The 50,523-nt window shown below is 40.2% G+C and overlaps 3 protein-coding genes across 6 annotated transcripts; all 3 read left to right on the top strand.

Annotated features, from left to right (window-relative positions):
- Positions 1-486: 486 nt before the first annotated feature.
- On the top strand, positions 487-21,128 carry LOC117479948 (phosphoinositide 3-kinase regulatory subunit 5-like). 3 transcript variants are annotated; one of them, XM_034127051.1, is made up of 20 exons: positions 487-630; positions 1,937-2,102; positions 4,213-4,333; positions 7,014-7,114; positions 7,197-7,265; positions 9,492-9,630; positions 10,136-10,205; positions 10,786-10,963; positions 11,573-11,738; positions 12,565-12,633; positions 14,171-14,722; positions 14,874-15,103; positions 16,603-16,725; positions 17,013-17,120; positions 18,035-18,128; positions 18,322-18,398; positions 18,488-18,581; positions 18,672-18,748; positions 19,566-19,684; positions 20,088-21,128. In XM_034127051.1, the coding sequence occupies exons 3-20, from the start codon at positions 4,222-4,224 to the stop codon at positions 20,233-20,235; spliced, it is 2,526 nt and encodes an 841-aa protein (XP_033982942.1). In that variant the 5' UTR covers positions 487-630; positions 1,937-2,102; positions 4,213-4,221; the 3' UTR covers positions 20,236-21,128. The 3 variants fall into 3 exon arrangements, with proteins under 3 accessions (XP_033982942.1, XP_033982939.1, XP_033982941.1); XM_034127048.1 differs by having other exon boundaries at positions 4,172-4,333; XM_034127050.1 differs by lacking the exons at positions 487-630; positions 1,937-2,102 and having other exon boundaries at positions 4,000-4,333.
- Positions 21,129-21,205: 77 nt separating this feature from the next.
- Positions 21,206-32,582, top strand: pik3r6b (phosphoinositide-3-kinase, regulatory subunit 6b). 2 transcript variants are annotated; one of them, XM_034127052.1, is made up of 20 exons: positions 21,208-21,294; positions 21,407-21,584; positions 21,721-21,813; positions 23,407-23,510; positions 23,660-23,728; positions 24,017-24,152; positions 25,002-25,071; positions 25,915-26,098; positions 26,651-26,798; positions 26,877-26,969; positions 27,060-27,411; positions 28,344-28,440; positions 28,521-28,640; positions 30,488-30,598; positions 30,685-30,790; positions 30,881-30,951; positions 31,042-31,132; positions 31,213-31,265; positions 31,533-31,633; positions 31,728-32,582. In XM_034127052.1, the coding sequence occupies exons 2-20, from the start codon at positions 21,569-21,571 to the stop codon at positions 31,864-31,866; spliced, it is 2,154 nt and encodes a 717-aa protein (XP_033982943.1). In that variant the 5' UTR covers positions 21,208-21,294; positions 21,407-21,568; the 3' UTR covers positions 31,867-32,582. The 2 variants fall into 2 exon arrangements, with proteins under 2 accessions (XP_033982944.1, XP_033982943.1); XM_034127053.1 differs by lacking the exon at positions 31,728-32,582 and having other exon boundaries at positions 21,206-21,294; positions 30,886-30,951.
- A 766-nt stretch (positions 32,583-33,348) lies between these two features.
- mfsd6l (major facilitator superfamily domain containing 6-like) lies at positions 33,349-40,767 on the top strand. The gene is made up of 2 exons (XM_034127047.1): positions 33,349-33,512; positions 37,146-40,767. Exon 2 carries the CDS (start codon positions 37,184-37,186, stop codon positions 39,086-39,088), a length of 1,905 nt encoding a protein of 634 aa, XP_033982938.1. The 5' UTR covers positions 33,349-33,512; positions 37,146-37,183; the 3' UTR covers positions 39,089-40,767.
- Positions 40,768-50,523: the final 9,756 nt, after the last annotated feature.

Raw genomic sequence — 50,523 nt, 5'->3', positions numbered from 1 at the left:
TTAGTGAGGTGAAATCTTAATTTTAATATTTTGATGATAATACTTTTCTATTTTTACTTCAGTAACATTTTGAATGCAGGACTTTACTGTAACAGAGTATTCCTACACTCTGGTACTTCTACTTTTACTTGTACAAGACCTGAGTACTTCTACTTTTACTCAAGTACAAGATCTGAGTACTTCTACTTTTACTCAAGTACACGATCTGAGTACTTTTACTCAAGTACAAGATCTGAGTACTTCTACTTTTACTCAAGAACAAGATCTGAGTACTTTTACTCAAGTACAAGATCTGAGTACTTCTACTTTTACTCAAGTATAATATCTGAGTACTTCCCCCACCTCTGATTAGAACCAGACAACGCATATTGCACTAAACAAGCTCTTGTGAAATGATTGATATCATGTCACGTAAACTCCTCCTACGACATTATATTATGTGATGTAAACCACCTCGGCCTAAAGACTCCTTCAGTTCCTGTTTTGCAGCACAGACTCTCGAACTGTGGAGTCGGAGGGTCTATTTCTGAAGAGCTCAAACCCAGGAGGATGTGGCCTCTGAATGGTTTCCCTCTGCTCTGCTGTGGTTGATCTGGGATGATACAGGACACTGATGACTGCAGTAGATTGGTAAGACTTATATCTATTTGTCTTCATATTTAACCTCTTCATATGCCTTAACATGCTTACAGTGCATTACATGTCTTAGTGTCAGTGGTGCAGAGAAGCCAACACAGTTATTCATGTAGTCTCTCAATAGCAGGAACAAGATTCTGTTGCATAACTTCCATTATTTCTAACTGCAATGTGTCATTCAAGCTCTGCAGATTTCCTGTTCCCCTTCTTTTAAAAGCAGCTTGACGTGGCAAAGTATTTAACAGATAATTGAGTCTCATTTGTATATCTTTTTCCTTTTTGAAAGATAAGATAATGCAATATTTTGTAAAGAGTAAAGGGCAGCTGTACACCAGAAGTATCTCCACTATTCCCCCACTTTGTGCAATCAAAGCAACACATGCATTTAAAAGACCCATCCAATAGAGACCAATGATTTTGCATTGTGGCAGTAACAGTGCATGGCAGGCCTAGACAAAATAGCCTGACAACAAACAATGGAGTAACACCTGCTTCCTCAGTAGACAATTAATCCATTTGTCCTGCTGCCTGCAGAAGCTGAATATGACAGGTAGTCCGAGCTGCTGCCTGCTGCACATTATGAGCTGTATGTGTTCATGGTTCAGTGTGCTGTAGTCATTTCATTCTTTGCAGAATCTTAAAATAGTTGTACTGTTATATTACTGTTGCTTCTTTTAGAATAATCCCTGCTAGTGCATGTGTGTTTAGCCTAGGCTACTAAAGTGAGTAACAACAAGGGTATTTAGTCAGCTGGAACTTTTGAATACTACATTTTTGGCAATTCGGGGTGTGTGAATACTGAAATTGTTTGCTAGCTAAGTAGTTTAAACAGAAATGGCTAGTTAAATGTAATGGACAAACAGTTCAACTTGTTAGCTAAATGTGATGAATGCACAGTTGGTAAAGCTAGCTTAAAGTAATGGATAAAAACAGTTTAAAAAAGTTAGCTAAAAGTGTTGGAAATAATCATTTTAAAGTGTTAGCTAAAAACTGTGGATATACTGTTCATCACTGTTCAATGGTTTCAACCGATGATATAGTTAGCTAAAGAATAATGAATGAGTTGAAATAGCTAGCTAAAGTAATGGATGAACAGTTCAACAGTTAGATTGAAACAAATCATTTAAGTCTTATCTTCTATCAATTGTATTAACACATTTACAGTAAAAGCTGACGGTCACTGTTAATGAAGAGTAGGATAACTATAGCTGTGAACACACTCTACTGTGTATAGGCTTTATTTTGAGGTGCAGCTTCTCTCATTGTCCTTTCTTAACGGCTCATTAATATTTCCCTGTAGGCCTTTTCCTGTTTTGGCGAGCCCAGGTGACCCCAGCTCTCCAGTTCTGTCACTAAACACATTATTCAACGACACATCCAACACAGCTGGGCACAATCGCTGCTTCCTAATGCACATCGACATCCTGGAAGCCAAATAGGAGGAAAAGCTTCTTTCTTATCAAGAGGTAAATCTCATTGCAGTCTTATTGAAACCTTTCTTTGCAAATTGGCGGAGAAATATTCTTAAAGGGGACCTATAATGCACTTTTTTATGTCTTTTATACATAACTATTGGCGCGTTTCCACTACAGCGCGGAGCCCCGTTTAAGAGAGCTGTGACGTCAGCGGCCCGTCTTTGGTTGCGTTTCCACTTGGCCTAGTACCGGCCGGCGGGTCCTAATTCACAGTTTTTCTGGCCCCATAAAATCGTGGTTCTAGGGCCAGGAACAACGAGGCTGAGTCGGGCTGAGTATGCTAAACTAGAGAGAGAATCGCTGGCAAGGGGGCTACAACTACAACAAGATGGACATATTTGACCGTGATTTAATTGTAATACACGTTTCAAAATGATGCCGAAGTAACAACATACTGATACCGGTTAGTAAAAACCATGAATTAATGCTTTGTCAAGTCTGCAGACAGACGGCAGGCGAAACACCTTTTAAAATGCGTGTTTTCTAAATGGAGATTGGCTAAGCTAACGCAGTATATGCTCCGACCGTCCACACTCACAACAACGGCCTATACAGACATAAATAAAGCAGCGACTGTATTCGCCATGACACAGACAGTCTGTGGTGTGTACTTGTTTAACTTTTGTCTAGTTTCTGAACAGATATGAGGAGCTGTGAGCTCTGAGTGCTAACAGCTAACGGCTGTGTTGTTTTTCTGGGGTTCTCATTGAAGATGACGTCACGGCTCCGCCTACACTGCGTTACTATAGATACTACCCCAGTTCCTAAACTGTAATGGTAATGCGCCATAAAGTGAGCCAGTCCTAACGAGGCCTAGCCATACCGAGCGAGGCCGTGTAGTGGAAATGCGCCATAAGTGTCCCCGGTGTGTCAGGGAACTCACTAAGTGTCAGAAAACAAAACCCTCTCTCTTTTCCTCCGCACCCAAATCTCTAAAAACGGGGGTACAACGGAGCTGATCCAGATTTGCCGATATGACGTAATATCTGAAATGTGGGCTGGCTTTACACCCACGGGCCAATCAGAAACGTTGCTATCAGAAACAATGCCCGAATGTTTTGGATGTAATATGGTCTTTGTTTACATTAGCAAGCATCGCTAACCTGTACTGGAGAGAGCATGTGTAAAAAAAGCTGGAAATAAAAAGGAACTCACCTTGTGGTAAACCTGAGAGAGAAAAAGCCTTTGAGCTCCATACTGTTTCAGAAATAATCCTAGAAGTGGTTTGGAACATGATATGGCAGAATTTAGCTGTACCTCGTATAATTCTGAGCAGGCACAAGCTCCACCTCCTCTTTTTTCAAGCTAAGGACCCCGAACCTGCAGTTCTCTAACTGGACTGGAATAGAGGGGTATGAGGGATGTCTAGAATGCATGATCTGTTTGGTATTTAGAGCAAAACACTTCATAGACATGTTTTTTATATATTTTTGTATATCTGCGACCCATAATATATGCCTAAAAATAGCATGATAGGAGACCTATAAAACTCCCCAGTGAAATTCAGAACATGTTCTATTTCATCATGTGGTCAGAGTGGTTTTACTCGTCTCTCATCAGATGCAGCCTAACCACAGGTGTCATATGATCTGTAGAAAGCTAATTTGTTTTGTCCATAACTCTAGATTGGGTTTTGTTGCTCTAACTTAGCTAAATGTCTGTTGTTAAAACCCCAAAATGGGAAGTTGCGCTTGTGCAAGACTCATTTCCATCCCTGCTCTGAGTCATACGAAGTGTTGTGTCAGCAGAGGTTTTTAAGAATGAAGTAGAGAAGTAGGAGTTGTGACTGATGTTTTGGACCAGCTCATCTCCGGTTTGCAGCCACAGTCTGTGACTCACTCACAGCTTGGGGTAGGAAGTGGCACCATGTCTTTGCCCTCACATATCTCTTTTTGCATCTCTGTTAGTGCGACTGAGCCGTTAACTCTACCCTGTGTTTGATTGTCTCCTGAGAGGAACAATAATGATCATAAAGTGCTGGAAACGGCCATAACAGGAAGTTTTTTTTAGGTTTCCCGGAACACAATCAAAGGCTGTAATTCTGTTTATTTTTATTTTAGGACTTCCTGTTGGTTTTTATCTCCTGTGGATGTTCACACAGCAGAAGAAGATGATGATGAAGATGGAGTCGAACTCGTGCACGGAGGATCGGATCCAGCATGTCCTCGAGCGCTGCCTCTGTGGTTTGGGCATCGACACTCCGGATAAACAACTGTGGAACGGTAAGACTCATATCTGCTTTTAATGGTAACATAACACAAAAACAATGCTGTAAATACATAATGTACCACAGGAGAAAACTACATGTGGTAAAAAGTACAAATGATAAGTTGAAACCAATGTTGTTGAGAAAGGTTAGCACACTGCCGTATTGTTTTGCAATTCACAATCAAAACAGACCTCTAAAAAATGAGAAAAATTAAGAATCAAGATGAGCGTTAGCTAAGGAAATGAATAACCTGACACTTTGTTAAGTCTAATCATTCTTTCTTCAAAGATTTTCTTGAACTTAAACACATTTAAATCAATAACCTTAAGTCATTTTGTTTCACAGTTTGATTCAAATCAATGAAGTTTAGTTTATCAGTTTATGGTTTCCTGGACAGTCCCCTTTAATTAACTCTAACACAAAAGAGTAAATGGGGCAGCCTTCTCAGCCAACATGGTTAATTTCCAGCTGCCAGATGATAATAGACACCCTAAAAGCACAAAACATCACAAGCATCTATTCGGAAGAAAGGAGGAAAGACAAGAAGAAATAGGACAGATAGGATAAAGGAGAACAGTATAATGTAATTGTAAAACCACAGGTACAATGCAGGACATACAAGCACAGAAAGGCAAGGCGTGCTTCTTGATGTTACGAATGAAATATCCTTCTATGATTGTCCTCAGGTATTTCTCCAACAATGTCTGTAAATACATTTCATTTCATTTTTCATTTCAATCTTTATTTCGAACAGATTAAAAATAAATAAAAATAAATAAATAACAAATGTGAAAAACAGAATACCGTATTGTTAAAATACAGTATTTATCCACATTCATGATAATATTTATATATTCAACAAAAAAAGTCTTCATATTAATATAATAATAAATCATGTGTCCGAAAGGGAGCAGGAGGAAGCAAATGCTTATTAATTCCAACCCCTTACTGATCAATGATTGTCCTTTAAATCATTATGCAAGTTATTCCTACTTACATTTACATTTATACATACATATACAATCATTTAAAAGTGTAAATATTCTTTTAGCATGTTCTCTTGAATAATATATAATCCTTACTACTTTTTTCTGTAAACAGTAGTTTTATATATGTACGTGTTCACATTCACTTCCACGTAGTAGCGTCAAATGCAGAGTAAAATGATGTTAGCATCCATTGAATGAAGCTTTCAAACCTGTTACAGATACCAAAAAGGGAACATGTTGTCCATCTTTCAAAGACAAACGGGAATTGAAAGTGGTGACACAGATAGATAGGTGACAGAGTGTGGAGGAGTATCAGTGGTTAAAGAGGCACTATTGGGCTTTTTTGGCTTTTCCCTGTAGTGCGCTAAATAGGTTTTAGTGCATGTAAATGGTCTGGAAAGGCTAAAGGGAGTTTCTCTCCCATCACTATGACATCACTATGTAACACTCACGCACCTATTCGCTAGCGCTCCAACACATTGTTCGTGATAGGCTAAGCCAAGGGATCTCTAAGCGGTTGACCAATCACAACAGAGCCGCCCAGCTAACCAATCAGAGCAGACTGGGCTCTGGTTTCAGACAGAGGGTGAAAAGAGGTGCTGCAGCACAGGCAGTCACTACATACTGATATACACCTGAACATCAGCAGGAGAGGACTCTTTAAAGTAGAGACACTACATACTGATATACACCTGAACATCAGCAGGAGAGGACTCTTTAAAGTAGAGACACTACATACTGATATACACCTGAACATCAGCAGGAGAGGACTCTTTAAAGTAGAGACTCTACATACTAATATACACCTGAACATCAGCAGGAGAGGACTCTTTAAAGTAGAGACACTACATACTGATATACACCTGAACATCAGCAGGAGAGAACTCTTTAAAGTAGAGACACTACATACTGATATACACCTGAACATCAGCAGGAGAGGACTCTTTAAAGTAGAGACACTACATACTGATATACACCTGAACATCAGCAGGAGAGAACTCTTTAAAGTAGAGACACTACATACTGATATACACCTGAACATCAGCAGGAGAGGACTCTTTAAAGTAGGGATACTACATACTGATATACACCTGAACATCAGCAGGAGAGAACTCTTTAAAGTAGAGACACTACATACTGATATACACCTGAACATCAGCAGGAGAGGACTCTTTAAAGTAGAGACACTACATACTGATATACACCTGAACATCAGCAGCAGAGGACTCTTTAAAGTAGGGATACTACATACTGATATACACCTGAACATCAGCAGGAGAGAACTCTTTAAAGTAGAGACACTACATACTGATATACACCTGAACATCAGCAGGAGAGGACTCTTTAAAGTAGAGACACTACATACTGATATACACCTGAACATCAGCAGGAGAGGACTCTTTAAAGTAGAGACACTACATACTGATATACACCTGAACATCAGCAGGAGAGGACTCTTTAAAGTAGAGACACTACATACTGATATACACCTGAACATCAGCATAATTTGTCCTCTTTAGTGCAAGTTTTATTGTCAACGACTTACTAAAACAACTAAATCTACACTTTTGGCCACAAAGAGAAGTGGCCTAACCATTGTTCTCTCTGCATCTCATAATGTGAGTTATGTTTTTGTATTTAAAGTGTTTTGACACTAGAATGAAAGCTAAAAGGAGAAATAAGTGTTTCTGTTTGTCTGTTCAGCCGGGCTGTGCATTAACCGCTGGTGTTTGGAGGAACTTGTGAAGAGACATCCAGACAACTTCCTCATACTTCTGCAGAAAATACTGAAGAAAACAAAGGAGGTGAAAAAACAACAACATCATTTTCCAGAGAGTTATATGAGGAATAACAGGTTTAATTTCAGGATTCTTCCGTCTTTTGCAGGTGCTGGAAGAGTGTCAGTATGAACTGGTGGTGCCACTTACCCTCCTGTTCTCTTCTACCCTGCTTAAAGTAAGAGGATTTTATTTTTTAAATGTACTGTTACTACAATTTATGGCACGATCCAACCCAGTCTCACGGCATTTCGTGTTATAGTCACGAAATGAATCTATTGATTCGTGTTCACCAACAAGACTTCCCAATTTTCTTTCGTGTCACACAGAACGATTTTAAAAGCAATGTAAATAATAACAAATTAGAAAGAAAAAAAGATTTTAAAAATACAGATTTCAGTATTTGAGGCTCTGAGCCCCATTTCTTTTCCTCACGGACGGCAAAAAAAGTCAGACATTATACAATTACAATTTGATATTGAGTAAGAAAATGTTTTTATGAACCACACAGCTTCCGGTCTTCCAAGACCCGACCGGACAAAAAGACGTGGTGCAGGCACGAAACATACTACCAATAGAAATACATTGCTTTTAAAATCGTTCTCTGTGACACGAGAAAAATAGGAAAATCGTGATGGTGAAAACGAATCAATAGATTAAATTAATTTCGTGACTATAACACGAAATGCCGTGAGACTGGGTTGCACGATCACATCACGTCACGTCACCACCGCTAAGCTAAAGGCGGCTAATGTTGGGCTATAAAGGAACTACAGCACGGTCACAAGACTTCACGTTACCACCGCTAAGCTAAAGGTGGCTAATGTTGGGCTATAGAGTGGCGAAGTCCCTCCCACTTACTTCCGGGGTATGGGACCTTATTTCGGAAAAATTATGCATTGAAGTCAATGGGGAGAGAAAACTTATCTTTCGATCCCGTTTGAATTGTGCCATGAATTACACATATGATGTTTGTCAATCTTAAAAAATCATTTCCATGTCAAAAAAGTCACAGTTTGTCGTAAAACTGTTGAAATATAAGACTATGAAAAATACGCAACTAGAAAGACTACAAATCCCAGAGTCGCGTAAGTGATGTCACAATTGAGACACTACGATATACGTATAATACCGTATATATACGATCAGCGCCATATAGATATAATCTATCTATATGGCGCTGGCTAAGATAAGATAACTTTAACAAGATGCCTGTGTGCTTAGTACCAGGTTGTTATTATACCAGCAATGGGTCTTGCTCGTTCTTTCGCTTCCCGTCTGATGAAAGAGGAGTGTGTGGATCAAGTTAGCTACCTAGCTAGTAGCTAGCACGTTAGTTAGCATTACAGCCTTGTCATTTTTATTAGCCTTAACATGAAGTAACATTAAGTAACCCAAAATGTTAAACAGTAAGAGTAGTAGTCATATTTCGTGAACCCTTTGAATAGTACTGTCACCGGTGTGATCATTCTATAATACACCATTTAAGCCCGGGGGAGAAATGCTAACGCTAACGTTAGCATCGGCGATCTTCTCTACTTCATGCTATCTGCACAAATGGTTGACATTAAACATTAAAACGACCAGGCAGTTCAGAGAGAATCAAAGGAAGGCAGGCAGGCAGCTTTGCATGACATTCTTCAGGACGTGTTTCATTGTGGTGATAGTGAGGGTAGTCAATCGTTTTGTTGACAAGACAGTAGTGACGGCCATCTTGGTGATATCACGTGTGTTGTTGACCAGAGATGTAGTTCATTTAGCGTTTCACACAAACAAATGTGTTACTTCACAGTTTTACGACACTTTTTTTTTTTTTTGACTTGCAAAATTATCTTTTAAATTGACAAACATCATATGTGTAATTCGTGGCACAATTCAAACGGGATCGAAAGATAATCTTTCTCTCCATTGACTTCAATACATAATTTTTCCGAAATAAGGTCCCATGGGGCTCCACCGGAAGGGGAGGGACTTCGCCACTCTATAAAGGAACTACAACACGGTCACATGACTTCACGTCACCACCGCTAAGCTAAAGGAGGCTAATGTTGGGCTATAAAGGAACTACAGCACGGTCACATGACTTCACGTCACCACCGCTAAGCTAAAGGAGGCTAATGTTGGGCTATAAAGGAACTACAGCACGGTCACATGACTTCACATCACCACCGCTAAGCTAAATGAGGCTAATGTTGGGCGTGATGACGTTTAATCGTCTCATTTAGACACTTGTTTGCAACATCTATTTCTAAATCCACCAGTGGGGTATGTACTGATGTATTCAATGTCGTAGAATACAAATCTCTTCGCCTTGTGTTAACCACAGACCTTATTGCAGGCTAATAACGAAAAACACACTCAGAAAACCATTGATTTCCAGCCTCTGGGTCCTTGTTTCTCTCAGGCCCCTCACGTGGCTGCAGACCTGGTTTTGCTGCAGGAAGCCTACCTGTTGTTCCACAGCTTCCTGACCTGGCCGGAGCCCTGCAGCTCGGCCAGCAAACGGCTGCTGAGCGTCCTGCAGCAGGAGCTCAGAGCACCAGGTGACTGTGCTGCAATAAAATAAACCTAATGTCCGTCCTGTGTGTTCATTTAAGGATTGGCGATCAAGTATGGGGTTTATGGTAATGGTTTAAATTAATGGTATGTATAGAAGAGATGTAGATGAGAAAAACAGGTTATTTATGTCAGGATAAGTAGGGATATAAATGTATGGCCACAAGAACTGGTGAGGTAAGTTCAGATGTCTCCATGCACTCAACACAGAACACATTAGCACTTCAGCAACTGTGGCCAAAATGAAAATCACAAAACAAAAAAACGTCAAAAAAGTAGCTCAGAAATATTAACTTTGTTTTCAGTCTGTCACTTTTTTTCAAGACAACTTTAAGGACATTTCTAAATTATAGATGTGAGTCCTAAATTGGTGGTTCGAGGTTAATCTGAAAGGGCTATGTAAGAAAAACCATGTATCAGTGTGACCACAGGGGGGCGATGTTTACCCTCTGAGATACAGTATACTGAATGGTCTTCCTCCTTTTGTTTCAGGTATTTCATTTCAAAGACTGGTTCAGTCAGAGCAGGGCATTTCCCCTGCGATTCACCACTCCAAGACCATGTAAGTCCTCTCACACCTAAAGACATTAAAAGCTATTCAAATTGGCTACATTTATTGTATTAACGGCCCTTAATCAAGGCTCTTAACTTCACTTGAGATCTGTTTAATAGTATTTTCACATCATTGCTGTTGAAAGATCTCACTCGTCACCGGCTTGAGCTTCAATCTCAGGATCCATGTATCTCTGATCCTCTCCAGAATGGAAGTAGTCATCACATACAGAGCATCAACTAGTTCCTGAACAGTGTCCTTCACATGCTGATATCCAAGAGAGGGAGTTACACAGTCACAAGATGGAGGAATAGAAAGCAGTATTCAATGTTTACTTCAGATTAGCTCCACGTCAGAAATGATCATGCTTGTCATATGTCTATCTCCATAGAGGCTGAATCATCATGTTAATCACATAGCTATCATATGCCTCAAACAGTCCTGATGCTCTTCTAGGTAATCATACATCCTGTCATGTACACAGCTACAGTTGGGATACCTTTGTTATCATGTTACTCTCAGATTGGAAGAGGACATTCAGTATTTTCCCAACAATTGCTCTTGACTAGTGTGTGTCATATGTTATCAGGACGGTGCTGTTGGTGGGTCCGGTGGAGGACGTCCCTCCGGAGGTCCGATCCGTCTCAGATCAGCTGATCAGCAGCCAGGACTCCTGCAGAGACCTCTCTGTTCTCCTCATCCTCCACGCCTTCCAGGCTGCTCTGGGATCCAATCAGAAGCTGCAGACGCTCCGCTGCGCCCTGCAGGTGACCCACCTCCTCACACCTGTTCTGGCTTCTTTAGTCAAAGTCAAAGTCAACTTTATTGTCAATCTTTCAGTTTGTGTGTACAGACAGAGAGATCAAATACCGTTTCCCACAATCCCGAATACAATAATAAATATGTTTAAAAATATGTATATACCTATTTATACACAATCAACAGACACATTTTATACATATGCACACATTGAGACCTAAATAAAAGTTGGTATCACTCCTGGTCAACTTATACTTTGTTACATTTTGTCAGAAATATTATGTACTTCTACTTTTAATCAAGTACACGATCTGAGTACTTTTACTCAAGTACAAGATCTGAGTACTTCTACTTTTACTCAAGTACATGATCTGAGTTCTTCTACTTTTACTCAAGTACACGATCTGAATACTTTTACTTTTACTCAAGTACAAGATCTGAGTACTTCTACTTTTACTCAAGTACAAGATCTGAGTACTTCTACTTTTACTCAAGTACAAGATTTGATTACTTCTACTTTTACATGGACTCACATTACATGTAGTCTATGATACACCAGTCAAAATGCAGTTAATAGGTTCCTCAACTAAAACAACCTTTCTCTAATGTTCCTGCAGAGTAAGCGGCCTGGAGAGCTGGAGTATTTGATGGAGACGGTGAATAATCTCATGGAGAACGCAGTGTCTACAGCTGATCTCAGTACAGCTAGGACTACTTTAATCCAGAGTATGGAGAGACTAGGAGAGAGCATCAATACTTCTCCTGAAGGCTGCACTGAAACTGGTAAAAATGATATAAACGTAAAATAGATAGATAACCAATAATAAAACACATATGGACCACCTAACTCCCGAAATATCCAAAAACAATAGGCCTGTTTACCACTCCAACAGTATATAACAAATTACAGCCTAATAATGACAGCTTAACTTCTCTATATCGCCTCGTTCACACATTAAATCAACAATACAAATACAACTACAGATTCTACAAGCATTTCCTTCATATGTGATTTAAAATGCTCATAGGTTTTACACCTCATATGAAATGTAGACTACATTTATTACGGAGTTTATGTCCACCAGACTCACAGATCGTTGGCTACTGAGAGAAATGCTAAAAGCTCCGCTGTGGATTTTCAAACTAAACTACAGTAAAACTATGGTTGCAGGCCCAAGTTTAACATGAATTCAAAATTAAACACAACATAAGTTAATTATTTACACAGTTCCATTTATTTAGCATTGTTTACATTATTATTATTATTACATTACATGTTACTTGTTTGACGCTTTTATCCAAAGCGACTTACATACTCAATACTGTGGACAATCCCCACAGGAGCAATTTGGGGTGAAGTGTCTCAGGGACACAACGACATGCTGACTGCAGTGGGGTTTGAACCTGTGCCCCCTGATCCGAACACCAACGCACTCATTGACTACGTGTCAATGTTGCCACCTCTATTAGTCATTTTTAAACAATTTGAGAAACACTTTTAAGTTATAATGTATTTATTTCAAATGTGAAATGTTACCACCGCGGAGCACACTTTGAGAAACACTGACGTAAACATTAGTACTTCTTTAACATGACCTTTTCTCTTTAGGAAATGTTGAGACTCTCGTGCTGCCCTCACCCAAATGTCACACATGCTCCTGGGAAAACGACAACTTTGGTAAGTTTCTATAGCCTATCTTTATTTATTTATAATAATATAATAATAATAATGTGCATGTGGATAATGTGCAGCGAGGCGGTCGCGTCGGGCTCCTGATCAGCCTGTCGGGTGTTCTTTTCCCCATAATGACCAAGTCTCTGCACATTATCCCGCTTATTACACGGCCATATACCAAACAAACTAAGGAATTGACTCCCAATATTAATTGAAATGATTTTATTGACTTAAAAATGATCGTATTTCTTCCGCTAAGAAAAAAAAAACTCCGTTCCACGGCGCACCAACGGCTGGAACTGCGACAACAACAACAACTTTACGGCAGCACTGTCCAACTCTGTTCACAGTTTCTGATCCACTAACAAGTCCTTAAACTCTACAGAGCTCATACCGTGTTTCTGTTAGTGTTTGTTTACTTCCTCTCTGCCTTCTTCTGTTCATTTATCTGACGTCCAGCGCTCCGTCTTGACAGCGGTCTGTACTACTGTATTAACAACGTGTCACATGTTAAGAATTGACCAATCAGAATTGAGTATTCAACTACGCCATGTAATAAATTAAACTAATCAATATCAAAGTACAAGAAAACCAAGTTAGTTAGAACAAAGTGCAGAAAACCCTTACATGAGTAATCCAATTAAATAGTTTTTGGTTAACAGCCTCAAATGTTATGGTAAAAAAAAACTATAAATGTATGATCAATTTCAAATATAACAATACAAATACAAAATATATATTGTTTCAAGTCTCAAGATAGGAATTTAGCAAAGCAATGTACAGGGGCTGAAACAATAATACAGTACTAAAACATGAAATGAAAAATAATTAATTCATAAATTCGTGATTGATAAATATACTTTAAATCATAAAATAATAATACAAACTGAAAACAAACTAAGCGAAAATACTTATTAACACATACATAAAAAATAAATTAAAATCCATATAAGAAATTGTATACAAGTACATATATGGATCAAAATACCTCTATAACTATACTTTACTATAAGATAATTTACTATAACATTATTTTTAAAGATTAACCCAAAACCTTGAACGTCTGTTTTTTATTCCATACTATTACATACTGTACATATTATTGGTTATAAAGTCAATTTGAATCACTTTTCAAATGTTGCATTATTCACTAGATATATAGGTACACAAAACAACAAACAATCAGGTTATTAATACAAGACTGGTCCAGTTAAATACAAGTTAAGTGAGACAAAGGACAACACGCAGAAGACAAATCACAAAGCATGACATGTTACACTGACTGTATAATGCACAGGGGAACAATTATAAACTGACAATCTCAAATCAAGCATTCTAGATATTCAAGATTCAAGGCTTTTATTGTCATGTGTACATAGCTACAGTGTAGTTATGTCGATGAAAATCTGAGGTCACAGGCTCCTCCAACAGTGCAACACAATAAAACAGATAAAATAGTTCAAGTAAATACCATAAAATAGAATAGAAGTAGATAGTCTTTACCCGTAGAAATTCTCAAATCTTCTCCCCATTCTTGCAGATTTTCTGAACAGCCTTCTGGACTCCGACATGGACTCCGCTGCGGATTGTTTCCTGGAAGCAGAAATAGAAGAGGAGGATAGAAACGACACCAGCGTGGACGAAGAAGACGAGGCCGAGGGAAACAAAGAGGTGGACTTTCTGAACAATCGTATCTCCTTCGTCTCCTCCTCCTCCAGAGACTCCGGATACTCCCTCTCCACGCCTTCTGGATCTTCAGGCGTGGAGAGCGACTGCAGTGAGGATATAACGCACGAAGACGCACCAGAAGGACCGCCGAAGCTTCGGAAGAAACCCAAGAAGAAGTCGAGAAGCATCTTAGGCGTGGAGCGATTCTCCTCGTTCTTCAAGACTCCACGAAGCCCAGGGAGCTGCCGGAGAGTTCAGAGTATGGGCAACCGGGTCGATTTCACTAAAGACACTCAAAGAAATGGATCGCAGCTCAAACACCCGACGTTCCTCTCCAAACATCCGGATCCTCTTTCCCCGAGGAAGCACGTTTGTGTCCGCAGGAGACCGATCCTGAGCTGCTACGAAGGGGTGGTGGAGGAAGGTAAGATGGATGGATGGATAGATGGATGGATGGTTGGATGGATAGATGGATAGATAAAATACTGTTTCCCCGAATTAGGATATTTAAACCTGTTTTAAGACTTCCCTCGTGAATCTTTGGCAATTAAACCACTTTACTTTTCCATGAAAAGTGCCCACGCTGGTCCGAGTGGTGGTGTTTGGAGGAGATAAGGAGGCAGGGAGGCTGGCGAGGGCGTACAGCGACCTGCAGCAGAAGGAGAGCAAATGTCCACGACTCACCAAGACGTGCAAACTGCAGTTTTACCTCGTTCCCACCAGAGGGAGGACGACAGGAAGTGCAGGAGGAGGAAACACTTCCACTGAGGGGCCGACAGGAAGCTCAAGATCTGCTGCTTCTGTGGTGAGAACATCTGTGTCTGTGTATACCAGTCCTAGTATTCAACAATTCAAGATTCATTCAAGATTCAAGGCTTTTATTGTCATTTGTATACATAGCTACAGTTTAGTTATGACGATGAAAATCTGAGGTCCCAGGCTCCTCCAACAGTGCAACACAATAAAACAGATAAAATAGTTAAAATAGGGTTAGAATATAATATAAATAGTGCAGAATAGTCTATATACAAGTAATTGGAAATAAACACTGAAATAAAGCGAAAAAAAGGCAGAGTTGGAGAGGAGCAAAAGACACGGCAGCCATCATCACCGGCGCCATCTTTGTCAACATTTCTCAGGATGAGGTTGACTTAATATGAAAATACCACCTTCATTACCGGACTAAATCAAATAAAAATAGCCGACCAATGACCAACTAGTGTAAACACAGTGGTGGGATATAATAACGGACATTTACTCAAGTTCTTTTAATATATCTTCATGTAAATTCTTGTACCTTAACTTCAGTAAGATTTGAATGCAGGACTTTTACTTGTAGAGCAGTATTTTTCAATGTGGTACTGGTACTCTAACTTAAGAACCTAACCACAAAAATGACTATAGCCGAATATGTACAACAGTCTATTTTTCAATGGCTAAGACGAGACCATGACAAAAGGGCACAGATATCATTAAACACCAACTGTGACGATATCAAGATGCAATATTGTTGACCAAAAAAAGACTCAAAAGTAGTTTAGAAATAGAAAAACTTGAAAATAACAGTTCTGCTAATAGATATAACTGCATATCGACTCTCAATCAGAGCGTCCTTAGCAACAGTCTGCTATTAAGTAATAACAGACCACTGTATGTCCAAACCAACCAATCAGAATCAAGTATTAAACTAAGCTGTGTATAATAACAAACATTAATCCTGGTGTGGAATCACTAGTTTAAACTTTACTGTCCATACTTGAAAGAACAGATCAGAGCGTCCCCTTAGCAACAGTCTGCTATAGAGAAATAACAGACTGCAGAAAGTCCAAAATCAACCAATCAGAATCAAGTATTCAACTAAGCTGTGTGTAACAACATACATTACCCCTGGTGTGGAATCACTAGTTTAAACTTTACTGTAGTGTCCATGCTTGAAAGAACTGATCGGAGCGTCCTTAGCAACAGTCTGCTATTAAGTAATAATAGACAACTCATTTCCAAACTAACCAATCAGAATCTAGTATTCAACTAAGCTGTGCATAACAATATAAATTACCCCTGGTGTGTTAAACGTTACTGTCCATACTTCAGAGAACAGATCAGAGTGTTCTTAGCAACAGTCTGCTATTAAGTAATAACAGACTCCAGAAAGTCAAAAAATTTACCAATCAGAATCAAGAATTCAGAACTCTTATTAAAAACTCATTAGAAGGTGTTACAGATACTACTTTTCACAGACATGCTAACAGTAAACTATAATTAAATGTAATTCCTGTATTCCCTTGTGTCCTTTTATTGTTCCAGGAGTGTAATGGTGGTGTGTTGGAGGACTCCACTGATATCGCCCACATGCTGGGTCTTATGGACTCGTGGTACGAGAGGAACGTCCTCAGTCTGCTCAGCCTGTCCTCTGAAGTCCTCCGTCAGGTCCGCCATCTTTCTGCTCCATGCATCACATCACTCAAGATAACAGTTCATGTTAAAGTGTTTATTTTTACATCTTATTCCTTCAGCGACAATCAAGAGGCACCTTTTATGAGTTTTTACATTTAGAAAAACTGCTCATGTAACAGACCTGTTTAATTCCATCAGGGAGCCTTTTGTGCATTTTATGGAAAATTAGGAGTTTTAAATTATTTTTCACAAGTTGTTTGTAAATAGGGTGAAGTTGTTCTGATATATTGACTGAAATGTTGACTTTGTTGTGTGTGCAGCCTGCCTGTAAGGAAGTGAGCAGCACGGAGAGCCTGCTGACTGACATGGTGCTTTATTACTGTCGACATGCAGACCAGCCTGTTCTGCTGCAGCTCTACCAGGCAGAGGTGAGACACACACACACACACACACACACACACACACACACGCACACGCACACGCACGCACACACATGCACCGGTCTGACGCAGCAGTAAATACCTTTTAAACATTTTTTCTTGGAATTTAATATGTCTGAGAGTGCAGAAAAGACAAATATAGAATTTAAAAATAATTTGTTATTAGTTGAGGAATAGGCCCAAGAGTGGTGCAGGAATGAGAGCACAGTGGGGGGGGGGGCAGGAGCTCCAACAAGCCATTTAGGAGAGAGAGTGAATACACATACTATACAGAGATGCTGTATGAGAAACCAATGTGAGTTTGGAACATTGAACAATGTAAATCTATTCTAGTAGACCTCAACAATGGAATTATGATCAGTAGAAATGGCCATGTGACATGGGAGCTTTAACACAAACTGAAGAGATTTTAATTCTACGACATAAAATACGTCAGTAAATATTCCACTGGTGACTTTCACAAGTGTCTAAACGAGACGACTAAACGTCATCACGTCCAACATTAGCCTCCTTTAGCTTAGCGGTGGTGGCGTGAAGTCATGTGACCGTGCTGTAGTTCCTTTATAGCCCAACATTAGCTTTTTACTTCAGAAATCATAAAGTGGTGTTAATATGTGGAGATCATCCTGCTGAACAAAACGTGGAAGTATCATAAACTTGTTTTACACTGAGATTATTTTCTGCAATAATCTAAAATCACATGGAAAAATCCCATTGGCTTTTTGTCAAGGGAACCAGGGAGATTCTACCCTCAGGGTCGGCTTACACAATGACATCATCCCTGCACCGCTGTATAGTGTGTAAATATGTTTTTACCTGTATGTGTGTGTGTGGACATCAGGAAGATAACTAATGCTAGTGCTAATGGGGATGCTAATAAAAATGTTTCCTCCTCCACACAGCTGACCCTGGCTGGAGGAGACAGGAGGAGGGAGGTGTTCCTCCACTCTCTGGAGCTCGGACACTCTGCAGGAATCAGAGCGGTGAAGGCCATGGGTGAGTCACACTCAGACAGACAAACACAGACAACCACAAGAATGTAGACAAACACACACACACACACACACACACACACACACACACACACACACACACACACACACACACACACACACACACACACACACACACACACACACACACACACACACACACACACACACACTTGGTCTAATGTGTATTTCTGTAGGTGCTGCCAGCAAAAGGTTTGGAATAGATAAAGAGCGGGAGGCTGTTCCTTTAGATCTGCGAGTTGGCTACAACAAGGTATTTTCCTGATTTGGCGCACACAGATTTCCTGTCAACACAAACAATAACGCACTCTAAGGTATTTCAACATCTGCACCCGTTTACAGGTGGCTGTCAGTGGGAGGAGTCAGTGGACCCAGACGGAGATGGTTTGCACGTCAATAAATCTTTACAAAGCCTGCAGGAAACCTGAGCAGCTAGGTGTGTATAACTGAGACATTCATGTGTTTTTGTAGGATATATATATTTGTTGTTATTGTTTTCCAAGCAAATCAAATCTCTTCTGTCCAGATACAAGAATAGAAAGTCTGCAGCTGACAATGACAGAAGTCCTGAAGAGCTCCAAGTCGAAAAAGGGCTACAACCAGGTAAAGGGTTCAAACATAATCTCATAGAGTGGTGCAGGAATGAGTCCTAAAACCCAGAAATGAGTCAGCATTTGATGAATTCCTTTCCCTCGTCTAGAAGTCAATGGTTTGCGGATTGTGAGTTTGGTTGTTAGCCTGAAATAAGGTCTGAGGCTAAAGAGATTTTAACGTTTTGTTCTTTAACATAAAATACGTCAGTAAATACCCCACTGGTGAATTTAAAGTGTTTAAATGACACGACTAAACGTCATCACGCCCAACATTAGCTGCCTTTAGCTTAGCGGTGGTGACGTGAAGTCATGTGACCGTGCTGTAGTTCCTTTATAGCCCAACATTAGCTGCCTTTAGCTTAGCGGTGGTGATGTGAAGTCATGTGACCGTGCTGTAGTTCCTTTATAGCCCAACATTAGCCTCCTTTAGCTTAGTGGTGGTGACGTGAAGTCATGTGACCGTGCTGTAGTTCCTTTATAGCCCAACATTAGCCTCCTTTAGCTTAGCGGTGGTGACGTGAAGTCATGTGACCGTGCTGTTGTTCCTTTATAGCCCAACATTAGCCGCCTTTAGCTTAGTGGTGGTGACGTGAAGTCATGTGACCGTGCTGTAGTTCCTTTATAGCCCAACATTAGCCACCTTTAGCTTAGTGGTGGTGACGTGAAGTCATGTGACCGTGCTGTAGTTCCTTTATAGCCCAACATTAGCCTCCTTTAGCTTAGCGGTGGTGACGTGAAGTCATGTGACCGTGCTGTAGTTCCTTATAGCCTAGCGTACAGGTGGTGTGAATACATGAATATGACACCTCTTTTCTCTCCGCTTGCAGCACATTTGTGTCTCCGAGGTGAAGGTGGATAAGATGCAGGTTCATGGAAGAGAAGATGGGACGACTTTCGCTGTGTGTCTGGATCAGGATGAGAAGAAGTTCATCCAAAGTGTCACCAGGTACATCATAAATCTTAACACAATAATAAGTGCCAATACAGAAGTGTAGAAAACTTCCCTTCATTACTTTTCAGTTATCATCATGTTTAAATAATGCAACTTTCTGTGTACTAAATGCTAAGCTGAATATATTTTTCTTCACAGTCTGGGATATGTCAATGATGAGCAGCAACATTGATTTTCATGCAGTACAACAGCTAATATGCCTCTAATAGAAACCAGGAAAATAGCATTTATTTGCACCATAGGTCAAACATAAGATAATGGCTAAATGTGGTGGAAATGAGTAAATACTAAAATGTTAACATGATGTGTTAGTTAAAGCAGATATTACATTTGAATTTCACAGCCTAATGTTCTGCACCTGTGCATGCGTTAATCATTATATATTCTGTACCTGCAGGTGTGAGGTGTCTCTGTGCTCTAAATCAGGAAGTGGTTCAGACTGGAGATCCTATAAACCGTCTCCGGGTCAGGTTCAGCCTCTGCACCCGTCCTACTGCTCCCTGCTCTGCCTCCCCCTCACCTCCTTCTCTGCCTCACCGCCCTGAAAACACTCAGTCTGAGACAATCCACGGATTCTTAAAACTGAAGCAATGCTGGATGCGTAATAAAGAGACTGTGTAGATAAAATAGATTCAAGTGGTGCAGGGATGAGATATTTTTGTAGGACGATCTGAAAGTTAGCATCTACCTGGTTCACTCAACAAAAAGCCAATGGGATTTTTTTAATTGGATTTTGGCTAATGCTGGGCTATAAAGGAACATTTATGGGCATGGTCACATGACTTCACGTCACCACCGCTAAGCTAAAGGCGGCTAATGTTGGGCGTGATGACGTTTAGTCGTCTCATTTAGACACTTGTTAGCAACCGCCATTTTTAAATTCACCAACGTGGTTTTTAGTGACGTATTTTATGTTGTAGAACAAAAATATCTTCAGCTTTGTGTTAACCACAGACCTTATTTCAGGCTAACAAACAAAAACATAATTGACTTCCAGATGAGCGATAACATAAACTCCTAAAGTGCTGACTCATTTCTTGGTTTTAGGACTCATTCCTGCACCACTTTATGAAGTAGCACTGTACAAATACATGTATTAAAGCACTCACATTTCAGGTTTATCTGTAGATGATATACAGGTGTGTCACATCTTGATCAAAAGGAGGCGTGTCGGACTGTTTCCAGGAACGTTTTTCTAGCTTTCTACATTTATTTTCAGTCTAGTTTTATTCCCGTAGTTGCTTGAAGTTTGTAAAAATAGAAAATGAATGCCAATGATCTGCTGTCAGGAGCATTAAACTGATTACTTGATTACCACTGTGTACTTCCTGCTGAGTAAAAATATGTGTTGTATAATAAGCTATTTATTTTGAAGTGATTGCATTTCATTGTGTGTTTATATCTCGCCACATTTCAAAATAAAATCCTTCTTAATGCAGTTGTGTTCATTTTTTTGGCTCTTGCAGTTTAGACAGGGACTGCCCTCTTCTGAACTTCCTCCTCCTCTGACCTTGTCTCACTTGAAACTACCTTGGCTTTACTACATCATTTCCAGCACAGGTAGCAGCAGAGGAAGACATTCATTAAAGTAGAAAGCTACAATGGTAAGCTCTGATAGTTTAATTTCGGTTGTTTTGCTTGTATTTCTTCTGAAGTGTTTTTATCATTAATGTTGGTTAAGCTGATGTTTCTCTTGTCTGTCGTTAACGTCTGCAGATCACTTACAGTTCTGTCACTCATTCGGCTGCAGATAGACAGTTATTGTTGAGTTTTTAGGGACTAATGCAAGTAAACTATTAGCGTAAACAAGACTTTCAGTTTTCTTCATTTGCTCTGGTTGGGACGGCCTGTTTCATGAGAGTCTGAAAAGCAGAAAACATGGTGGATTCTCCCAGTAAGTACTTTCTCATTTCCTCCAAAAACAAATCAAACCTGTTCAGCTGGTTGAAACTTGGCGTAGGAGAATGTGAACTTGACTGTGGAGGATAATATAACAACAACAACATGTATGACCTTGATTGTTTTTTAAGCTGGTGTTCCTCCCTTGACTTTGGAGTCCAGCCTGAACAACAACATCCAGGCTCTCCTCAAAGAGACGGGCGGACAAAATGCTTCTCAGAAAGGTAGAAATTAGGGAATGAAGGGCAATTTAAAAGAAAACTAAGCCTATTTAACAGTTTCTTTTGCGTTGCAGCAGCATAAAAGACAAGGCCTTACACATGAGAGAAGTAAAAGAGTAGAAATAAACGAAAGAGAAGTACTCAAAAACAAATAGTTTATTTCTCGAAAAGCCTTTAGGTTTTAGATTTTAACAATAACCTAAACCTGTATTACTTTTAGTTTTCAGGTCTTACAAGCATCTCTATATTACTTGAAAATGATATTGTCTACACTGAACTACAATCCCCAAGAATAATGTATATATTAGTCAGCAAACATCAGTGTAATGTCCACAGTCCAATATCAAACTACAGTCCGCTCTGTTAAGTGCCTCGATAAACATTCATCTGTTTGTCATCTTGCAATTTACTTATTTATCTAAATAGTTATCACCGCAATAAACAATATTTAATTTTACATTCTGTATATAGATTTCTTGCACTACTTTTGTATTTGTATTTTTGTATTTTATTATATATGTTGCATCGTTGGAGGAGCTCGGTTCATAGGGTTATCATTGCCATTTCTACACTGTAGCTTACAGTATGTGCATGTGTTATGGAAAATGGTATCATACTAAGGGAGCATTTAAAGTTCACCATCTGTTCTTCTTTTACAAGCTATTTCTCACAACAGGTAGCAGCAGCAATAACCTAAATGAGTCGTAAATGGGGTTAGAGCTATTCAGTGTTGTAAGGTTAGAGGTAGGGCTGTGCAATTAATCGTATTTTAATCGCAATTACGATTTTGGCCTGCCACAATTACGAAAACAACATAATCGACAAAAACGATTATTTTGCTTTGCTTGGTTGTGACAGTGCAACATATTTGATCTAATTAATTTTGGTCTAATTTATTTGTATTTATCATATTTATATATGTTTAGTAGCTTGGGGAAGTGCGCTCCAAAATATTTGTTGATCTTGTTTATTGGTATTTATTATTTTGATATTATTTATTTAAATGTATCATTTATTTTATTTATTTTTGTATTGGTTTTTCAGTTGAATTATACGTTCAGGGTAATCAACAGTTAAAAAGATACTTTTCAAATGATTATTTGTATTTGTTTTAAAGTTCAATAAATGGATGTTTTTTTAAAGTCAATGAATAATCGTATTTAATAATCGTGATATCAATTATTGACCAAAATAATCGTGATTATGATTTTTGCCATAATCGCACAGCCCTAGTTAGTGGTCTTGTCTTTTTGTGGACAGTAGACATGATGTTTCTCCATTTGCTAGAAGACGTGTTTTAAAGAATCCTATATATAGTATGATTATCTTTTCTGTTTGTCTCAGCCCCTCCTCTTCTATTCTTGGTGTGAATATCAGACCCTCTGAAGACCTTCTGACTTTTGTACTTCGCAGCAGACTGCTTGACTCTCTGTATAACGATTTACCTTCTTGCCAGAATAAACTCCCTAAAAGTCTGTCTTCATTTCAGTATAAAGGTTTCCTCACCATTTTATATTATTTACTGGTTTGTCTCAATAAGTTTCCACCACACATGACATTAAAACCTTTGAATCTTTGAATCTGTGTGCTCTGCAGGGATGCTGCGATGGAGTCTTCAGAAGAAGCTGGAGGCCGATCCCTCCTGCAGCGTTTCATTGATCAGACTGCTGATCAAAGAGCTGGAAAAGAGGCAGGAGATGGTAAACCATTAAAATAGGCCTTCAGATTTTCAATATGTGTTTCTCTCTTTGTAGAGGAAGAGTTGTTTGTAATTCTGTAATTCTGCCTGCATACTTTATTTTTTTCATAAATGTTATGTAACTGTTATCTTTTATTTGATGTCTGTTAGATCCAAAAAACACAATCCTTCACACATGTGATCCCAGTGATGCACACGCTCTACTCTGTGGTTATTAAGGTAAGACACATCTCTATACCTTCATTAAGGAGGTTATGTTTTCAGTTCAGTTGGTCTGTCTTTCAGTAAGATTATAGAAAAACCACTGTCCGAATTTTAGTGAAACTTGGTGAAAGGGGGAAGCGTGCAACAAGGAAGAACTCATTACATTTGGGAAAGAATCTGATCCGGATACACACACTATTTTTTACTTTATTTAACAATGCAATAGGACATTGCCTTGTCCGAAATACAGTTGGTAGTGATTTCAGTTTTACAGTTTTGTTGATTCTGTACTTATCTTTCCAGTCAGGTGTCATGATTCCTACCAGCCTTTTCCAGACAGTGTATGACCGTTTGATGAAATTGCTGATATTACCGTTGCCTTACTCCAATGTGGCCCGCAGCACTATGAGGAGCATCAAAATGGAAATTACCACACCAGGTATGAAGCATCAGCAGACACAAAAGAGTGGTGCAGGGGTTTCACTTCAACACTGCTAAGCTAAAGGCGGCTAATGTTGGGCTATAAAGGAACTACAGTACGGTCACATGACTTCACGTCACCACCGCTAAGTTAAAGGTGGCTAATGTTGGGCTATAAAGGAACTACAGCACGGTCACATGACTTCACGTCACCACCGGTAAGCTAAAGGCGGCTAATGTTGGGCTATAAAGGAACTACAGCATGGTCACATGACTTCACATCACCACCGCTAAGCTAAAGGTGGCTAATGTTGGGCTATAAAGGAACTACAGCATGGTCACATGACTTCACGTCACCACCGCTAAGCTAAAGGTGGCTAATGTTGGGCTATAAAGGAACTACAGCACGGTCACATGACTTCACGTCACCACCGCTAAGCTAAAGGCAGCTAATGTTGGGCGTGATGATGTTTAGACTCTTGTTTTTAAATTCGCCTGTGTGGTATTTAATGACTTATTTTATATAGTAGAACAAAAACGTTAAAATCTGTTTAGGTTGTGTTGACCACAAACTCATTGACTTCAAGACCATAGATCCCGGAAATACCAAACAATTGTCTTGATTACCTGTTTTAGGATGCATTACTGCACCACTCGTAGAATACAATTTAAAAATCTCTTCAGCACAGAACTTGTTTCAGACTTCAAACCAAAAACACATTCAATAAACCATTGACTTTGAGACAGGCGAACTGGAAGGGCCAAAATGCTAACTCATTACTGGGTTTAAGACTCATTCCTGCACCACTCTATAGAGTATTATGGTGTAAAATACGTTTTCTTGACGGTCTAATCCTTCCTTTAACAGGTTCCTTATATCTAAGGACAGTCACTGCAGAGCAGAACTTGAGGAAGGAGCATCACGCCTTGCAGGAAAAGTGAGTTTATAGTTTGAAAGACAATCATCTTGTATTAAAGGTCCCCTATTATACTGTTTTTCGTCAATATATTACAGGTCTCAGATATATCCAGAGCCTGTCTCTGATTGTCTGAAACACCAAACAGATCATTGCAGCATTACCCATAATCCCCTCTGTTTCAGCCCTGTTTCCAAAGTGCTGATTCTCTGTCTGTTACTTTAGATGAAAATAAGGAGCCCCTCCCCACGCTCCTCTGAGATATTTGGTTAAAAAGAACTCAAAGAACTCAAAAGGAGGAGATTCAGGTGATAAGGGGGGGGGGGGGGGGGGGGGTTAGCTTGGTTGTTGATTGGCTAATGGTTACACAAGCCAACACATCGTTATGACATCATAAAGTGGCCAAAATCTGATCAGCTCATTTTCAGACAGGTTTTTATTAAAATGGATCAGGACAAAAAGAGAGAGAATCTTTGTTCCTGAAACTTTCAGAGTCTCTTTCCACAGAGGGGACACATGTTGATGTAGAAGAGACATGAAGAAGAGGGGACACATGTTGATGTAGAAGAGACATGAAGAAGAGGGGACACATGTTGATGTAGAAGAGACATGAAGAAGAGGGGACACATGTTGATGTAGAAGAGACATGAAGAAGAGGGGACACATGTTGATGTAGAAGAGACATGAAGAAGAGGGGACACATGTTGATGTAGAAGAGACATGAAGAAGAGGGGACACATGTTGATGTAGAAGAGACATGAAGAAGAGGGGACACAAGAAGTGGATTTTGCATAATAGGTGACCTTTAACTTGCAAAATGTAACACTACCTAAACCTTTACTACTACCTGCTGATGTCCTGCAGGGTGTTTGTGCTCGCTGACCCGGCTGTGTTTTCTGCTCCACTGGAGGCAGCAGTAAGAGCACATTTGGAGGCGTCCAACTTTCTCAGGGACGCACCAACCATGGAGAGAAATGTGTTGCAATGTGTGCTGCAGACGGGGCTGGGAATGAACTGTCAGAGCTCCAGACTGGCTCAAGCTCTGGAGGTGAGATAGATTATGAAGTCGTTTTGGGTAAAGTAAGACAGATATGTTTATATAATATAACTATTGTGTATTTGGATATTTGGTTCAGACATTCAATCATCTCTCTGGATAACTTGGTGATCCTTTCAGACTTATTGTCCCCAGAGCAAGACATAATCTCAAAACCTACACATATTCATAGCGGTGAAAAGTAGCTTCAAGAACACTGTAGTGACCACGATATCCATTTGTTTGTTTCTTTTGTTTGTGATTCACAAAAAATAAATAAACGTTTTCAAACAAACTATTTCCTACATAAACTGGTACTTAAGGGTATACTAAAAGGAGAAATAAGGAACCAAACTATAGTGTCACGCTCCCAAGAATGTAGTCTAAATTGATAAATTATTATAAACTAAGGAAATGGCTCTTACAAACACTCTTGTGATTTGTCCAATAATTTAGTTTGTGACCCATTCCATCTCCCGATTATGTATTATAAATGTCCCCGCTTTGGAACGAATGAAGGATTTCCGATTCAGTATAATCCTGCTTCTTGTTTTTGTGTTTCAGGCTTTAGAGGAACCCATGGTAGAGAAACATTTCCAGGAAGTGGTTCTGGCCGTGGAGAAGAGTTTGAAGCAAGGAGCAGAGGGCCGTGCAAACTATCTGAACAAACTACAACACATTTACAGAGACATCTTGAGTGCCTCTAAAGAAGGTGTGTGTTCTGCACTGTTGTAGATATTAATTAAGATATTGACAGGGTTACCAGGTTAACGTTACCCTGTGTTTTCAGAACGACCCAGGCTAGATCCTGGTTCTGTGCGCAGCACTGCAATGCCTTTCCCAGAGATCCACTTCCTCTTGTGGAGAGAAGAAGAGGATCTATGTGAGTCAATCAGACAAACCATTCTATATTTCTGTCAGTAAAATCCAGTTGATGCAGTAAAAATGTACACTTAATGAATCTGTCCCAAAGGGAATCTGCTGGCAAACTTCGCCTGCTCTAACTCAGCCAGTGTTGATGAAGAGGAGAAGGACAAAAGGGATTCAGTCCAGTCTAGAGACAGTGGCATAGTGAGAGATCTGAACGACTGTGATGACGCAGCGAAATCTCCGGTCAGAAATCATGCACCAGCAATCTCACGAAGAAATGCCTATAAGAACTCAAGCTCAGCAGATAAACTGAGTCTCGTGAGGGAGAAGATGGAAGCATGTCCTGGAAGTTCTCCTCTCCTCGATGAAAACAGAGGTCGTCACACAGCCAGGGTCGTGGTACTGGGAGACAACCGTGTGCTGGGAAGACTTTCCAAGGCTTATCACTCGATCCGGTGAGTTACTGGTTTGTTCTTCTTCCAAAAAGTGTATCATCACATGTGTTTCTAATCTCGAAACCCATCGGTCAGACGACAATTTAGCCTTTGGCGGAACGTGGCAATATTGCTATGGGATATCTGAACTATGACTTCCTTGTATGTGTGTCCCTTAATTGCTTACAGTCCAATTAGCAACTTAAGACGTGAGAATGGAGATGGAGTAGAAAGACTACGTGAATGATTGGATTGTCTCACAAGTAGACTCTTGACACGCTGATTTTAGGCTTATAGAAAGTGATCCTTTTTAGAAATGCAACACTTCAATCAGGAATGATTGGGAAGAAAAATAAGATCAATGCTTTCCCAAATGCATTTTAGGAGCCACTTAGTAAAAACCTGACCTTTGGTAGGCGGTCATTAATCCAGTAATTATGATGAGGAGATGCATTAGCCATTTAGCCAATGTTTGTCGTCTAGCCAGTAGGTTTTTCAAAGCTATCACATCACGTATGGATTTAGGGAGGGAGGGTAAAGGGGGAGAAATAATGCATCAGGAGCATTTAGTTCAATTTAGGCCCCAATTAGTTCCGATAATATCTTGACAATAGTTATGTAATGATGGGAAAATCTAGCACATGTGGATGAGTTATGCAGGACTTTGCCAACATCTATGCGAAATGGTTTTTAAGATGGGATTCAAGCCAATGTGTTTGGCCTGTATTGTTCTCGACACGGACTGTTTACTTGCAAAGAACCACAGCCCGCTCAAATTGGTTGAAACTACTTCAACCAAAAACAGAAACCATGGCAAAATCTTGGTATGCATGCAGAATCTGTTAATAGAGAAGAATGTTTCTTAAACCTTTTCTGCTTTTGCATTATGTCTGTGCACTTCTATATAAGTTTACTCATCTTACCACCACTGTTTTCCATGTATTTCCCAACAGAAAAAGGGAGTCAAAACATCTCATTTTGACCAATAAACTGAACATACGGTTGTACTACATCCCAGTCACTGATGGGGATCCTTCGCTCAGTTCAACTGTGAGTTACACTCAAAGCTAAACTAACTGCCCTAATTGAAGTACAGTACAAGACCCTAATATGTCTGTTATTTCTCAAAGGGAAGCCCATGTCAGGATGGAGGCACATTGTCTCTTTCTTCTTTATTGGGAAGAGTGGATCCATGGTACAACAGCAACATCAACAGTCTGGGAGCTGCAATCTCCAAACTGGCTGGAAAGGTAACCATAGATTAGACAAGACAGTGATGCTAGCAGCTCTTAGTTTAGACGGTCACATGACTTCATGTCACCACCGCTAAGCTAAAGGCGGCTAATGTTGGGCTATAAAGGAACTACAGCACGGTCACATGACTTCACGTCACCACCGCTAAGCTAAAGGCGGCTAATGTTGGGCTATAAAGGAACTACAGCACGGTCACATGACTTCACGTCACCACCACTAAGCTAAAGGAGGCTAATGTTGGGCTATAAAGGAACTACAGCACGGTCACATGACTTCACGTCACCACCGCTAAGCTAAAGGTGGCTAATGTTGGGCTATAAAGGAACTACAGCACGGTCACATAACTTCACGTCACCACCGCTAAGCTAAAGGTGGCTAATGTTGGGCTATAAAGGAACTACAGCACGGTCACATGACTTCACGTCACCACCGCTAAGCTAAAGGTGGCTAATGTTGAGCTATAAAGGAACTACAGCACGGTCACATGACTTCACGTCTCCACCGCTAAGCTAAAGGTGGCTAATGTTGGGCTATAAAGGAACTACAGCACGGTCACATGACTTCACGTCTCCACCGCTAAGCTAAAGGTGGCTAATGTTGGGCTATGAAGGAACTACAGCACGGTCACATGACTTCACGTCACCACCGCTAAGCTAAAAGCGGCTAATGTTCGGTGTGATGACGTGTAGTAGTGTTATTTCAACCCAGTCTCACGGCATTTTGTGTAATAGTCACGAAATAAATGTAATCTATTGATTCGTGTTCACCAACACGACTTCCCCCTTTTTTTCGTGTCACACAGAACGAATTTAATAGCAATGTATTTCTATTGGTAGTATGTTTTGTGCCTGCACCACATCTTTTTGTCCGGTCGGGTCTTGGAAGACCGGAAGCTGTGTGGTTCATAAAAACATTTTCTTACTCAATATCAAGCCACGATTATTGTTTTTTATCTTAAATTGTATAATGTCTGACTTTTTTTGCCTTCCGTGAGGAAAATAAATGGGGCTCAGAGCCAGAATACTGAAATCTGTATTTTAAAAATCTTTTTTTCCTTCTAATTTGTTATTATTTACATTGCTTTTTAAATCGTTCTGTGTGACATGAAAAAAATGGGAAAATCGTGTTGGTGAACACGAATCAATAGATTACATTTCGTGAGTATAACACGAAATGCTGTGAGACTGGGTTGGTTATTTAGCCACTGCCGTTTTTGAATTCACTAGTGGGGTATTTACTGACGTGGTTTTGGCTTAGAACAAAACCGGAAAACCTCTTAAACCTGTATTAACCACTACATTTTTCATGCATCTAACCAATAACTCATCAAAAACGACTTTGAGACAACGAAACGTGGAAGTGCTGAGATGCTAACTAGCAGAGCAGTGCTTTGAGCTAATGCTAAGTAGCGTGCTTACATGCTCGCAATGAAAATGCTTAGATGCTAATGTTAAGAGGGTACAATATCTACCACATAGTATACTGTTTAAGGATGCTAACATTTGGTAATTAGCACTAACATTTGCATCCACAGAGCCATTATCTAAATATTTATCAGCGCAATAAACAGTATTTAATTTCATCTTACTGTACAATATTTAATTTTACATTCTGTTCTTGTTTATATCATATTCTATTTACGTGTATATAGACTTCTTGCACAATTTTTTTGTTGTATTTTTGTATTTTATTATACATGTTGCATCGTTGGAGCTGCTCGGGTCATTTTCATTGCCATTTCTACACTGTAGCTTATGTGCATATGACATTAAAACCTTTGAATCTTGAATCTTGAAAATGCTAGTATCATAGCTAACATCTCTGCAATGTTTCTCTACTGCAGCAGGCTAAGAAAAGCGAGTCACCGGTGCAAAACCACTTCCTTCTGGACACGCTGTGTTACTACCTTCGCTGTGGTACGCAGCCAGTCAACCTGCCGCTCTATTCGGTTAAGGTACAGTGCATGATGATATAATGAACATGTATGCAAATGTAAAAGGCAGAGGGATGTTGGGTTCACATGCACTTCCTGCTGTTTAGATAACACGCTCCAGCTCTGAAGGGCAATCTGTGGTGGAGGAGGTGTTTGTGTCCCATCTGGAGGCCGACATCCCAGAGTTCAGACACCTCAAAGAAAAGTTATCAAGTATGTTTCTGGACCTCCTTTTCTCCTTGTATACTAACTATGACTGTGCTAAAATCAAAGCTACTCAAAGTGACCTGTTGTCTTTGGCAGAGAAGATGTCTGTACGGCTAAAGAAGCCAATCAAAGTCTTCGGAGCAGTCATCTCTGTCAGCTACACAAAGGTACAGTCCTTATCATTAATGGTCATTTTAATACCTTCTTTTTAGTATTAACTTCAGCAGAATATTGGCTAACTATCATATCCTCATCAGATCGCTCTAAGCAGACGACAGGTTGTAGATGGAGAGGCGCCCATGATCTGTGGCGTGGTGGTTACATCAGAGCCGGCAGCTTTAACATCAGGTTTACCTTCTTTTATTTTTACTACGTTTACAGATGTATATCAATGCAAGAAAATAAAATCCTTATCACTTTTTCTTCAGGTGTAAATCACCTTACTGTCATGTTTAACAGCCTGAACCCGGTGTACAACTCAGTAAGTATTTAATTATATTTCTGTCATTCAAAGTAATATTTATAGTGGTAAAGCAGCGGTTTGAGCTAATGCTAAATAGCGTGCTAACATGATCGCAATGAAAATGCTGCACTAACATTGCCATGTGTAGAACACATACAAAAAAACTTCCAGATGAGGGAACAGGAAGTGCTAAAATGCTGACTCAATTCAGGTTTTTTTAGGACTCATTCCTGCACCACTTTATTGTAACTGAACCTTTCTAAACCTTTTCTGTTTTCATTTCAGACGATCAAAACCCAGAGCATCAGCATCCGGACGCTGGAGGATCGAACGCTCACCGTGTGTTTGGACAAAGACTCCCGCAGGACGTACACTGACGTTCAAAGGTCATTTACGACACTCAAATATTGCTTTTTTCACATTTTCTCTTAACAGTAAGCAGTTTGAAAGTGATATAAATGTAATGTTATTCCTTTACAGGCTAGAGATCACTCCCTGTTTGGACCCAGGATGTGACATCGGCTCCCGAAGATCTTTAGTTCAATTTGTGGACTTTAGCAAATATCTGGACAAAGCCCTCTCGCTGCCCATCCAAACGTTCACAGGTGTTACCGTCTGAGGACCGTCAGCTGTGTGCTGAAAACACTGTAGATAATGCTCTTGTTGCACAAAATAGTGGGTTACAAAGTGTAAATTAATCCAATGTTTGTATGCTAATTGTAAATGCTAAAAAGGGGAGCTTAAATCAAAGCATTACCAACATTTTTCTATCCTATTTGACAAAAAAACGTTGTTATTGTAATGTTAATCCCTTAAAATATATTTCTTATTATCGCACTTATTTAAAATATGAAAATAATGCTAAAGCAATGTATAAGAGTTGCTTTCAATGCAGTCGGACTACCACTTGGAAATTTCCGTTTTTGTTTATTCCAGCTAATTTTGTGGCATTTTCATCAATATATAGCAAATGGGAGTTAGTAATCATTAATTGACGGTCCATGAACTGATAGTGACTTGATCATTTGTTTTAATGGTGGAGTTCATAATAAATATCGTATTAAATCTTTATATAACTTCATTTACTTTAGTACGGTTTAAGGTTTAGTTTAAAGGTACTTTAAGTTTGTTTAAACTGGTAACAAAATAATGTGTTATTCTGTGAAAACAATTTGAGTTTCTAAATTCCTCAATGTGAATGTTATGTAAAAGAAATGTCATAAAGTAAAATGCTGTAAATTAAATAACCTATGACTAAATATTTTACTTAAAGGTGGGGCAGGTAATTTTGGAGAAACCAGCTCGAGTGCGCTAGAATTTGAAAATACACAGCCGGAAAAAATCTGCCACTTCCTTACAGAGCCCCTCCTCCAACACACACGAACGCGCACATGACCAATGAGGGCACGAGATAAGTTTGTGCACAGATGGAAGGCTGACAGGCAGGTAGGCCATCCAGTTATTTTAGCCGGGCCGGCTAAAATGATTGGTCGTGCTTTTTACAGTACTACGGCTTCCACAGATGATATTTTTTTATGGATTTTTTGTCAAAGCACTTCAGATATTCATTGCTATCGGGATGTTAAGAGCATTCCATGGAATATAACAAAAAGTGTATCTCGAGCCGGTTTCTCAAACTTACCTACCCCACCTTTAAGTGTGAAATAAGGATTTTCTTTTATTAGAAATGGGAACGTTTTTAAAACGGTAGCATTATTATATACAATAAAAAGTGTTATTATAATTATTACTGTTATTATTAAAGGTATTATTATTGTGAAAAATGTATCTGTTATTGACTTCTACTTATTTGTTTACATTTGTCAATTTAAACAACAGATTTTTCCCCCTAAAAATTAACATCCCTAATAACTTTAATTATCCAGATAAAAACACTAAAATCTGTTCCTGCCCCCCTTCTGTCAATAATAATAATAATAATAATGAAATATATAAAACGTACAGGTTGAAAAAACAAACAAACTACTGACTCAACATATTCAAACATAACATTAATTTCCCAATAATGAATATTCTACAAAATATTCCTTTTCCTTCGGTGCACAGTGGCCTCCCCGCCTGTAGGGGGCACTGCAGTTCGGTAAAATCTCTCAGGTAAACACCGATAAAGAAGCGTATTCACACGGCAACAGGTGCACTCCTTCCCAAAGAGAGACTCATCGTGGATATAAAGCAGCAGGTCGAGCTGCAGGATGACCGGTAGAACAGTTTAAAGAAGGTTCCCGAGGGCCACAGGTCTAAAAGGTAAAAGAGTATTTTTATTGTATTACAGTATCTTGTAAAGTTTAAGTGACGTGGACTAAAGCTCCACATCTGCAGATCCTGGACAAACAGGTGCATCCTGCTGCACAGGTGAACTGAGCTGTTTATGCTTTCATGCAGAGGTGGAAGAAGTACTTATCTTTTACTTGAGTAAAAGTAGAAGTACTCAGATCATGTACTTGAGTAAAAGTAGAAGTACTCGGATCATGTACTTGATTAAAAGTAGAAGTACTCAGATCATGTACTTGAGTAAAAGTAGAAGTACTCAGATCATGTACTTGATTAAAAGTAGATGTACTCAGATCATGTACTTGAGTAAAAGTAGAAGTACTCAGATCATGTACTTGATTAAAAGTAGATGTACTCAGATCATGTACTTGAGTAAAAGTAGAAGTACTCGGATCATGTACTTGATTAAAAGTAGAAGTACTCAGATCATGTACTTGAGTAAAAGTAGAAGTACTCAGATCATGTACTTGATTAAAAGTAGATGTACTCAGATCATGTACTTGAGTAAAAGTAGAAGTACTCAGATCATGTACTTGATTAAAAGTAGATGTACTCAGATCATGTACTTGAGTAAAAGTAGAAGTACTCAGATCTTTTACTTGAGTAGAAGTACTCAGATCTTGTACTTGAGTAAAAGTAGAAGTACTCAGATCATGTACTTGAGTAAAAGTAGAAGTACTCAGATCATGTACTTGAGTAAAAGTAGATGTACTCAGATCATGTACTTGAGTAAAAGTAGAAGTACTCAGATCATGTACTTGATTAAAAGTAGATGTACTCAGATCATGTACTTGAGTAAAAGTAGAAGTACTCAGATCATGTACTTGATTAAAAGTAGATGTACTCAGATCATGTACTTGAGTAAAAGTAGAAGTACTCGGATCATGTACTTGATTAAAAGTAGAAGTACTCAGATCATGTACTTGAGTAAAAGTAGAAGTACTCAGATCATGTACTTGATTAAAAGTAGATGTACTCAGATCATGTACTTGAGTAAAAGTAGAAGTACTCAGATCATGTACTTGATTAAAAGTAGATGTACTCAGATCATGTACTTGAGTAAAAGTAGAAGTACTCAGATCTTTTACTTGAGTAGAAGTACTCAGATCTTGTACTTGAGTAAAAGTAGAAGTACTCAGATCATGTACTTGAGTAAAAGTAGAAGTACTCAGATCATGTACTTGAGTAAAAGTAGATGTACTCAGATCATGTACTTGAGTAAAAGTAGAAGTACTCAGATCATGTACTTGAGTAAAAGTAGAAGTACTCAGATCTTTTACTTGAGTAGAAGTACTCAGATCTTGTACTTGAGTAAAAGTAGAAGTACTCAGATCATGTACTTGAGTAAAAGTAGAAGTACTCAGATATTTTACTTGAGTAGAAGTACTCAGATCTTGTACTTGAGTAAAAGTAGAAGTACCAGAGTGTAGGAATACTCAGTTACAGTAAAAGTCCTGCATTCAAAATGTTCCTCAAGTAAAAGTAGAAAAGTATTCTCATCAAAATATAGTGAAAGTAGCGACAGTAAAAGTAGTCATTGTGCAGATTGGTCCATTTCAGAATAATATATATGATATGTTTTATAATGATTGATCATGAAAGTGTTCTCAAAGCTGGTAAAGGTGCAGCTAGTTTGAATGACTTTGTATACTGCAGGGTAGCTTGTGAATTTACTCCAGGTGGAACTACAGTCTGATTTAACACTTGATTATATTTCACATCATTCATCCACATCTGTAAAGTAACTAAAGGTATTAAATACATGTAGTGGAGGAAAAGTACACCATTTACCTCTGAACTGTAGTGGGGTTATTTACTCAAGTGAAGTACAAGTACCTCAAAATTAAAACAGTTTCCAAAGTGCTGATTCTCTGTCTGTTACTTTAGATGAAAATAAGGAGCCCCTCCCCACGCCCCTCTAGAGATTTGGTTACAAAGAACACAATGGTGCTCTAGGAGGAGATTCAGGTGATAAGGTGGGGGGGGTTACCTTGGTTGGTGATTGGCTAATGGTCACACAAGACAAAACATCGTTATGACATCATAAAGTGTCCACAATCTGATCAGCTCATTTTCAGACAGGTTTTTATAGAAATGGATCAGGACAAAAAGAGAGAGAATCTTTGTTCCTGAAACTTTCAGAGTCTCTTTACACAGAGGGGACACATGTTGATGTAGAAGAGACATGAAGAAGAGGGGACACATGTTGATGTAGAAGAGACATGAAGAAGAGGGGACACATGTTGATGTAGAAGAGACATGAAGAAGAGGGGACACATGTTGATGTAGAAGAGACATGAAGAAGAGGGGACACATGTTGATGTAGAAGAGACATGAAGAAGAGGGGACACATGTTGATGTAGAAGAGACATGAAGAAGAGGGGACACATGTTGATGAAGAAGAGACATGAAGAAGAGACATGAAGAAGAGGGGACACATGTTGATGTAGAAGAGACATGAAGAAGAGGGGACACATGTTGATGTAGAAGAGACATGAAGAAGAGGGGACACATGTTGATGTAGAAGAGATATGAAGAAGAGGGGACACATGTTGATGTAGAAGAGACATGAAGAAGAGGGGACACATGTTGATGAAGAAGAGACATGAAGAAGAGGGGACACATGTTGATGTAGAAGAGACATGGAGAAGAGGGGACACATGTTGATGAAGAAGAGACATGAAGAAGAGGGGACACATGTTGATGTAGAAGAGACATGAAGAAGAGGGGACACATGTTGATGTAGAAGAGACATGAAGAAGAGGGGACACATGTTGATGTAGAAGAGACATGAAGAAGAGGGGACACATGTTGATGTAGAAGAGACATGAAGAAGAGGGGACACATGTTGATGAAGAAGAGACATGAAGAAGAGGGGACACATGTTGATGTAGAAGAGACATGAAGAAGAGGAGACACATGATGTAGAAGAGACATGAAGAAGAGGGGACACATGTTGATGTAGAAGAGACATGAAGAAGAGGGGACACATGTTGATGTAGAAGAGACATGAAGAAGAGGGGACACATGTTGATGAAGAAGAGACATGAAGAAGAGGGGACACATGTTGATTTAGAAGAGACATGAAGAAGAGGGGACACATGTTGATGTAGGAGAGACATGAAGAAGAGGGGACACATGTTGATGTAGAAGAGACATGAAGAAGAGGGGACACATGTTGATGTAGAAGAGACATGAAGAAGAGGGGACACATGTTGATGAAGAAGAGACATGAAGAAGAGGGGACACATGTTGATGAAGAAGAGACATGAAGAAGAGGGGACACATGTTGATGTAGAAGAGACATGAAGAAGAGGGGACACATGTTGATGTAGAAGAGACATGAAGAAGAGGAGACACATGTTGATGTAGAAGAGACATGAAGAAGAGGGGACACATGTTGATGTAGAAGAGACATGAAGAAGAGGGGACACATGTTGATGTAGAAGAGACATGAAGAAGAGGGGACACATGTTGATGTAGAAGAGACATGAAGAAGAGGGGACACATGTTGATGTAGAAAATACGTGAAGAAGAGGATTTTGCATAATAGGTGACCTCTAATGTATTATCTCCCCTCTCTCTCTCCCTCTGTTTGTCTCCCAGTTGAAACCCACTCCCTGTGAGACCACCATCGTTCCACCATGAAGAGGAACAAGCAGATCAACATCCAGCGCACCCTCGCTCTGGCCGGCGCCTTCCACTTCCTGTCCTCTTGCGCCCGGGCCTCGCTGCTGCCCTTCCTCCCGCTCTTCCTCCGTCAGCAGGGTCTGTCTCCCTCCATGACGGGCATCATCATGGGCACCAAACACCTCATCGCTCTGCTGTGGAGCCCCGCCTCCAGCCTGCTGTCCAAACACTACAACCAGAGGAGGGCGGTGATCGTTGGATCTCTGGTTTGTTCGGCGTCCGTCGCTCTTCTTCTACTGTTCTTCCCGCCTGTGGACGTGCACGAAAACTGTCATTTTACGAGTGATCTGAGCGGTGGTCCGACGCAAAGTCCGACAGACGGTGGCATGTTACCCAGAACTACGGATTCTCAAACTCCTGCAAAGACACTCGCTGATGCTCAACCTGCTCCTGTTCTGACAAACGAAACGGCACTTCTGGATAAACCTCCGCTTCCAGAAGACAATGCGAACAAAAGTCAGACAAGTGGTGGTGTGATGAAGACCATTGTTGCACCTTCATCTTTATCCAAAACTAAAGCTAACAATGCTACTCTTCCTCAGTCTGCAAGTGTTCCTGCAAAAAGACTCGCTGATGCTAAACCTGCTCCTGTTCTGACAAACGAAACGGCACTTTATGATCTGGATACACCTCAGCTTTCAGAAGATATCCCAAACAAAAGTCAGACAGGTGGTGGTGGTGCGATTAAGAGCAGTGTTGCACTTTCCTCTTCATCCAAAACTAGGAAGAAGAGGTCAGAAATAAAGATGGAGGAGGAGAACAACCAGAGACAGTTTGAGTTTCTGGGCAGCCTGAAGGTGATGGACGCTCATCACCAGCTCTTCTTCCTCATCCTCATCACCGTGTCGCTGTGGGAGTTAATGGCGGCGCCCCTCGAATGGACGGCGGACGACGGACTGTACGAGTATCTCGACTTCGCGGATGCTTCGGATCGATACAGAATCACCTCTATTTGGAAGATCCTCGGAGCAGCGTTTGGCGTCGGAGGAACCGGACTTCTCGTTAGCCGATTACCCTGCCTCATAGCCGGGGGTTTCCCTCGGATGGCCGCACACTTCTTCCTCTACGCTGTCATCGGATTTGTGGCGCTTCCCGTCGCCGCCTACCTGCCTCTGCACCTGAATAAGAAGCGGGATCGGGGTTTCGGTCTCCTGAAAGCGTTGCAGCTGGTCCACAACTCCCCCCACGCTTTGCTTTGCCTCGCCACCACCTTTTTAGTGGGGTGCGCTGGATCCGTTGTGGATAATTTCCTCTTGTGGCAGATGCAGGACCACGGGAGCAGCGAGATGCACATGGGGGTCTCGTTAGCCCTCGCTTTAATCTCACAGGCTGTCTATCCTTTACTCAAAGGGCGGATTTCGAAGCTGCTCACCCCAGGAAAGGTGCTCGTCGTCGGGGCAGCAAGCCTCGGTGTGCAGTGCTTCTACTTCTCCTTCCTGTGGGGGCCGTGGGCTGTGATTCCCGCCCAGATGTTGAGTTGTTTGAGCTCCGGCGCCCTCTGGTGGGCCGTGAAGATACAGTGTGAGGAGGTGGCTACACCAGGTTCAGAGAGGAGTGTGAGGAGGATCTTCAGCTCTCTTTCGCTAAATTTGGGGAGTAGTTTGGGGAGTTTCGCCGGGGGCTTTGTGGTGCAGAGGTTCGGGCTGACGTGGCTGTTCAGAGGGACGGCGATGTGTGTGATGTTGTGGTGTGTGTGTCTGCCGCTGCTGCAGTTTAAAGCCCCTCGACAGTGCAGGATTAATTACTCCAGACTGCTGGCGGCTAACGGGAGCGACGCCAGCGACTCTGAGAGCGAGTCGGACTGGCTGGAGAAAGCGATGGAAGAGAACAGAAGCAACTCGGGGAGAAAGATCCACTGAGCTGAGGGCAAAAGGATTCAAAAGGTGAAGTAGCTAGAGATGATTTACCTCTACGAAGTAAAATGATAGATCCATTTATATCAGAGGGTATATAAGAGTAATCATAAAGAAATTGTTGGTCAACTTGCACTCGTATAACTTTGTCGACCAATCAATTTGTTGTCTTAATTGACAGAATTATGAAAAAGCACAACTTTATAAACCCCTGTTTCCAAGAGATGTGTGCAAAAATGACAACTACTGTATAGTGAATTATGACTGAAAAGTGATAGAAAGTTCTGCTTTTCTAAAACAAATATCTACATCATATATTTATATACTTGACCCTGCCTTTACAACATTAGAGAACCCCTTTTTATTTCTGAGGTAGGGTACAAACTATGCAAAACATTTGTTATTTTCTTTGTCAATCTTAAATTGTATGTTGTCCTATGTTACAAAAAAAACTCTTCTGATCACAAGTGTCATAGAAAAAGTGATTCAGCAAGAAAAAGACAATACTAATTGATACAGGATGTTACACCACTGATGTCAGAAGTGTTGTGATAACTAAAACTACTAACCCCAACTAATCCTACCAATATATTTGTTTCGTACTGTCTTGCTTGTATCCTTAACTTCTGCTAAGGAAGCTCAGCCGAAAGAAAGCTCATGGATTTCCTTCTTTGACAGCTTTAATTAAAGTCAAAGTGCCAATGTTTAACTTTAGCTGCTCATCATTTCTTCCATCAGAGTCAAATGGAGTGGCAGTCTGCAGTTCAAATGTCTTAAAGCTTTACTGATGGACTTCCTCTCTGAGCCACCTGAGCCTTTTCACATTAGCACAAGCAATCATTGTCTTTTATATAAAGCAAACAAGGTAGCAGGATTATGCTCTGCAGAAGAAGACGAGGCAAGTTTAACCGCTCTGGGTTTAAGTTATTTTTCTTCAGGTGTAAACACAAGATGTTTGCAGAGGATGAGGCTCTGGCTTCTGGTTTCACCACACCCTAAAGCCTGTTTATCTGCTGTGAATATCACCACTGGCATGCATTGTGTTTGTGCCTTTATTCTACACTCTTTAAACTGCTGACATTATTTAAAAGGCGGGATGGTGATCGTTCTGGCAGTTCATTATGCAAACTGTGTCAATCACTTGGTATGGTATTTAAGTAATTTCTAAAGAGTTTCTCATTATAATTTATTTTATTTGTCGAAAACAACGTCCTAAAAAGGGGCCAGTGGAGGGATGTTGTGCATGTTTGATTAACAGATCAATTATATTTAAGTTGGAGACCATACGTTTGTCCTAGAGTTATCTACATGTACTGATTGTCTGATGTTTGTTCTCTAAGAGCTTCCTTCCATTTTGCCGAAAATAAAAGGATTACAGTTGTTTGATATTTTGATCGTCTTGGTTTAAAAGATTCTTGGAGTCAAATTGAATGATACTTAGAAACAAAGGGTAACTGGGATTGTAATTTTGTGTGAGAATCTTGTGTTAAAGCAAATGTGTTTTTTGAGCTGTGTCGGAAAATGTTTATCAAAACTGTATTTCAATTTCACGAAACATACCGCATGTCAAAATGTGTATTTTGATGTGTTAGAAATCATTAGAGATGTGTGTTGAAAATAAAATATGTTGTCTTAAAGGGACAGTGCACCCAAAAACAAATAAACATATTTTTCCTTTTACATTTTTCCTTTCTACTGTAGTGCTATTCTTTCTGTTTTGCTTCTGTTTGAGAGATTTTATCTGTATAGGTGTCCGGCTTTCTTCCAATATTTTCACTTCAATTTCAATTTTGACTTTTTCAGAATTTTGTCTTTTTTCCAGAAATGTTGAATTAATCTGAATAATGTTTTTCAGAATTTTGACAGTTTCAAGGAAAGTTGACTTTTTTCCGAAATGTTGACTTTTCTCAGAATTCTTACTTTTTCGAGGAAAATGTAACTTCTTCATGCTGCGGTTCTTCCAGCAGGTGGCGCCCTGCAGAGCATCAACCTGTGTTATAGGAAGGAGCTTAATTTATCCAGTGTATGGGAAGGAGTGTGTGAGCAGATGTTTGCAGCTCCTCCCGTTATATACCCTCACACAGAGCACTTGGTCGGTATCTACATATTGTTCAGGCTGCAGATCTTTGTGTCGCAGAGTCCTGAAAGAGCAGCATTTTTTTTTTAACAATATGGAAAAGGAGAGAAGATCCTCAAAGCAGTACGGCTCTTTGGAGAAGACGCAGGTGGAGGGAGCGACGCAGAAATCAAGTGAGATATAATTAGAAGTCATTTAGTGTTTATATTTCACTGGATGCGTGCTTTCATTATGTTGCTGTTTTAAGTCATTAGCAAAAGAAGCGATGTGTGCATGGCCCCAACTTTCTGCAGATATTATAATTAAAGCGCCAGGTCGCTATGGAAACACATTTACACAACCAATAAAATAATAAATATTAACTTTGCAATGAAAAAAAGATCCTGTAAGACATTATAGTGACCAGCTTTATAGAAACAATGACTTAGTTTGTAGCGTAGAACAAACAACCAGTTGAAAAATATGAATTTACACAAACTATCTGTAAAACAAACAAATATATTTAAAATATTTATCTGCATTTCATTGTTTTCCAACATTTTTGGGAATATTTTGGAAAATTAACAACCTCTGGAATGTCCAAATTGACCAATCAGAATTTAGTATTCAACTAATAAAATAAGATATTATATACAAATAAAAATGACATTATAGTGACAACATTTATAGAAATAATGACTTAGTTTGTAGCGTAGAACAAACAAACAACCACCAAATTATTTTTGGAATAAATTGGAAAATGAATAACCTCAGAATCGAGCATTCAACTAATAAAGTAAGAAATCATATACAAATGAAAACGTATATATATCTTATCTATATTGATGCTAAGACTTCTATACTTACCTTGGATTTAAATGCAATACTTTTACTTGTAACAAAGTTTTTCTACACTGTGGTATCACTACTTATACTTTAGTGTGTTTGTGTGTGTGTGCATGGATGTGATAATACCTTTATATATACAGTCTATGGATAATACACATGAATGAAGTTGTGGATTCAGCAGATATGTGTGTGTGTGTGTAGACGAAATCCCCGGTGATCCAGTGTGTGTGAATGTCTTTTCACACGAGGTCTGGTAAATAAATGAAAACCATTCACAGTTAAGAATTAGATATTTAATATGAATGCCATAAATGATTGTATATTTACAGTTTCTTATTTCTCCAGTGTGATACAGTAGCTGTCAAACAGAAGTTAAATCCATTTCTCACTTATTCTAAGAATGATCTTAACCCACTAAAAACATTACTTCTCAAATAATCGTGGAATTACGTTGTAATAACAATAACTCATATCTCTCGTTCAGATTAATGTGGTCGTTTTTTTTTTTACTTCTTTGCGAAACGTGTCAAATGTCCTACTTGGGTTGCTGTACGTAGCTCATAATCTATCATACTGGATAAATAAGAAACTGTAAATGTATGCAATCATTTATGGCATTAATAATGAATATCTCATTCTTAACTGTGAATGGTTTTCATTTATTTAACATTAGAAATGTATTAGTCTGGCCAAACTCGATGGCAACCTAAAATCCCTCTCTTTCCGTATCTCAGATAGAAGATATGATTGGAGACGAAACAGCCAATCAGAATGGACCTCCTTGAGTTCTCCGATTGGTTGGTTTTGTGGCCCATTTGTAACGCTGTGCCAACTTGAGCGTGCACAGGGTGGAGAGGTTGAGCGAGGGAGAGAGAGGGAGAGAGAGAGAGGGAGGGAGAGCGCGTGCAGCAGTCTTCTTGTGCACGGAGCAGGAAATTGTGAGATGGCTTAGAGTCATTGTGCTTGCAAAATATATTTTTCTGTACTCAAAAATGTTAAATTGCGCACTGAATAACATTTTCTATGCTCAAAATATTTCATTGCATGCTCAGGATAGAGGATAAAAAATAACGCCATAAATTCGAGTATTGACTCGCGGAAACTTAAAGAAATCCAGATACCTTTCATCGTTCCATTCAAGTGCTTTATTCGAAAGTTCAAGTTGGCGGCCCACTACCGACTTGCAACATATGCATGGCATTTAAATAAAATAAACAAACAAAACCAACAGGCGTACGGATGTGTGCGGTCAAAAACGTTTTCCGACTTCCCCTATAAACTTCCTGCTGTGTCACGCTATAGTGTACGCCTCAGAGAGCCATGGAGACATTTTGGATGGGATGGGATCTTTTGAAAAGTAAGGATGTAAAATGCAGTTTTTAAACATACCTGTGTATGTGGGTCTTAGGCCTGTCCATGGGGAGCCCTCCGACTTTAGTCCAAATGATCATCAATGAAAAAGGAATGGAGCGTCTTTCACTTTTACATATCAAGGCATCATGCAAGAGCAGACTCTGCTAAGAGGCTCCTGGCCAACATTAGGTTCTGGGGCCCTCAGAACACACTCTTTTTGAAAATACCCTAGACTCTAGGGCCTAGAGTATAGGTGCAGTTGCTTTGGTGGTAACTTAGCATTGGCGGCTGAATCTCTGATTCACTAAAGATAATTAATTGATAATAATTCCTAGAGTTTAAGACTTTGGTTTTAATTGATGTAGCCATTCTGAAGGGAGTCGTCCAATATTGGTCAACAATGAAGCGTTGTATATTGGTGCCCTCAACTGGCAGAACAATGCAACTGATCAATCAACAAACCTTAAACATTTTTACAGACCAGGCGAACCCAGTCTGCTTTAAAGTTGAAGGAACGTAAAAGATGACAGGAAAAATCAGCCGGGTGTTATGTGAGTCAGACTCTCACAATGCAAAGAAAAACAAACACTTGTCGCACATTTGACCCTGACAAGGCACTTTTGGTAGCCGAGACAGATTATTGTTCTCAGGGACGAGACTCGGGTTGGTTGTCAGAGGCCTGTGTGAATACTTTTCAGCATTTCACATTATTTACACCACCAGCACATTTTGCAAAACATGCTCCTGGATCTTTGGATGCTGACTGCCCTCATGTGGTCACTCTGTGCGTTAATGTTTGAAATTCTAATCTAATTTTGTAATAGCAATAGCTGTATTTTAATGAATGAAAAATAAAATGTAATACTTTTCTATCTAGGTAACATGTTTAAAATGTTTACTATGATGGTGATTGGGACTGATGATTGCAGAACTAAGATGTAATTGTATTGTAATTGGGAAGATCTCATATACAGGGTTTATATTTCAGATGGCTTGTTTTTGTCCTCTGACACCTCACTGTCACGGGAGATGTTGCTAAGCTAGTTAGTGATTGGTCAGGGACTATGTTTAAAAGAGGTTACTCTAAAGATCTTTGTGTACAAATCTTGTACAATTATGGTTATAGAATGTTTGAGTTACATATCCTCTCAACATTCGTACTCCTTGACTAACTTACAGCAGCTGTCATCAAAAAACATTTATATAATATGAAACAACCAATTAAAACTTAACTCTTCCAAAAAGTATACACTTAAACAAAAATCTGCGTGATAAGAACTACCTCAAATGACAACCATGAGAAAAATGTATTCAATGTGTACTTTGATGTTTTTATTGTGCCCATGTCCCATCTGCTAACATGGACGTTTATAATATATATAATGCCGCCAGTCACCAGGGAGTGATTTAGATGCTGCGGGTTCACTAGGAGCTGTCATGTCGTCCATCTTAATGCAGTCTATGGTTCCATGCCACAAGCAACCCCCTTTCACATATCTGTTGCTAATATATAAATATTGATTGGAGAAGCTGTAATAGTAATTGCTTCCCTTCTCCATTTCGCCTCCAGAAAAGAAAGACACAGTTCTGCGGCAGTTGCGTCTCGACCCCTGCGACCTGCAGCCCATCTTCGACGACATGCTGCACATCCTGAACCCAGAAGAGCTGCACGTCATCGAGGCGTGTGGTGCAGTGGATAGAGCGTTGGTGTTCGGATCAAGGGAGCACAGGTTCAAACCCCACTGCAGTCAGCATGTCGTTGTGTCCCTGAGACACTTCACCCCAAATTGCTCCTGTGGGGATTGCCCACAGTATTGAGTATGTAAGTCGCTTTGGATAAAAGCGTCTGACAAGTAACATGTAATGTAATGTAATGTAAATCGAGGAGATCCCAGCCGCCGAGGACAAGCTGGACCAGCTGTTTGAGATCGCAGGGGTCAAGGGTCAAGAGGCCAGCCAGACGCTTCTGGACTCGGTCTACAGCCACCTCCCTGACCTGTTGTAAAGGAGGAAGGAACCACACAGATTGACAGAGAATTGGCATGGAAATGATGACTCAGATCTGGCATTGTTCAGATTAAGCATGGGATGATATATGATCTCAGTATTGTATTGCAGTATCTGAGTACGATGTGTTATGTCACACTGTCACAAGATTTGAGCTAGGTGTAGTTGTAATCTACTCCCTCAAAAGACTCTTTCCAAACTTCACTGATAGTTTAATGCTCTTACCCTCCAATGTGCTTCAGTGGTCTTGTGTGTCTACTATGATACAGGGTCAACGCTCAATGTTCTTCTAGTGTCACACCAGGGAGCACTTTTTCATTTTTCTAAAGTATGTTTAGCCTTGTTAAAGGTGGCCTTTGAGTGTTACTTGTGACCTTAGAAATGAGGCCAAAGAGTCTCCAAGCTGGTTTGAAGAAAAAACATATAAAGCACTTTTTTTTCATAACTAGCCAACGCTTTCACTTTTAAAGGGTAATTCCACAGTTTTGCGTAGGTTCTACCAATCTGCCAGGCTTTCCCTTTGCCTTTAACAAGATGTCAGTGTTCATTTAACATGGTGGTTATTGCTTACTAATTGACAACAAGAGAAACTACATAAGCTATAACTCTAAATGACACTGGTATTATTCTTAGAGTTTCTCTGAAACCACATTCATATATATTTTGGCCAGGTATGAATTGACCTGTAAGTTGTGTGCCTGAGCTTTTCTCAGCCCTTCATTTCTTTTTTCCACCCGCTCCAGTTGCCTGTACTTGGAACAGATCATTGTTTGGTTTTAGCATAATAGCTTGTAAGCACTGCGCCAGCCAGCAGGGGGCAGTGTTAGATGAGAGGGCTCCAGAACCAAAGCCATATATCAAAAATACTGGATTAAACATAATAAACAAGCAAATATTGCAATATTGGAGTACTATTAACCCAAAACCTAATCTAATATTATGATATATGGCTTTGTCTTTGAAAAGTTGTTGGAAAAAGGGTTCAAAACTAAAAATGAACTGAACAGGAAGTGTGCAGTATTTACTGACTCTGCCTGCTTCTATTGAACCAAAGCAATATTTCTGATAGAGATGGCAAATCCGGATCCTTTTACGGACTCGGAGTCTTCTGAGTCAGTTATTGAAGAGATCCGGATCATACGAGTCCTTTGAGTCATATGAGTCAGCATCACCAAGACAGTAGAAATCCTACCGGTGAAACCGAAAAGTTGTTGTATTTCACGAGCATATTAAACTAATACTACATTAACCTCCGCTACACAGTGTCTTTTGCTTTAATAAAAAATGTTGATCACAAAAAAAAGGGTTATTTTGCGATTTGGCGAATCTGAGTCTGCTGTTGACTTGTGCATGAGGACGAGTCTGCTGGATCTCTGGATCTGCTGCTATACGGTTACGGCTCTGAGTCCGCACGAGTCTGCTATGTTTTGCACAGTGAGTCAGGATTTGCGAATCTCTTACCCCATTCACACCAACGGTGTTTCAGGGCCGGTTCGGAGCTGGAGCTTGAAAAGCACCGGGTTTTCCTGTTCACACCGCAGCGGAGCAGCCTCTAAGCTCCGGAATCCGGTTCGTTTCGAGCACCAAAAAGTTGTCCGTCTAGAAGCAAGAACCGCATACGTCACGCTTACGTCGGAGGGGGGCGAGATTAACCTGAGCTAACAGTTAAAGGCGAGTACGGCAAATCAAAGTTGTAACAAGCAGTAGTGCTGAGCAAAGTGACTAGAACGCAACCACACACTTGTTAAAGAAAACACACTTTATAAAGTCAGGCAACACTAACCAGGCTTCGTGTGATTCTGTTTATTTGTACCTTACTTTGACCATCCGTTCGCTGTTATTGATCATTGTGGAGAGCAGGCAGACGTTTTGTTTGTTATTATAGCAGCTATCGGATGGAATCAATACATGGGCTGCACAGGTTGTCATGTCCGACTATCACAAGTAGAATCATAATGAAAAATACGCCGGTAAAAAGTGCCTGTAGAAAACGGCTTAGCAAGTAGTCAGTTTAGCTTCGGTTGCTATGCTAACATCACCCATGTTATACCAGAGAAACTTTCATAACAGCGTTGTGATGCCAAACAGCGTCAATTCAGACTGACACACATTCACTTAAGGGGAACTGGGGATATGTATCAGCTGCTTGTGTGACAGTCAGACAGTGAATACTTTAGAGCCGTGTGAGCTAACCCGGAGCTAACGGGAGAATACACTCCCGTTGAAGAGCAGCCAGCACTGCAGCGGTCGGTAAATGCCGCTGAAACACATTAATAAACAATGAACCACGGCACTCTGGAGAAAAGTATAAGGTTGGAGAAGTCGTTATTTAATTTAATCTGGCTTCGTATGATTAAAAGCAACACGATCATCGACCCGACGCAGTCCCCGGCCCGTTGTTGTTGTGAGGTGAGCTCCGTTGCTCTGATAACCTCCTAACCTATCAGGCTCTCCTCTCCTCTTTCTCTGCTTCGATCTCTCAGGCAAAAAGCACTTTCTTTCAAGATAAGATCCATTCTTCCTATTCCAATCCCAAACAAATATGTTCTATCTTCTCCACCCTCCTCGAACCCCCCAAAGCACCTTCCCCCTCCTCCCTTCTGCCAAGCGACTTTGTTAACTACTTTGAAAAAAAGGTTGATGATATTCGCTCTTCTTTTTCCGACTCACCTTTACTCACCACTGGGTCACCAGACCCTCCCTTCACCCACACACTAATCTCCTTTTCCCCTCTCTCTCCAAGTGAGGTTCTTAACCTCATTACCTCTGCCCGTCCTACCACCTGTCCTCTGGACCCTATCCCCTCAAACCTCCTTCAGACTATCGCTCCTGATATTCTACCGTTTCTCACCCATTTCATCAACACTTCTCTAACTTCTGGTCACTTTCCAAACAGTCTCAAGGAGGCAAGAGCAAACCCTCTCCTAAAGAAACCCACTCTCAACCCGTCTGATGTTATAAACTACAGGCCTGTCTCTCTCCTCCCGTTCCTGTCTAAAACACTTGAACGCGCTGTCTTTAAACAACTCTCCTGTTATCTCCATCAGAACAACCTTCTTGATCCGCACCAGTTTGGTTTCAAGGCAGGTCACTCCACAGAAACTGCTCTCCTTGCTGTCTCTGAGGAACTGCACACAGCTAAAGCAGCCTCCCTCTCCTCTGTCATCATCCTGTTGGACCTGTCTGCTGCATTCGACACGGTGAATCATCAGATCCTCCTTCGCACTCTCCAAGAACTTGGAGTTTCAGGCTCTGCACTTACCCTCCTCACCTCATACCTCAAAGACCCCACCTACAGGGTAACTTGGAGAGGGTCCGAGTCCGACCCTTGTCAATTAACTACAGGGGTCCTTCAGGGCTCTGTCCTTGGTCCCCTCCTCTTCTCTCTGTACACAAACTCGCTCGGATCGGTCATTAGCCCGCATGGTTTTTCATACCACTGCTACGCTGACGACACCCAATTAATTCTGTCTTTTCCCCGCTCAGAGACCCAGGTTGTTGCACGCATCTCTGCTTGTCTAGCGGACATCTCTCAGTGGATGTCTGCTCACCACCTCAAGCTCAACCTTGATAAGACTGAACTGCTTTTTCTTCCTGGAAAAGATTGTCCCACTCTTGACCTAACAATCAACATCGGCCCCTCTGTTGTTTCCCCGACTCAGACTGCAAGGAATCTGGGTGTGACCCTAGATAACAAACTGTCCTTCACAAACATCGCTGCTACAACCCGCTGCTGCAGATACACGCTTTACAACATCAGGAGGATACGTCCCCTCCTGACCCAGAAAGCGACACAGGTTCTGGACCAGGCTCTCGTCATCTCACGCCTAGACTACTGCAACTCCCTCCTCAACCTTCCAACATTTTCCCACACCACACCGCTCCTCCGCTCCCTTCACTGGCTTCCAGTAACTGTTAGAATCCACTTCAAGACACTGGTACTTGCGTACCATGCTGTGAATGGATCTGGCCCTTCCTACATCCAGGACATGGTTAAACCATACACCCCAGCACGTGCACTCCGCTCTGCATCAGCCAAACGGCTCGCTGCACCCGCACTGCGAGGGGGACCCAAGTTCCCATCAGCAAAAACACGTGGGTTTGCTATCCTGGCTCCAAAATGGTGGAATGAGCTCCCCATTAACATCAGGACAGCAGAAAGCCTACACACATTCCGGCGCAGACTGAAAACTCATCTCTTTCGACTCCACTTCGAGCAATACAATTACTAACAAAGCACTTATATTCTAATAAAGGACTGGCTTATCTAAAGCTAGTTGAGTAGCACTTGAAATGTTTTGGCTCTATGAAACCTGATGTACTTATATGATTCTGTTTTCTTCACGTTTGTATCTTCTTGGTCGAATGCACGTAAGTCGCTTTGGATAAAAGCGTCAGCTAAATGCAATGTAATGTAATGGTTTCAGACAGAGGGTGAAAAGAGGTGCTGCAGCACAGGCAGTATGAGAAAAATAAAGAGCTTTTTGAACATTAAAGCATGGAGACATGTCCCAGTAGAGACACTACATATAATATGAGCCTGAACATGAGCATAATATTTCCATCTTAAAATACCAAGAAAATATTATAAAAAATAAAAAATAAACTTTTTCATATTTTTCTATTCAGCAACATACAGACTTAAAGGTGACTTTTCCACACAGACAAATCCTTTGTAATTTCCTCCATCCTGTAGAACTGTTTCCGTCTCTCATTGTGTCACTGTAGGGGGTTAATCTTATCACATTTTCAATATTTTGACTCGTCTTGCAAGGTAAGCAGGAAGCCAGCATGAAAACTACCAGTTCTTTGAAACTTTAGAAGCTAAAGGGAATTTCCACCAAGCAAGTTACATCTTTGTTTTATGTACCTTTTCTTCATTCCTTGACTTGTGTACAACTCACAGATGTACAACTTTCAGGAATTTCTGATATTTGATTGGTTGTTCATATAGTTTACCAGTCCTCCCAGAAACTCATTCTTCTCCTTGTTGTTAAGCCCTCACTTTCTTATTTAACTACTTACAATGGGTAGCATAGAAGGCCAGAGTGGCTTCAGTTACATGAACTGATGTGTTTATGAATGAGCTTCTTGTATGTGTGGGTGAGTGAGTAAACCACATTAGGCCAAGGACCTGTTGATAGCTGGAGTCTTCAAGACGTCTCTGATCTACAGA

The sequence above is a fragment of the Trematomus bernacchii genome, unplaced genomic scaffold (assembly GCF_902827165.1).
Source record: "Trematomus bernacchii unplaced genomic scaffold, fTreBer1.1, whole genome shotgun sequence".
Classification (NCBI taxonomy): domain Eukaryota; kingdom Metazoa; phylum Chordata; class Actinopteri; order Perciformes; family Nototheniidae; genus Trematomus; species Trematomus bernacchii.
Note: the sequence above shows the minus strand (reverse complement) of the source record. Positions and strands in the feature narration are given on the sequence as shown.

What these genes read in the sequence shown, in the direction of transcription:
- mfsd6l (XM_034127047.1), top strand. Translation starts at nt 37,184, where the DNA reads ATGAAGAGGAACAAGCAGATCAACATCCAGCGCACCCTCGCTCTGGCC.
- pik3r6b (XM_034127052.1), top strand. An exon ending in AAGGCTTATCACTCGATCCG is followed by an intron (nt 27,412 to 28,343) that starts GTGAGTTACTGG and finishes ATTTCCCAACAG; the next exon opens with AAAAAGGGAGTCAAAACATC. An exon ending in TGCCGCTCTATTCGGTTAAG is followed by an intron (nt 30,599 to 30,684) that starts GTACAGTGCATG and finishes CCTGCTGTTTAG; the next exon opens with ATAACACGCTCCAGCTCTGA.
- LOC117479948 (XM_034127048.1), top strand. Translation starts at nt 4,201, where the DNA reads ATGTTCACACAGCAGAAGAAGATGATGATGAAGATGGAGTCGAACTCG. An exon ending in ATTCACCACTCCAAGACCAT is followed by an intron (nt 10,206 to 10,785) that starts GTAAGTCCTCTC and finishes ATATGTTATCAG; the next exon opens with GACGGTGCTGTTGGTGGGTC. An exon ending in CGCTCCGCTGCGCCCTGCAG is followed by an intron (nt 10,964 to 11,572) that starts GTGACCCACCTC and finishes ATGTTCCTGCAG; the next exon opens with AGTAAGCGGCCTGGAGAGCT.